The 52,853-nt window shown below is 33.4% G+C and overlaps 4 protein-coding genes across 14 annotated transcripts; all 4 read left to right on the forward strand.

Moving 5' to 3' along the window:
* The first annotated feature begins 16,446 nt into the window (after positions 1–16,446).
* On the forward strand, positions 16,447–20,667 carry LOC131004507 (thymidylate kinase). Of its 6 annotated transcripts, none has more exons than XM_057931209.1 (7): positions 16,447–17,530; positions 18,115–18,246; positions 18,629–18,967; positions 19,336–19,447; positions 19,547–19,606; positions 19,929–20,033; positions 20,343–20,667. In XM_057931209.1, exons 2-7 carry the CDS (start codon positions 18,209–18,211, stop codon positions 20,457–20,459), a joined length of 771 nt encoding a protein of 256 aa, XP_057787192.1. In that variant the 5' UTR covers positions 16,447–17,530; positions 18,115–18,208; the 3' UTR covers positions 20,460–20,667. The 6 variants fall into 6 exon arrangements, with proteins under 6 accessions (XP_057787192.1, XP_057787190.1, XP_057787193.1 ...); XM_057931207.1 differs by having other exon boundaries at positions 16,447–16,927; XM_057931210.1 differs by having other exon boundaries at positions 16,449–16,927; positions 18,191–18,246.
* Positions 20,668–21,931: 1,264 nt separating this feature from the next.
* Positions 21,932–28,117, forward strand: LOC131004505 (probable glycosyltransferase At3g07620). The gene is made up of 5 exons (XM_057931198.1): positions 21,932–23,231; positions 23,328–23,458; positions 24,867–25,218; positions 25,400–26,064; positions 26,411–28,117. Exons 1-5 carry the CDS (start codon positions 22,392–22,394, stop codon positions 26,415–26,417), a joined length of 1,995 nt encoding a protein of 664 aa, XP_057787181.1. The 5' UTR covers positions 21,932–22,391; the 3' UTR covers positions 26,418–28,117.
* A 146-nt stretch (positions 28,118–28,263) lies between these two features.
* On the forward strand, positions 28,264–32,077 carry LOC131004506 (ribulose bisphosphate carboxylase/oxygenase activase, chloroplastic). Of its 6 annotated transcripts, none has more exons than XM_057931199.1 (7): positions 28,264–28,874; positions 29,711–29,851; positions 29,936–30,034; positions 30,253–30,363; positions 30,442–30,817; positions 30,938–31,077; positions 31,183–32,077. In XM_057931199.1, the coding sequence occupies exons 1-7, from the start codon at positions 28,680–28,682 to the stop codon at positions 31,819–31,821; spliced, it is 1,701 nt and encodes a 566-aa protein (XP_057787182.1). In that variant the 5' UTR covers positions 28,264–28,679; the 3' UTR covers positions 31,822–32,077. The 6 variants fall into 6 exon arrangements, with proteins under 6 accessions (XP_057787182.1, XP_057787184.1, XP_057787185.1 ...); XM_057931201.1 differs by having other exon boundaries at positions 30,457–30,817; XM_057931202.1 differs by having other exon boundaries at positions 29,741–29,851.
* A 5,774-nt stretch (positions 32,078–37,851) lies between these two features.
* Positions 37,852–40,366, forward strand: LOC131004509 (sugar transport protein 14). Its single transcript, XM_057931212.1, has 3 exons — positions 37,852–38,237; positions 38,732–39,684; positions 39,771–40,366. The coding sequence occupies exons 1-3, from the start codon at positions 38,096–38,098 to the stop codon at positions 40,200–40,202; spliced, it is 1,527 nt and encodes a 508-aa protein (XP_057787195.1). The 5' UTR covers positions 37,852–38,095; the 3' UTR covers positions 40,203–40,366.
* The last annotated feature ends 12,487 nt before the right edge of the window (positions 40,367–52,853 follow it).

Below are 52,853 nucleotides of genomic sequence, written 5' to 3' on the forward strand. Positions count from 1 at the left end.
CTGGATGGAGTAAAATTTACCACATTAATTTAATACGGTTGTTCGTGCGTTATAATTAACTTGTTCATCGATTTTTATTTGCTTATTCGTAAAGTTTATTAATTTTGTTCCTTACATATATTTTTTCGTAGATCTTATTAGATATAATGATCATATGGTCTATAGGTCATCTTATGCTCACTCTCTCTATATATATTCGTATATATATGATCAAATTGAATATGATTCAACACAACAAATGTAATCACACAAAAAGAAGCATTAAAAGCACCAATAACTCTTCACAATTTTTTTTATTACAGTTGTAGAACTCGACACCAGGACATTTAGTTGCAAATAGAAAAAGTTAGGAATCTCCACCAAGATTTCAGTTGAAGAAAAATCAAATAACAATAAATTTAACAAGTTACATATCATAGTATTCATAATAGTAATATGTTAAACATCCTTAATTTATAATATTAACAGGACGTACTATATATATTTATAAAGAGATTTTTCAATAAATTATTATTTTTATTATCTAAATTGATATTTTTTGAACTAGCTCAACTCGAAATCGAAAAAATTTAATTATTATTGTATTAAATTGCAAAAGCATCAAAATTTCTTTCAGTTATATATCTTTTCTGATGCGTTTGATTACTCAAAATTATATTGCCCCGGCCCGAGATTAATCAAGTTTAAGAGGGTCAAAGATTATATATCCAAGATAAATTTTGTCATACATGAGAGGCCAAGAGTAATAAACCATGACTAAACTTACGTGGCATATATTATCCCAAGATTAAGTCACGGGTTGAGCCCATCTAACCAAATAACATAGTACTCCCTCCGTCCCAAACGAAATGTCCTATTTCTTTTCGGCACGGAGATTAAGATATGTGTATAAAGTAGATAAAGTAGGTTGGTGGAAATTATTTAAATATTAAATATAGAGACAGAGTGTATTGCCAAAAAATGAAACAGGACATTTCGTTAGGGACAACCAAAAAAAGAAAACATGACATTTCGTTTGGGATGGAAGGAGTATAACATATCATGATATACTAGATTTATCGAATTCATCAAACCGAACACCACCACCTAGAATTAATTCACCCGGCTCGAAGAACTCCTGACACACACACACACACACGCACACATGAGAATCACTTCCAGTAATTTGATCACCAAGATCTACGATGGATGCAACATTTTGTTGGATAAATGTATCATTTGAGTTCGAATCGTAAAAGGTGCCAATTTTTTTTAGTGCATTGCTTTTAACAACGAATACATTAATTAGAATGGTTTCACATTATCACGAAAAATGTAGTTTTCACTAAAACCACACCATATGGATTGGATCGAATAAAAACTCATCTTAATTAAAGTACAAACTAAAAACCCTTGCATTCAACCTATAAAGTAACTGCGCTTGACTCATAAAGTATTGTACTTTCCCGAAAGGAGCACAATTACAGAGAAATTTATTACCATAAAAATGTAATTACTTTATTCGTTAAGTGCAATTACTTTATATGTAAAGTGTAATGTTCTTAGTATTTACGTTAAATGAGTTTGTACTAGAAGTCAACGAAAAATAACATTCTCACTATAACTTGAGAATGCACAAATGTGGTGAGAAATGAGAATGAATTTGAAACGTTAGATTTTCAAATCCTATTGTTGATATTTACCTAGAGAGAACAAATTTTACCGGGATTCGAATCCTAGAGGGAGCGAAAATTTTATCAATTAATTGAATATCGTTATTCAACACTATTTACTGTCTTATTCAACCTCTTATACCGACTTATTCATTATTCTCATTTCTCATGAAAAATAACATTATCACTATAACATAACCCTGTATATATAGGGGTAGGTTCCAGTGGTATTGCTATTTTTCATGAGATCGTGAGACTAATGAATAACACAATATATAGTATTAAATAAGGCAGTATATAATGTTGAATAATGATATTCAAAAAATTAGTAAAAAATTTGCTCCATCCAGGACTCGAACCCTGGTAAAAATTTCCATCTCCAGATAAATATCAGTCATTGGATACATTAATTTAACATTTACGAATCAATCTAAGATCTCACCATATATAGGGGATCTCATTGGAATGCTCTCATATATATATATATATATATATATATATATATATATATATATAGGGGCGCACTTCAGTGAGACCCCCTATTTTTCGTATAACATGAGAACAATGAATAAGACATATAATACTAATGAACAAGACGTATATCTAACGAACAAGATGTATATGCTGATGAAAAATAAAATTTAAAAAATTGGTAATGAAGTACATATATACTGATGAACAATACAATATATACTGATGAATAACAAAATTTAAAATATTCCGCTCCCTCTAGGATTCAAACCCTGCGAAAAAAAATCTCCCTCCAGATACAATATCAGCCATAGGCAGGGACGGAGCCAGGGGGGCTAGAGCCCCCTCCCAAATTTAGAGTTTTTTTTTTTTAATTTTAAAATATATATAGATATATGTTTATACCTATTATAAAATAATTTTATTTTATAAAAGAGTATTTGGTTATTATATTCTCTCATATATACTTAATTTACAGATAATTTTGTTATTTAAAACTATATAATCTATGAAATATTGTTTGTTATTATTACTATTATACTTATCTTTTAATAAAAAATGCCTAATATGTATGAAATGCTAAAAAAAAATTATAATGTATTGAAACTAATTTGTAGTATATAGAAAATATATAATTTATGGACATGTTGTTTGTTATTATTATTATTATGCTTGTCTTTTAATAAAAAATGTCTTAAATATACGGAATTTTCAAAAAAAGTTTTGTGATATATTGAAACTATATAATCTATGAAAATATTGTTCGTTATTATTAGTATTATGCTCGTATTTTAATAAAAAATACCTTAAATATACTGAATGCCCAAAAAAAAATTCTCGGGGCTACCGCCCCCGAACCCCCGTACAGGTTAAGCCCCCCCGAACTAAATTCCTGGCTCCGTCCCTGGCCATAGGATTGATAAAATAAACGCACCAGATCGTGCCCTAGATCTCATTAAAATTAGGGGGTTTCATTGGAGCGGCCCCCTATATATATATATATATATATATATATATATATATATAGAGAGAGAGAGAGAGAGAGAGAGAGAGCACCATACCTCCGGCTTCCCTACCTCAATATCGATCCCCGTAATTAAGATCACCAGACAACTCCATGTATTATTGTTTGAATGAATTTATTTAAAGTTTCGTCATCTTTTAATTAAAAGGAGATGCTTTGGTTAGGTGCTGTGAAATTGCGTTCAAGTGATGAAATTAACGCGAGAGCAAAATCTATCTAATGGAAAAAGTATGTGTTTGTCTACTTTCGTATATACTGGTTATGCACCTTAATAATTATTCATCATTGATCTGCCCAAAATAGCAATATATACCTGAATTGCTTGCTCAATTGGAGAAACTCTATGCCAGCTAAGCTAATAACTCAACCAAGCTACAACTTTACCATATTTTTTTCATGACTCGGTAAATAGTTAAGCAACTAGATTACATGTACGATGTAGTCACCAACTCGTGAAATAAAAGATCTTAATGCCCTTATTGGAAAAGAAGAAAGATGAGAAAAATAAAATAAAATAGAATATATATATATATATATATATATATATATATATATTTGACATTTCTGTCATCTAAATTAATTAAACCATCATGCATGTATACGTACGTACCATTCAAAATTAGTTCATACATTAATCCCTATCTCCACCTCAAGATTAACTTACCCACAAGATTAGGACGTAAAAAAGAAGAGCTAGCTAGTGTGTACATGTGCATGATTGTTAAATCATTCGTTAACTAAAAAAGGGATGAAACTGAGTTATCCTTTAAAGTGGAACTTTGGAGATTCCCACTAATATTTAAGTCAAAACTTTGGTTTAAAATGGTATGCAAAGTATAGATGGTTTGCTAAATCTGTGTGTGCCTAGGGCGAGATTATTGCATATTGCGATTCCAATGTTACCCTTCAATGATTGGAACCTAATGATCGGAAATTCCCATTTTTCACAAAAACAAGAGAGATTCTTCTTAATTTTTCAAGAGAATTTAATAAAACTCTAATTAATCTCTTTGTAGTAAAAAAAAGAAAAGAAATCAGGTAACACTTATTGAATAACATATGGAGTAAGATTTATAAGGAGAATGTAGAACAGTAGCCGTCTCATGCACGTTAATTAATTATAATGCAAATATCTGATGCCGATCACTGATTTGATATATGGTTGGTAAAATGTTGGGTACAGTATATTAATAGTGATGATAATTGGAGGAGGAATTGGCATCACAATTTCCATATATATATATATATATTTGTATGGTTGAGATGGAATATTTAAAGATGCAGCTCATTTAATTAATGTTACTCCCAACATCCGTATATTAAAAGGGGACCCAACCCCTTCTCAGCCGTAACTCATTTCTTTCGAAGCCACTACTTGGCAGCATCGACTTGTCCCATTTCCCTCTTAACTCTCGCCACTCATGTTTCTCAATCAATAACTCTGTACTCTGTTTTATATTCTACCAAATTAATGACTAAACTATCAAATTACTTATTAGATATGGTTTCTCTATCTCATAAGGGGATCCTGAATATTATAAATATTTAATTAGTTCCGTTTGTTTATATATATATATAGATATATATCTATACTATATTAAAAATGGAGTTTTCAATCTCAAATTGATTTCAAATCAATTTCAAAATTGAGTGGCAATTTTGTAGTTAGAATAAAATTGAAGGTTTATTTATAAGCTATATACTTTTCCTTTTATTATCATTTTCTTTAACTTCTTATTTGTTGTTACATTTCTTTCCAAAATTATGAAATTCGATTAATTATAAAATATTTAATATGCATATCAAATTAAAAATCACGATAAGAGCTTTAATATGATATATTTTATGAAAATATTTGATTTAAAATGTACTAAAAATTAAATTTGTTTAAATATTAAAATTTTATAAATTTCTCTCTCCTCTCTCATCTTTTTTGAATAAATATATTTTTAATTCTTTTTAATTAGTATTTCATTTTTAGTTTTTTTAACTTATTTTTTTATTTTTGTTTTTCATAATATCAAATTGTATAATTGTGAATTATTTTTTATTTTTTCAATATTCAATTCAAATATATTCAATTAAAATTAATTTTTTTATTATATTTAAAGTATAATAATTGAATTAGTATTAATTTTATATAAATATAAAAATTAAAAATATTTTTCCGTGCATTGCACGTGATGCAAATGCAAGTATATATATATAGGGATGGGCTACCGTGAGAACAATGAATTGTGAAAAATAAATTTTTGCTACATTTGAGATTCGAACTCAAGACCATAAATTCATCAAACAGGATTACGAATCAACCGTAGATCTTGATGATTTAAGGGCTGAAAATGATTCTTATTTTATATTTTAAGAAATGCTCTTATTTTAGCCCTTCCCTATATATATATATATATATATATATATATATATATATATATATATATATATATATGTATGTAATTGTACGATCGAGTTCACCATACGTGAACATTGATGATACTTACAATTTACGTTAGTATTTTTGTTCTTTTTTTAATACATCAGAAATTATTATTTGAATCGTCTATGAACTTTCAGCCATAAGATTATATTTAAGACGTTTATTACATCAATTTACAACATTTTATTTTAGCCGAACCAATTCGCACCCGAATAAAAGTGTCGAGGAGGTCTAGCTCAATCAACAATGTTAAGGCATCAAAGTTTTTTTGTTTTTTGTTTTAAAGAGGTTGTTGATTCAAGTTCCACTGGGTTGTATTTTATTTGAATGTTGATTTGTATTTGTATTTATTTAAATATTTAGTCTAATTTATAATAACATGATTGTTATTTAATTTATTCAAGTGTAATATACATCAATTTTATTTTGTAGGTATGCTGATTTTATTTATTAGGTGTATTTAGTGAATTGCTTTTGTAACGACAATATTACCCTTTTCCCTGAGATCTAATTATATTAACGTGGCAGAAATAGAGTTTGAGCAGTATTGAAATAAGAAACTGAACATTTTACATGTGTAGTAATTGTACATGACATGAGTGGTTGTCACACGGCTAGACATAATGATTCCACGATGCTACTCATATCTTATTATTATTATTATTATTATTATTATTATTATTATTATTATTATTATTATTATTATTATTATTATCATCAATTTCGTTTTATTTTGGTTATGATTTTTGTCTGATATTACAGTCATAGAAAACTCCATGTACACCTCTCCTGGACAAAATAGGCCCTGTTCTCATTAATTCTATTTCGTTTTGTCGGGCGAAGAAAATATATACTTTTAGGTTAAACTCTCCAAATCAATAACAAAGTTATACTTTATATTTTGAAAAATATTTACATGCCAAAGCTATTTAATTTACTTAACAACTCCCCCGCGTCAGCATAATTTAATGAGCTGTCAGCTGCTTCATTTGTACTTGCTTTCTTAAATGGATAAATCAATCGGGGCATTTTTGCCTATTAACACAATCAAGAAATACAGAGTGATTTTAAATGGACAAATCAAGAAATACAGAGTGATTCATAATTTGCACAAGAGTTCATCACAATATAAATACATATGTCAATATACATATTTCGGTTTCCGGTGGAAAGAAACCAATGCATGGGAGACATTGTTGGATGTAAATTGCACACATTTTCAAAGGACTAAAACTTTTATGCTCCCTTTCATGTGGAACTCAAAATGCTATTCCTATTGTCTAAAAATAATAAAAATGCTATTTCTATAATTATATGGACACACACACACACACTGATTAGGTTGAGATCATGTATATAAACTTTTCTCAAGTAGAAACGAGCTATAATTAGCCATGCTTTTCTACATTACAAGTTTTTATGATAATTTTGAATAATTTAATTATTAAATTCCCTTTTTATTAAAAAAATCTAAAAACCCATGAGAGCAAGAAAGACAATCATGGACTGAGCCTCGTTAAAACCTCTTCTAGAGAAATGACAATTTTGAATAATAACAATGACTAATAGTACGAATTAGTTTCTAATTTCTACATATGGGAAATTTTATTTATGACCATTTTCATATATATCTTGTATGATAATAGTAGATTATACAAAGATCAATTATATGTGTAACTTGGTTCTTATTAGTTCATACAAAATGAAAGTTTCTATTGGTTTTTAAATAGAAACTTTCCCTATACCCTAAACCCTATCATAATATAGATGTATTATTATTTATACTAATAGAAAAAGAGCCTAAGGCATCCTTAGGCACAATTTGTGGATTGTCTATTTTACCCTTATTATATATTTTATTTTAAGGCTATTTTACATATATATTTATAAGAATATATTAATTCATTTGATATTACACTTAATCTATGTGATATATATCTATAGCTATTGATAAGGCTTATAGAAAAAGATACATTCAATAAATTATCTAATAAAAGTAATGAATTAATAGATTTTCTAAAATAATAGATTATCAAATAAAATAACATTAATTACACGTACACGTTCTTTCTGCTAGTACTATAAAAAAAATATGATGTTGTATATATGCATCATTGAACGTAAAAATTAATTGTGGCACATATCACCCCCAAACATGCAAGAACTGATTCCTCTATATTCTTGTGTTTAATTGATCAGAAATATTTCGTGATTTTAGTGCTTATAAATAAATCGTGGAATGCTAGGTGGAAACACAAAATTGGCCAAAAAAGGCTAAGGTTTTCTCCTTTAATATATAAAACATAGAGACATATTATTAAGCCATAACATTGAAATCGGCTGTAAATCTCAAAACTGTCGAAATCAAGCTGAATATATATATATATATATATATATATATATATATATATATATATATATATATATATTTGCACTCAATTAATTGAAAAGGAAGTAGTACTATGAATAGCCACAATTTGTCATAAATGTACGGATGTTTGCCACAAAAAATAATCTCAAGTACTGTTTGGTAATGGATAAATTAATTCTTTTTTCCAGAGAAAGTAAAGTTGTGATAAATTTTACTGCCTCTTTTAGGGGTAGAAAAAAAAGTACTTCGGTCTTCTCTGCTTAAATGCTTCACTTGTTACTCTGCTTAAATGTTTCACAACATGACTCCCTCTCCCTCCACACTTTTCCATATGCCATTCATACCACTTCGATACCTCTAATGATTTTTTTTTTCTATTATTGTTTGAATTTTAGTTGCGATACATTTAATGAAATCTGAAACCAAGTACATTGGACAAACAACTCATATATATGGTGGAATTTGTACGAATGTGTTATTATCATCAGGTAACAAAGTACTGCAATAGAAATCAAGAGCTTATTTGAATGAGTTATTATCATCAGGAGACAAAGGTAATGCAAAAAAAAAAAAAAAAAAATCAAGAGCTTATTTGCTATGCATGAGAAAAGAATGATAAATTAATTTAATACTAACTTATTTACGATGAAATTTATACTCGAAACCTTTAAGCTCATATCACTTTATCGTTAGGCCATCCCAAGGCACTGCATTAATTTTTCTTCTATGCTTAATTGCATATCACACCTCCAAGATATGTTGAATAATGAATACAAATCATATTTATAAATGGTACCCCCTCCGTGCATGAAAGTGTATCATTTTTTTCAATTTGATCATCCGTCTCTTAAAAATGTACTATTATGTTTATTTTGGGACATAATTCTACACAATTCCTTATATTTTTATTATTTAAAAATATTACACCTAAAAAGTAGTGGATTCTTGTCTCCAGTCAACACATTATTTATCAAATAGCTTAAAACTCGTGTCTCCCACCAAGTGATATATTACTGTCAATTTATTGTTGGACTAAATTACTCTTCATTATATTAATGTACATGTATGCATTAAACTAAAACTTTTTTAGACAAATTAGTCTTCATTAATATGTACATGTTACATGTATACAGTATCAAACAACGGATTGATTAGTTGTAGAGGTAAAGAAAATTAAAGCAAGCGTAACATTTCTTAGTCATGAGATATAGTACATAATTATGATCAAACATATAAATTCTTATACTAGTATTAAACATTTAAACCCCAAGCGATATTGATGACCGATGCAGTAAAAAGCACATTCCAGTGCATTTGGATGCCCGCAATTAAACACTAATAAAGTCTAATTGGGTTTTGCCGCTCAGTAAAAGCTTAGATTATTTTGTTCTAGCACTTCACAATTCAAATACTTCCTTCGTCCTACGAATCTTGACACGTTTGATTTCGGCACGAAAATTAAGGAATTGTAGATTATTGTTTTAAGTGTGTAGGTAATAAAGTATAAAAGTAATAAAATATGAGAGAGAAGATAATAAAGTGAAATAATAGGAGAGAGAATGTAATTAAAACCCCTTATTTTTGAATTTTTTTTATCAGAAAAACATTTTATTAAAACACTCCATGTGGTACCAGAGGTACCAAATGGTCAAGCCAGAGAGAAACTTACATGGAAAAACAAATCACCAACAACAGGAGCTACATCTAACAATTCTCCAAACCAAGGACTACACGAAAACTCAAAACAACAGCTGGTCAAGGAAAAAAAAATAGAAGAGGAGCTTGATGAAGATAAGCTACAGGAGCACGAGATTTAGGTGTCGAGACCTGCATTCAAGAACCAACTTCTGAAATCTAGCAAAAGTGACTTCAGTTTATATACCGTTTTCCAACCCCACACTCTCGATTTTATCTCCACCATCAATTTATCTTTGTTCCACTCGCCCTGGCTGAATTTGCAATCGTTCCTCCCCTTCCACATCGTCCATATTGTGCAAAGCCATATCGCAGAAAGTAACGGGATGTCCTCCTTTTCTCCAAGACTTTTGAACGCAAGAAAGTGATCTAACGCCGTGTGATGAAGAATTGATTGTTTCCCAATCCATCGAAGAAGGTCAAACCAGATTTCAGCCGAGATATCGCATAAGAAGAAAAGGTGCTTCGAAGAAAAGGGGGATGTCTTCCTTATTTTTTGACTAATTATTACCTTATTTGGAAATATGTCAAGATTCGTGGAACGGCCCAAAAAGAAATACGTGTCAAGATTCGTGAGACAGAGAGAATAGTATATATTTGGGAAACATGATATTTCTTGGAAAAGATACAAGAGAACCCCAATAATAATTTTCAAAACAGAATAAAATCTTCCAAGTGAGATACTGATTAGAATTAGATCTCTTGCTGCTTTCACAAGAGTGACTAAAATCCTAAATGTGTGAATTAGAAAGGTATAGACCATAGTGCCATTTATTGACTGGGGTCAATTGGCCTACTAATTATAGTATGTTTGGACCTAAGCCATTTACTGGGCTTGACAATTGTGCCAATTATGGCCCATTAAGTTTATGTCATTCCAGTTTTGGCCCAAATTAATCGAACTGTACTTTTCTCATCCCACAGTCATGATGAATACTCTGCTGCTTAAATTTCTCATAATTGATTATCATAGCTGTTTGGATGGGGACTTGCTATTGCTAGTATAATTCTTTTCAACAACTCATACACATAGCACAATACTCATGCGTACATATTAGGTTCGTTTGGTAAGTTCTCCTCAAAAAAAATAAGTTTCATTTGGGAAGCATGCCGGGATAAGTCAAAATATATTAAATTTAAAATATGTGTTGTAGATAATTGCGAGATTGTTATTGCATTATAGTATATGGTATATGAGTTAAAACTCAAGATAATGTATGTGATGTGTTTCATAGCCATGAATTTTAATACCATGAGTTGTAAGAAATATTAAATGAATGTGTGTGAGTGGAAAATGAATCTCAAGTTTTTATTAATGGAATGGTGTCAAAAAAATAGAAAATGAATATATTTAGAAGATGTGCAAAAATAGTAAATTGCGCGTGTTTTTCAAAAACAGAGGGAATATAAAATATAGTAATTTTCCTCAATTATAATTCATTAGAAAACAGAAAACTAGGGTGTTACATTTCAAGAATTGAGAAAATGACCAATATATGCCATATTATATATATATATATATATATATATATATATATGGGGCCACTCCAATGAGATCCCCTAATTTTAGTGAGATCTAGGGCACGATCTGGTGCGTTTATTTTATCAATCCTATGGCTGATATTGTATCTGGAGGGTGATTTTTTTTCACAGGGTTCGAATCCTGGAGGGAGCAGAATATTTTAAATTTTGTTATTCATAAGGTTCAAATGAGAACCGAGATTTAAAATGAGAACAGAGAATCATCCTCAATCTTTGGATCATGAATATCAACGGTGGATGAATGCACCATCTAGGTTCAAATCCTGGAGGGAGCGATTTTTTTTTTTCATTTTTCTTGAAATGCAATTAATTGTACAGCGAATGCAGTAACTTTACACATCAGTGCAGTGTTCTCAGTTCTCATTTTAAATTACGGTTTTCATATATATATATATATATATATATATATATATATATATATTGCATGGGGGCATGTATTTCGCAAATCTATGTATTCCAAGGATTATAAGTTTAATTTCAAGATTCTGATAACAATTGAGGAAAACAATCATGCAAAATAGTAGAAAGTTTAAGTTTATGATCAACACTTATCAATATCATAACCATAAGTCTGTTTGAGTTAGAGGAAAATATAAATAGGATAAAGACTAGTTCTTTACCGAAAGACGACTGTGAAGTGGAATCCTAGCCTCAACTTTGCCCCATCAACATCAACCGGTTAATTAAACCTAAAAACATTCGAAAATATTTTTGGACTGAGTACTAATATATCAGTGGACATACAACTTTTAAAACATTTCACAAAAGTTAAAGAAGTTTATCAATATTTTTGGTTGTCTTTGGTTGTGTGTTTGTGCTTGTGTTTTTCTCTATTTTCCTGTGTCTTTCCCCTGGCTTGCTCTTTGTTGTTGCAGTTGGTTGCTAGGTCATGTTGGTGCTGGCCCCGGCTCCACCCGTGTTCCCGTTGGGGTGTTCGTTGGTGTTCCCTCGCTGGGTTTCTTTTTCACTTTTCCGTTGTTGGCCTCCTTTGTTTCTGGTTTGTGTGAGCCGAGCCTCTCAGGGGCGGTGGTTCGGCTGGAGCCTTTGAGGTGGCTCTTTTTCCGGTCACCGCCAGTACTTTTTTTTTTTCGTCTTTCCTTTAGACGGGCACTTTTTTTTCTCATTGGGGTTTTTGCCTTAATGAGGTTTTATCGAAGCTCGGCCCTCAGTTGCGTTTGTGCTCTCATGGGTTTAGATTTTTTTTTTCGTTTTTGTTTCATTTTTAATAAAATTTCTATTTCAGCAGAAGATTTTAAAACAAAAATTCATTTTTAAGTATGTAAAAATGTTTATCTCATAAGTAGCGTTAATGTAACACTCTATTTTTACTCACTATAATTTCGGACCTCTTGCTACTGTCGGATCGCTTTTCGCTTTTTCGTTGATCTCAGGACGCACTCAGACAAATCATCATTTCTCATGTGCTTCGTAACACATCCAGATAAGCACCCTTATAATGCTTGCTCATCAATGCATGATAGCGATCAACTTATCAAGCTACTAAACTTGTGTGCACAATTCTCATTTGAGGTGTTATAGGTTAAATGAGAATCTTGATCAATATAAGATGCGAGCATTAAACAATATAGAGCGCATAAAAATATTTATATTGGATAAACAATTTGTATTTTATGAAATATCAGAGCTTATATAACTGAAGATATACTTTTGTAAATAAAGCTCACCTTGATAGGACAAGTCCGACAATAGTATTCATGAAAAACTTATTTTGGGAAAACAGTGCTAATAATCCACTCGATCAACAAAGCCTATAGGATAATCTAATCTTAATAGGTCTCGTAATACTAATCTTAAATCAAGGCATGATAAAGCATACTAATCCTTGATAATTGATATACTAAGCCTAGATTGACAATTAATTTTTGTAAATAATTTGCTCGGCTAAAGACACCAACAATACCCTTAGTTGACTTTTATTTTTTAACACCATTTTAATTTGAAAATCATTTTTATTAAAAACATTTCTTAAGATCTCCTGTGTGTGAACAGTGAGGTCCCCGGTTCAAATCCCACTGCTCTCCCTCCCCGACTCCCCCAAGTCAAAAAAATAAAAAATAAGAAATTTATTTTCATGCAAGAAGGTGAATTTCTTAAGGACATAATATATATGTGACTTCCAATTCCCAACATCATAAGTTGAGAAATTATATATACTCTTAATTATCTCAATCGACAACTTACAAAAACTCTTCTTTACAATTATAGAACTAGCATTTACATCCCTGCAATGCACGAGAAATATTTTTATATTTTTATATTTATATAAAATTGATATCAATTCAATTATCATATTTATAAATATAATAAAAAATTAACTTTAACTAGATATATTTAAGCTTAATATTGAAAAAATAAAAACATATAAAGAAAAATTCACAAAAATAAAAATTGATATTATGAAAAGGCAAAAATAAAGTTTAAAATGAAATAAAAATTTTTGAATAATGAATTTACTCAAAAAAGACAATTTTTTTTTGAATAAAGTTGAATTTAATCTTTCAATGAATATAACTTTTACATTTTAAATTAAATATTTGAATAAAATATATCAAATTAAAATTTTTACCGTGATCTTTAATTTGATATGCATATTAAATACTTTATAATTAGATTAATTAACAACCAAAAATAATTCTTGTTAACTTAAATATTATTTTATTTGAAGTAGTCTATAATAACAATATTATGTACAAACCAATCTGAGATTTTTTTATGTACAAACCAATTGTGCATATTACAATAATTAGTATATTTTGTGTGTAACTAAAAGTAAAATAATTATTATATCATATAATTATTTTAATTTTATATTAAAATTTAACATTTAGTGAAGAATTTGAAAATAAAAAATAAATAAATGTAAACCATGTTTAAAAGGCAATTTCTTTTTGAATAAAGTTGAATTTAATCTTTCAATGAATATAACTTTTACATTTTAAATTAAATATTTGAATAAAATATATCAAATTAAAATTTTTACCGTGATCTTTAATTTGACATGCATATTAAATATTTTATAATAAGATTAATTAACAACCAAAAATAATTCTTGTTAACTTAAATATTATTTTATTTGAAGTAGTCTATAATAACAATATTATGTACAAACCAATCTGAGATTTTTTTATGTACAAACCAATTGTGCATATTACAATAATTAGTATATTTTGTGTGTAACTAAAAGTAAAATAATTATTATATCATATAATTATTTTAATTTTATATTAAAATTTAACATTTAGTGAAGAATTTGAAAATAAAAAATAAATAAATGTAAACCATATTAAAAGTTTTATTTTTAATCTATATAAATATCAAATATGTTTATATAAATAAATAAATCATTCGCATAAAAACATTACCACAAATTAAATAATTTTAAATCATATAAGAAATTTTGTTTTTAAATATATAACTAATTATTCACCTAAAAAATTACATTAAAATTAATAAAAATTTGTAGATGAAAATTCATTCTAAATTTATTATTTGTAATTGTTATACCAAGTTAAAGATCTTGACATAGTTTTTAATTTAAGATGCATACTAAATATTTTTTTATGAATTAAATTTAAAGATTTTTAGAAAATAATCAAGAGAGAGAGAGATTTATGGAAAAAAGTTATCGTTAGAACAATATTTTTATATAATAATCCTTTAAAAGTGTGCATCACTTTTGGTGATACATATTTTAATAAATGTTACGTGAGTAAGTTGTATAAAAATAAATCTAACATCAATCTACATATATATAACATTTATTAAAATATGTATCACCAAAAGTGATGCACACTTTTAAAGGACGGAGGGTGTATATATCAAACTAAAGCATGTTTCACAATTTTTAATTTGATATACTTATTGAATATTTAATCATAATAAAGCTATACTATTGTTGGAGAAAGAAAAGAAAAACGAATAAATAAATAAAAAAGAAATAGATTTAAAAACTATAAGATTGAGGAAATATAAGCTTTATTAGAGGGTAAAAAGAAAAAAAATTATTTGTGGTGGCTAGGAATAAGTAAAAATATATGTATTGCCTATATTACTGAAGTTGAAAAAAAAATTAATCCAAATATTTTGAGGTATTGCAAGAGAAATGAAATTAGGCTTGCAAAATGAAATTAGGCACACATGATTTTGGTTTTCTTTTTCTTTTAAATAACATGATTTGCATATTAAAAGACCCACGTAATTTTTAACTAAAATTTAAAAGAAACTGTCAAAAGACTCAAAACCATGCTCTAATAGAAATACATAAATTTTCGATTAGCCATTTTTTTTTTCTTATTTACAAAATTGTCATTCAAATCAATTTCAAATTAATTTCAAATCAATTTCAAATTGAGAACTAACTTTTTAATATAGCATAGATTATAGGCTACGATTAGTAAATTTTTAAACTTTTATTGGGCTATCATATTGAAATTTTAATTAAACTTTAATCTTGACTTAGTTAATACATATAATTTGATTTCTACATAAATTGTTAACTAGCATTTGCATCCCGTGCAATGCACGGAAAACATTTTTATATTTTTATATTAATATAAAATTGATACCAACTCAGTTATCACATATATAAGTATAATAAAAAAGTAATTTTAACAAAATATAGTTAAGCGGAATATTGTAAAAAATAAAAAAATCACAACATTAAAAACAAATATTATGAAAAGGCAAAAATAATAAGTTGAAAAAATAAACCCAAAAGTAAAGATAAAAAAAGTTTAGAAAAAATAGATTTATTCAAAAAAAGACGAGAGAGGAGAGATAATTTTTTAAAAAATTATCTCCAAATAAGAAATAACATTTTCATTTTAAATTAAATATTTATATAAAATCTACCAAATTAAAGCTCTTACGTTATTTTTAATTTGATATGTATATTGAATATTTTATAATTAGTTGAATTTTAAAATTTTAGAAAGAAAAAAAAAGAAGATAAAGAAAAAGAAAATAAAAAGAAAAAATTTAGTTTACGAATAAACATTCAATTTTATTATATTTATAAAATTTCTACTGAATTTTAAAATTTATTTCAAAGTGAGAGTTGCCTTTTTAATATAGTATAGATTAATCAAACTCAATTCTTATTTAAGACATAAGCCCAGAAATTTAGTAAAGCCGAACCCAGCTGAAACCATCTAAATAGCCCAAATTAATTTAGTGGTTTAAGCTTATCTCTAGCCCAAATCACAATCCAATCTATTAAATAATTAAAAGGCCCACAACCCAGCCCACTCTCTCTCCTCGGTTTCTCTCTCTCGCGACAGAATTCTCTCGCTCTGGGGCGCCGCTTCTCCTTCTCCGGCGATCCCCGCCGTCGGCCACCACTACCACCGCTACTCCCATCTGTCTCGGCTCTCTTTTCTCCAAGAAAAGGGGAAAACCCCAAAGAAATACCTAATATTTCCCCCTCCTTTCTCTCTCTCCTTCTCGGCCGCCAGACAGAAGCGCCGCACCACGCGCATTTCTCGTTCTCTTACTCCCTCTCGCCGGCCGCTACCATCTCTCCCTCAGTAGCTCAGAGACGCCGCCGTCGGCCCCATACCCCTGATCCAGTGGTAATAGCAGCAACCGCCCCTTTATCACGGCCGAACAGCAGCGTGGCCGCCGCCGCCGTCTGCCCCTTTTCACCCGGCGATCTTTCCCTCGCCCTCGCTTCACAACAACATCGTGCCCTCAAATTCTCCGCTAGACTCCGGGCTCAGGTGACTCACGGCTACAATATTGAAGCTCAGCAAAATTTAAGGTTCTATACTTCATATTCTGTGTATCGAAGACTCTCATGTTAATATACGGTTTAACTGTCTGTTCCTTATTCAGTAGATTCATTTAGCCAATTAGAAATTTTGAGTTGGTTTTGTCTGTGATGATTTTAGTACTGCAGAATTTTATTCGTATTTCTGTTTGTTGGTTTCGTGTGTCATCAAGATTTATCAGATAACTAGGTAGTAGTAGATTAAAGAGTAGTTAACAGTGTAGATGATGAGGAGCTACGAAGTCAAAGGTGTAACCTTGGTGTCTCTGCTTTGTTTGAGTTTTCTGCAAATACATAGTACTCCTATGAATGATGTTTAAAGTTTGATTTGATGAAAAAGACAAAAAGAAAGTGTAAAATAGAGGCAGAACCTATTTGAGTAAATCGTTCTTTCACTGCTTTGTTTGTTGCCTTGTGGAAGAAATTGGAATGAGATAAATTTGTGGTGTTTTTGGAGAAAATGACCCGAATGATCGGAGGAAAGGAGGATGACTGGTGTGAAGGATGTTTCTGCAGTAAATAATGCGGGAAAAGGAGTGGAAATTTATAGAAGGTAAAAGGAAACGTCGCCGATTGGGAGCCTTATCTCATAAATATTAAACCATCATTTGAACATAATTGTGAAAATAGCTTAGATTTCTTTTACCTTTTTCTTTTGTCAACAGTGATCCTTAGAAATTAATTCACATGATCACGTAGCAAGATTAAATTTTATATTCGAAACATACAAATCGATAATCTTAATTTACTAAAACTTTTGAAAATCCTTTGTTGGAATTTAAAGAAAATTTAATTTCTTTCTCCGAGCATGTAGAGTGCTGAAACTTCTCAATTAATATCAAAGCCATCGCGCTTACCATATGAATTAAGTTTTCGGTTTAAGATCAATCGTTATTTGCCATATTCTAGAAGATTGAGTGCTGAATGAAAGTCTTCAACATAGTGTTATTGAATTCAATTAGGTATATTTGCGGAATGGACCAGTTTTTTATTTATTTTTTATTTTTTATTTTTTAATTAAGCTGATTAGCACCGGCCTGTTGTGTTTTATAATCATTCCAGTTTGGTTGTAAAACTGATTGCAAATTCCTAAAGTCTCTTAAGTTATTTGATTTACATATTTTATTTTTGATTCAGAGGTTAAGGAGTAGATTGAAGTGATGGTTTCTGCTAGTGAAAGCTGTTAATTTCTGAAATGGGCTGTTATGTGTAGGGTTTGCCACAATAGGACATGACAAATGCTTGCCATTTCAACTTTTTTAAGGCTATGTAAGTTTGATTGCTTCCAACTTGCTCCATTCTCTACTAGATAGTCTAATTACTACTTCATTTAACTACTATTTGATAGCAGGACAAATAGTTTTTGCCATAGTAGTTGTGTTGCTCACAAGTTGTTTGTTGAAATGCATTAATGGGCAGCACATGTATAATGATTTTTTCATATTTGTTTCTGCATGATTTTTTGTGCAAATGGTAATTAATATGCCAACTCAAGGATATATAACTACTGTTGAAGTTTTGATTGTATTAGTCTGTAGGGAGTGAATGAACTACTTCTGAAATATCAGAGGTTCCATGTTTCTATTTCGATATCCAATGTATATTTTGGGGATAAAAGTATTTACGTTTAATGGTGTGTTATATCTTCCAGAAATTCTGCAAGAGCATCAGTGCAATCACTAACTTCTTGTGGCATTACTGCGTATTTGTCCAAGTGCTTGTCAAGACAGATTCACATGGAGGGTATTAAGAAAAGTGATTCAAGGGGTGCATTAATTGTTTTAGAAGGTTTGGATCGGTGTGGAAAGACCTCACAGTGCAGCAGATTGCTTTCTTCCCTAGAAAAGTCAGGTCATGCAGTTGAATCATGGAGATTTCCTGATAGAAACACTGGTGTTGGACAAATGATATCATCTTATCTTACCAACGATTCTCATTTGGACGATCGTGCAATCCATCTACTCTTCAGTGCAAATCGCTGGGAGAAGAGGTTAGCCTCTATATGTTTTTTCATGGTTAATCTTTTGGCTTTCAAAGTACTTGTATCAGGGAATAGATTCTGAAATCTATGAAATAAGATGAATAGGAATTTTGCTATGTCGAAAATGCAAAACTTGTTCTTTTTTATTTTTTTTCAAAAAAGAAAAATGAAACGCAAAATATCAAGCCAACTGGTGCTAGAATTCAAAATTTTTGGTCTTCCTATCACTTTTAGGAAGGAAGATATATCTTTCATAATTTGATTTGGGGTTGTGTCAGAGCACTGTGTAAGAAAATTGATGTCTATCGTGCAGAACTCCAACATATGTGATGTTTCCTATGAGTTTATAAACTTACTCCATGATTCTGTGGCCTTAGATCGCTGATGGAGTCTAAGCTGAGGAGTGGAACCACACTTATTGTTGATCGCTATTCTTTTTCTGGGGTTGCTTTCTCATCTGCCAAAGGACTTGATATAGAGTGGTGCAAGGTGGTGTTCTGTATACTTATTTGTTTTGGTTTCAAAAATCATTACGAGACTATGTGTGTTTTGGAACTAATTGAACTTGACTGTCATTTATCTTTGCAGGCTCCTGAGATAGGATTGCTTGCTCCAGACCTAGTTGTATACCTTGAAATATCACCAGAGGTAGAGTTTTCACACTTGTAGCTGAATTCTATGGCATCAATTAATTTGTACAAGATTTTCAAAGGTGGTGTCTTATTTACCATTTTTGAGAAACTTTTGCAGTTGCTGTTTTCGTGGTGTTGAATAGTTTTAAGAGCTTAGATGGCACATTATCTCTATCATGCATGTGCAAATGTTTCAATCCTTTCATTCTTTCTCAATTTTATTGCACTAGTTTTCGTTTTCATATGAAGCTCTGTTTTCTTTTCTGTTTATATAATGAGTATTCTAGTCCAAGTTCTACTGTTTCAAGATTGGCCTGAGTTTACTTGAAAATTCTTAGCAAGCTGCTGAAAGAGGAGGTTATGGAGGTGAGAGGTATGAGAAGCTCGAGTTTCAGAAAAGAGTGGCTGAATCATACAAGACACTACGTGATGCCACATGGAAGGTAGTACGTTTTGGCTGTTATTTTATTTTCATAATAAATATAAGTTGGTAACTCCAATTATGAAATGCTGATCAATAGACAGGACCCTTTTTGCCGAATAGCTAGCTTTTACCTCAACTATTGGTTTTCACTGGCAATGCTTGCTTTAGATGATAAACTTTATATCAGAAACCAAATTCCGAACTGGCATATTGATTCTGTCTTGCATTTTTTCTTGTGAACTTGGAAACACACATGAATATGTTGTCAATTCTATCACAGTAAAAATGATATTAGAATGTTGATTAATTATTGTCTCCTTTATTGTAGATAATCGATGCTAGCCTCCCAATTGAAGATATTGAGAAACAGCTGAGGGAGATTGTTATGGAATGTGTTCTGACATGCGAAAAAGGGAAGTCTTTTTCAGAGCTGTGGCCAAATTAGATGTTTTTTGATGGAGTTAAATTTATTGATCAAATAGTTTTGGGTAATGGCTACTTGATATCACTCTGTTTTTTACCAGAAGATTATTTTGAGTATGATCTTTACATGTCCAGAATTGTGGGTTAGTTTACCTTTCTTGAATTGGTGAGTATTTTCAAAATTTGTATCTCAACTTTTTTTTCTATAAAAGCCGCAGTGCATTCCATTCCATCCATTTCAACATAATAAACAAATTTTCCAACTTGTTTCATTATCTGTAGATGATTTATTGTCTTCTACTTTTCAATTCTGAAGCTCTCATCTCAAATTATCTTATTCTACTTCATTTTTCAATTTGTTTCTAGGAATTGTCGAATTCATCTTCTCAAGTTCAAGTGGTTTCTCGACTCAAAGAATAATGAGTGTGACTAGCAAGCAAGTCAATTTTAAGTTTGTTGATACTTGACTCCTTTACATTCCATTACTCTAAACACACCTAATTTTCATAAGATAAATTTTTCTTAAAATCTTGTGATACAATTATCCTCACATAAAAGCTTATTTTTTTTCTGACAGAAATCATGATTTCTCATTTCCCATTTTTCTCATCCACCTCTTTGTATTCTTGTTTAAACCCTATATTTTCAAAAACCTCAAAGGAGATGACGAATTTAGTTATTAAAATCGATTAAGATGAACTAAACCCCAACCCCAACTTTTAGTTTCATATATGTACGTTTTGAGCGTTAAAACATTTTTTTCTGTGAATACTGTATTTTGATTGGATAACAAAACAATTATGCTGCTCCCTGTGTCCCTAAAAATTGTGACTCAATAATGAAGATGATATAAATTGTAAGAAAAAATATAGTAGTTGTATTTGAGTGAAAATTGAGTTTTACACCTTTTTATAAATAATGAAAGGAAATGCTCGTGAGGTCATTTTCAAATAAGAAAAATCACTATTTTTAAGAATACATCGATATAATAATAAGGTCACGATTTTTATGAGAATGACTATATTAATGTTTGATATATGTGAGGGGGAGTGGGGCCTTTGTCCCCATTAAGCATTTTAAAAAAAATTATCCTTATAAAATTTTCACATTATTAAATATTTGTACGAATTTTTATGCAAAAATCACTTTCATGAAATCGAATCAAAGGAAAATTATCTTCTAAAAATCTCAAATTCAAAATTTAAAAAAACTCAACACCTATCAAGATTTTTTTTTTCTTCTGCATCAACCGTTATGCAGAACCTATTGAAAGTGTTCAATCGGTACAAGCTGAAAAAATTTAAACATATTAAACAAAATATTTGTTGTTTTTTCATAATTTCTACATTTTCTTTTTGGACTGTATAAGAAATGAGGTGAATATATAGTCGCATAAGATGGTTCCCATCCTTAATCAGCGCGGTTTATCCTACCTGTTACATCATCATCCATTATATATCATGGAGTAATGATTTAAATATTTTTAATTAGTTAAAAGAACTTTAAATAAAGCAAGTAGCAACTAAGCTCAAGCTTTCATCTTCTAAGGCTGGTACCACTCTCGTCGCCGACAATTTCCAAGTCTCACTCTTCTCACCGTTGCTGTTTCTCTCTCTTCTTTTTCTTGTGTAAGCTTCTGCCCCTTCATTTCCCACAATTTCACAGTATTTTTTCAAGTATACTCGTATTCTGCTTTGTTTGAATACCTCCGCATGCTCAGATTGAGTCACTTTACATGCTTGTGATTTCCAATGTCCGGTTTGAGCCAATGTCTACTTGCAATTTCTTACCTTTTAGAGTGGGAATGATAGCCGGAATACAAAGAGTTTAATATCTCAGCTTTCCCTCTCAATTAGGAATTATGTCTGTTTTTCTGGGCTAATTACACGCGGGTTGCTAAACGGGTTAAGAACTACGCCATGATCGAGTAGAGTTAGGGCGTTTTTCACGAGTTATGGATTGTTCTGTCAAAACTCAGTTGTTTCTTCAGATTGAGAAAAGGAAATGGGTGATCATGGTGGGTTTGGTTGCTCTGACTCATTTGTTTTGCCAATCTTTGATGCTTCCGTATGGGAACGCGCTGCTGTCTCTGTTTCCCAGTGGAAAGAGTAAAAACCTTCTTATGGCTAACCCATCACATAATGATTCTTCTGTTAAGACTTTGATTGATGACAACCATACTATTGCTGGTGTGTTGGATATGGATAATGATCAGTCTCTATTTGTTAGAGGAGTGAAGAGCACAAAAACTTACAACGTGCACGTAAATGCTGAAGATGACAAGGGTTCTATGGAGAAGAAAGAAAAAGAAAACATGGATTCTGATGTCGTTGGTAATGGCATGGATGATGATGTTGATTTTGTCGATGACGACACCTTAGATGATGTGGATGTAGACTTAGAAGATGGCTTTACAGTGGAAAACAGCACTCAGCTTGGAAAGGCAAGTTCTGGAGTTGTCTTAGAGTCTAAAACAAGTGAGATTCAAGAGAAGAATGTAACGGACGGGTCTGTGATTTTGCCAACTCTGGTTGTCTCATCGGATAAACCATCGTTGATTGGTTCTGTTGTTGGGGAAAAACCAGAATCAGAAACAAGCATTTCTGATGGTTCTAGCATGCATATATCTCTCAGTGAAAGCAAGGACGTTTCTGTTTTTCGCAACAACGGCTCCTCAGTGCCAAATAAGCCTGCTAAAAAGAAGATGAGGTGTGACATGCCACCTAAAACTGTAACACCTATAAATGAGATGGAACGTTTGTTAGTCAGGCATCGTGCTCGTTCACGTGCAATGGTATGTTTTTTTTTTTTGTTATGTAATTAAATCTAATGTCTGTGGTTTCCAGTTCATCAGTTAAGAGATATGAACTTTTCTGTGTTTGGTTTGTAGAGACCAAGATGGTCTTCTGAGCGTGACCAGGAAATTTTAGCAGCAAAGAGGAGGATTGAAAGTGCTCCCTTCTTGAAGAATGATCGGGAATTGCACGCTCCTCTATTTCGAAATATCTCTATGTTCAAAAGGTTAGAACTTGCAATCTACATGATCATCATCATCATCATTTGTTGTTTCATAGGAGGAGTACCTTCAGCTACTAGTTTTAATACTTTCATGGCTTTGGATGACTGATATCTTGTGTCGTGTGTATTGGGAAAATCGTCATCTTGAACATTGGAGTTCCTTCTTGAGTTTGGAGTGAGTCCAGCGAACTCCCATGACTTCGTTGTGTGTAGTTTGTGGTATTGATTGGGCCATGCATATTGTTTACTTTCAGTGTGACTATATTTTCCCATCAAATATGCGCGCTATTCTAATATGCGCTAGTTCTCATCTCACAGCCATTGCCATTTTCTGTCATTATTGGGCTTTATTCGCTTCTTCTTTTTTTGTTTTGTTTTTTTATTCTTTTTTCTGGTAAAAGGCGAAACCTGGAGCCGCTACTTGTTGGTCTGCTATAGGTAAACCTTTCTCCTGTTCTATAGCACACCAACCACATTGGAGAGGTAAATTTGAGGCATCATAGTTAACAGTGATTGGCCTGATTAACAAATTATAGGCTTGATTAGACTTATTAATTTTGTAGCCTAGCTAGAATAGAAGATAGCCTTTTGATAGAGGGGGGGAGGTAAAAAACATCTGCAGTGTTCAGTGCAAAGCTGGGCAGCTTTCTATAGCTGGGGTGCGATGGCAAAGCTTCTGGGACATGGGGGGGTCCCAGAGCCTTATTATGTATCTTTGTATATTTGTTTCGTCAACTAATTTTCAGCAAATTATCTAAAGAAACTCTGTTGCTTTTTCCTCTTATTTTATGCAGTTATGCACTACAATGCTTGTAGAAGGGAAGCAGTTTTCACAGGCTTTAAAACTGATTCTGAAATTCAAAATAAAATATCCAAATCAACATATCTACAGATGATAAAATGTTTAGCCTTGAAAGTTGAAGATCTTTGATTACATATTGCATGAGCTGAACCTTCCCGCTAACATTTATAATTTGTTTGAATAACTTTGCAGTCTTGCAGACTGATCTATATTAACTGATGCAACAATGCAAGATTTGAATACTGACTCAAACTCTAAATTGCTTGTCTTGTCTCAGCCTTTCGTATTTCACATCTTATTCTTCATTTCCACCTTGACCATAAGTTTAGCTCAAAGCCTTTTTTTATGTCACCGCTTACTTTTCTCCACATAGCTTTCTTTATAGACAAGTTTTTCCAGTCATGGATGATGATCTGGTGCTGCTAAGATAAGCTCAAGCTTGCAGCATGTGCTTTGAAAATTAGAAGAGTATATATATATATATGTGTGTGTGTGTGTGTGTATTTTCTGGCCATTATAGATTCTTTCGCAGGCTCCAGTTTTTGTTTCTTAAACAATGTTACTCTCTATTTCTGTTCGTGTTTGTAAAATTGGTTTTGTAACTCTCAGGAGCTATGAACTCATGGAACGTGTACTAAAGATATATGTATACAAGGAAGGTGAAAAGCCCATATTTCATCAACCGATACTGAAAGGACTATATGCATCTGAGGGATGGTTTATGAAACTAATGGAACAGAGGAATAATCGTTTTGTTGTGAAAGATCCTAGGAAGGCTCATCTGTTCTACATGCCATTCAGTTCGCGGATGCTAGAATACACACTTTATGTGCGTAATTCCCACAACCGGACCAATTTAAGACAGCACTTGAAGGATTATTCAGAAAAGATTGCAGCAAAGTATCGTTTCTGGAACAGAACAGGTGGAGCAGACCATTTTCTTGTTGCCTGCCATGACTGGGTAATGCTCTCTCTCTCTCTCTCATGTTGGCAAATAAAAGCACAGGTGTCAGAAAATATGAAAGTTATTTTCTTATAAAGTACAAAATATATATACTGACTTGTCGATTTCCAGTAATGAAACTGTTCACTTTCTCGCCATCATTTTTATTTGAAATCTTTTTATACATATTATTGTACAGGCTCCATACGAGACAAGACACCATATGGAACATTGCATTAAAGCCCTTTGTAATGCTGATGTAACGATGGGCTTCAAGATAGGACGTGATGTTTCCCTTCCAGAAACATATGTCCGATCTGCCAGAAACCCGCTTAGAGATCTCGGAGGAAAGCCACCATCACAGAGGTACACTCTCGCCTTCTATGCAGGGAGCCTACACGGCTATCTTCGTCCAATCTTGCTTAAGTACTGGAAAGACAAGGAGCCTGATATGAAAATACTTGGTCAAATGCCCCCCGGTGTCCCCAGCAAAATGAACTACATTGATCAAATGAAAAGCAGTAAATACTGCATTTGCCCAAAGGGGTATGAAGTCAACAGCCCAAGGATAGTTGAGGCCATCTTTTACGAGTGTGTGCCGGTCATAATATCTGATAACTTTGTGCCTCCGTTCTTCGAGGTCTTCAACTGGGACGCGTTCTCAGTGATTATTGCGGAAAAGGAGATCCCAAACTTGAGAGAAATACTTGTCTCCATCCCGGAGAAGAAGTATCTCAACATGCAACTCAATGTCCGCAAAGTTCAGAAGCATTTCCTGTGGCATGCTAATCCCATCAAGTACGACCTCTTCCACATGACCCTTCATTCGATCTGGTACAATCGAGTTTTTCAGATCAAGTCAAGGTAAGGCACGTGCATCATTCAGATATTTGTCTGCTCTATCCTGCAAATCTAAGTGTAGGGATGAAAATGTCTGAATGTTGAAATGTGAACTTGTAGAGTAGTAGTTAACCTTATGCACTAAGTATCTTTCTTGTATATAAGCTATGGTGCCATCTGCTTGTTATGCTGTACTATCCAAATTTGTAGTTCAATAAACAACCCCAAAGAAAGTCAAGAAGAAGAGTTGTGCAAAATGTATGGTTCTATTAGTCACCTTATTGTGGTTTTGATTGTCTTTTGATTTTGATTGAATCATTATGTTTTGGATTTTGAACTAATAATATCCATTTCTCGAAAAAATTGGTAGGTACTAATGTAAGAGGCACTCTCCCGTGCAACTGGTTTCTGAATGACACTTCTTCAACATACAAATGCCACGTTGCTTGGCCTTCCAGTAGCAGAACTCATATTATTTTCATTGATGAGTTGTCTGCAATAGCATGAGATGGTGGAAGAAATGCCACGGTCCCTCATTTAGTATGTGCTCTCTATCTGCTTCTGTGTCCAATGCTAGAGCGAAGATGTTTGAGGGTAAGGATGCGAGAGTCGAGGGTGGCGTCCCATCTTGATTTTGAGGCCAACCGCAATGCCGTGGAATTTCTTAAAAGCTGCCCCCAATTTCTACCACCTCTTCCTCCGCCACCACCACTATTTCTTCTATTTCCTCCTCATTCTCTCTTACACAGCTCCTTCTCCAGTTCTCCCCTCTCCGCTGCCAACACCGAGGTCGCGCTACTGATCTTTTCATGGCTCAACTCTTCTTCTTCTTCTTCTTCGGCGACGACATTCTCAAACCGGAACCCTCACGATTCCGACCCCTGCAAATGGCCATTCATTTCATGCTCGTCCAATAATTTTGTGGCGGAGATTAATATCCAGTCTCTCCACCTCGCCCTTCGTCGGCCGCATCGTCGGTCACAGCATGGTCTTCCTCACTACACTATTTTGGCCCGGATACCAATGAAAATTTTCGTCAATAAACCCAAAAAATCCGTTGGTAAAACGAATCACCGAAGGACGTCGACGATAACATATACGTCGGTAAATTAATTACCGACGGATTTTTACGGCCGTCGGTGATCAGGCCTCATCGACGGATACTCCCTCGTTTTAGCTACTAACATCGCCGGAGTTGGTTGGCCAGTAATTTTTTTTTAAAAATGCCCTATTATTTTTTCCTGCTTCTCCCTCTGCCTTCTTTGCTCCCCTCTAATACCGTAATATAACTAAAGCATATTAAATAGCTCGAACTGAACAATTAGACTAAAAAAGAAACCTAAACTTTTAGTGTGCTATTAGCTCATAAGAAATTAAATATTACAAACGGTGTCAGACGGCCGTCACATGGAGGGGACTTAATTGCACCCAAATTGAAACCCGTCACATGGAGGGGACTTAATTGCACCCAAATTGAAACATGTGGGCATGATTGATCGACTATATGAGTGTCTATGATAGGGGCTAAATTACTACTTTTTCTAATAATAATAATAATAATAATAATGGCCACGACCTTAAGCTATAAAAAACATAAGTTATTTGTAATATGCTTGAATTAAATTGACGGTTAAGTTGGAATTTAGCATGATTAGGTTTTAGGGCAGTAGAAATAATTGTGAATGATTAGGTTGTAGGGTTTAATTTATGGAAATTTTGTTGTTACTTTTGTGGTGTGTCGATTTCTGTTGTGATGTATTTCGCATTATAGATTGTGCGATGCAAATGAGGAGAACAATTTAAAAAAAAAATGAGGGAGAAAGGTTGTTCTTTAATTGCTGCAACAGAGTGGAGTTTTCCAATTGGTATTTGCTAACACGATGAGCAGAGCAAGCTAGATTACAGGACTACTTTTTCTATTGGAGCTGACTCAGTCCTCTCGATTCTTAAAATTTGATTTGCTTTATATTTCCTTATTTAAACTAAGTTTTTTATTTAATTAGATTTTTGGTAAAGAAATAAGAATACAATTCTGTGTAAAGGCAAATTAATAATTATTTGGTGTAATTTTTGTTATTTGAATGTTCCCAGGCTGGCCTTTTCACAGATACCATATTTTTGGTTGGACTCGTTCTTGTTGCTATTAAAATTGCAGGTGTGGATTTCGAAGGATCAAATATGATGAAAGTAGTGGTTCTTGATAATCATGCAAACAAATTTAATCGGATGGGGACGAGCTTTTTCAAACTAAACACGTTTTATACCCATAATTATAACTAATAAGAGTGATTGGGGGACATGACATGCAACTTGCATACAGGAAGAAAGAAAAGAAGAAACCTATTTTCTGTGGAAGTTGGATTAAAATATTGGTCGATGGCCACCAATTAGCTAACAATTTGTGATTTTGCATAGAGAAATCAAACGTTGACTTGGATATATAATGGGGGTGGTCCGAAAAGTCTAGGCTGTAACATGTAATAAAGTTGACTTTGTCATTTGTTTGGGAGAAGAAGACAAGTATCAAAGCAAACCCACAGATCCGAAGGATTCATTATTCCTGATCAACTCCTAAATACTATTTCTCTTTGTATATAGTTTCTTTGCTTTTATTGATACAATTAATTAAGGTATACAGGATGAGGATTCAGGACAAGTATAAGTCTAAGCCAAAGCCATCTTCCGGTGGCGGCGGTGGTGGAGGAAATACAAATCCGACGGCGGCGACTTCGTCGGTCACAAACATTCATGCATGCGTCGAGTCTGGAGATCTCACTGGCCTGCAGACGCTACTCGCTCTAAATCCTTCTTCTCTTAACGAAAGGAGCATTTTTGTAAGATTTTTCTTTCTACTCACTCCTTTTATATTAATGTTGTTTCATTTTCGTAATTAATGGAGTATATAGGTTACTGTACTATGTGTATTGGATAGATTACAGACAGTGAGGATAATTGCGAATCCAACAAGTTATAAATATAATGACAAAATTGTACATTTTTTAAACTTTGAAGTACAATTTGATATTTCATTTTCATATAGTATATTTTTCTGAAAAAGAATAATATGTTGGGCATGAGATATAACTTGACCGTATATATACACCAATATCTTGTGATATGGTGATCTTGACTTGATTTTGTTAATTTCAACTTCAATTTTTCTTATAGGAAATATATGCATTTTAAGGAAAAATTTTATTTTGAATATAATTTTGTATTTCAATTGAAGTATTCCCTTTATACTGACCAAAACTGAAAATCAAATATGCATCGCAATAACCAGCAAAAAAATTCAATAAAATTAGGATTGAAGAAATAGAACAACCAAATATGGGATCACAATATGAAAATGTTGCATATAGATTCAATGTGCTCATGGGCTTTAACCAACAATTGAATCAGACTAAAAAACGAAAGAACAACTGTACGTGATAAATTATCATTCTGCTTAACAAAGATTGATAGTATATAAAACTAGTCACTTTTTGTGTAAACATACAATTTCACCCTTAATGAAATTATAAATGTAAATCAAAGCAGAATATATAATTATTCGGTGACATGAAGATTCACGAGAACCCTACAATTAATGCTGATCAGTTGCAGCATTAATGGCGCTTTAAAAAATTATGTTAAGGCCTTCAGTTTGATAATAGATTAATGAAAACAGAGAACTGAGCAAGTATATGAATGGATGCAGTTGATACAGACGCCATTACATATTGCTGCTAGTCAGAACAAAGCTGATATAATGAAGTATTTGTTAGAGTGGAGTGGGGCAGTGAAGGTGGAGTTGGAAGCCAACAACGTCGTACGTACCTCTCCTTCTTGTCTTTAATCAAACACATAGATAGACGATGTGCATGTGCGTCTTAATTATATTTCTTCACTGCAGTATGGTGAGACCCCTTTGCACGAGGCAGCTAAGAATGGATGCAACGACGCCGTTAGGATGCTTCTTCAGTACGGTGCCAACGTCGAAGCCAGAACCAATGTACATCATTTCTTGCTACCTCATCACATAAATATCACTTTCTACCTCAAACTATGCCTATTTTTCTACATATTTTCCAATAATTAGTCGTTTTGGCAGATGAAAAAATTGTACTATTAGACTTGTATGGATATTAAACTTCGAGATCAAAAACCATAAATATCTACTCTGTGTATATAACTAACTACAATTAGTAATTTGTTGGAATCTTGTCTCAGAACTCAATGACTCCATTGCATCTTGCCGTTGGTTATGCGTTGACGTCCGGAGACAACTCCGTTGTCAAGACGTTGTCTGAATACAATGCTGATTTCTCAGCACAAGATGATGTATGTATCTGTTTTAGGGTGATAGAATGGGTGGAAAACATATAGTATTTCATTCATCTTTTGAGTGAATGATGGTAGAGTTTTGGTGGGCAGGAAGGCATGATTCCATTCAATTATCTTCCATCGGGAGTCGCCCAAAACGATGAACTGATGCGCCTCTGCCAAAATCTGGCCCAACAGATGAACGACGTCACACAACAGATTTATAACACCTGTACAACAATGAGCCAATACCAAAATGTGGAAGAGCCAAGGAACTACGACGGTGGGATGAAGGGGAAGATGGATGAATTCGAGTTGGAGCTATCGAAGATAGTAGGACTACACGAGCTGAAGCTGCAGCTTCAAAAATGGGCCAAGGGCATGCTCTTGGACGAGAAGCGTCGTGCCATGGGCGTAGACCTCGGCCCCAGGAAACCGCCTCACATGGCCTTCCTTGGAAATCCCGGGACAGGTACCCCGCCCCATATTGCCTATATGTTTTACGTATTAGAATTGGACACGTCATCCCCTTATTAGGCCTTACCAACTTGCATGTTTAACCTTCAATTACCAATGTTACTTATTCTTGCAGGCAAGACTACAGTTGCAAGAATCCTAGGAAAACTACTCTGTTCTGTTGGTGTTCTGTCTTCTGATAATGTTACGGAGGTGCAGCGAACGGATTTGGTCGGGGAATTTCTCGGCCAAACTGGTCCAAAGACTAGGAAAAAGGTAGTATTTCTTATCTCACATCCACTTGATAAAGATCCTGCTCTCAATATAAAAGTTGGATAACGCATTAGTTTGTTATTGATCCATGGTTTCTTAACTTTGTAGATTGAAGAGGCAATGGGTGGGATTTTGTTTGTGGATGAAGCATACCGTCTAGCGCCTGCAGAGTCTGCAGGAAACTGCGTTGAATATGGCGTGGAAGCACTGGAAGAGATCATGTCAGTGTTGGAGGATGGCGATCTCCTTGTGATCTTCGCGGGCTATACGGAGCCCATGAAGCGTGTCTTCTCTTCCAACGAAGGCTTCTGCAGACGGGTAACTCACTTATTCCAGTTCGATGATTTCAGCTGCAGGGAGCTCGCGGAGATGCTGCTGATAAAGATGAGCAAGCAGGATGAGAGGAGCCGGTTGTTCGGGTTTAAGCTCGATTCTTGCTGCAGTCTTGATGCCGTTGTGTCGATTATAGAGAGGAAGTCGAGCGAGAAGCTTAGGAATAGGATGAATGGAGGTTTGGTGGATCATTTGCTCAACAATGCTAGAGAGAATCTTGATTCTAGGCTCAATTTTGAGGCAAAAGGGGATGAGCTATTGACCATCATGTTGAGTGATTTGGAGGCCGGCCTCGAGCAGCTGGTGCGGCGGCTGAATCTTAATGAGGAAGAGAAGATTAAGGTTGTTGATGGAGGAAGTGGAGAGAAGGTGAAGGTTGTTCCTGGTTTACAGCAGCAGGCATGGGTGAATTGAGTTCATGGAATGTTGAATTAGAATGTATGTGTTGGAAGGGAAAAAGACAAGAAATTTGATTTTGAATGCTAGTATATAATAAGGTTTGTGAAGCTCAGGGTAGCTATGTTTGTTTTAGATCAAATCTTTTAAATTGGGATTGCAGCATCGCATATTTGTATTGTCTGGGAATAGGTTTGGTCATGTTTCCCCTCTGCCATTTAGCCTATCAAGAGGTAAGAGGTTATCTTTGTTTATAACTATTCTTTTGCACTAATCTTTTCATCTCTAATGCAGCTGGCTCTCCCTGTCCAACTACGTGCCGCATCATTCGTATCTTACTATTAATTTTATTATTTTAAAAACATTTATCATAAGATAAAAAATTGTTATTATAACTAACATTTATTACAAAAAATGGAAATTCTTATGAATGATCGAACTCAAATATTCAAAGTTCGTTCATATATCCTCACATAGCAATCAAAGTTCATATACTTTATCCCCATATATTTATTCCCCATTTCATAGGATGATAGAGTATTTATAGATAATAATGGAAGGACAAAAATTAATTTTAGTAATTTGTAATAAAAAAAAATTAAAGGAAAAATTGAAGTGAAACAATATATTCATGTGGCCATTTTGAAGATGCCAACACAATATTTGGCCACTAATTGAAAAAACACAAATTCTAGCCATTTTTTACGTTTTCGGACTGTTTTGCCCTTAAATAGGGCGGACCGGATTCGGATCGAATTTGAATTTGCGTGCGGGTTAGGCACATATGGCACTATTAGTGCCATTAGTGACATATACTCAGTGTTGCACGAATGATACTTATGGCCATATTAGTGCCATTAGTGTTATACGAATGACACTTATGGTCATATTAGAGCCATTTTGAACAGTACTTCCCCGTAGGGTTTAGATTCTCCATTTAATGTGTTGCACGAATGGTACTTATGGCCATATTAGTGTCATTAGTGCCATATACTATGTTATGTAGTGTTGCACGAATAGTACTTATGGCCATATTAGTGCATTAGTGACATATACTTAGATTTTTTTATTTTTTTTTTCCGGTTGGTACATATGGCACTAATAGTGCCATAATTAGTGCAATATGTGCCTAACCCGCGCGTAAACCCGAATTCGGTCCGCCCTAATTAAGGGTAAAACAGTCTTTACACGTAAAAAATGACCAGAATTTGTATTTTTTCAATTAATGGCCAAATATTGTGTTTTCTTCTTCAAAATGGCTATATCACGAGCGCTCTCAATTGAAGGAATCATAGAAGCGTTGATTTTCAGCCCAAAACTATTGGAAAGTTTTTTTAAGAAAATATTGGTGATTAGCCGAAAGTTAGGTCCGACGATTAACCGATTTCAATTATATCTAACCTAGGTTCATAACCGACCCTTTTTCAATGTCGATTACTGATTTCGGGTCGACTTGAAACATGGTTCAATTATTTCAAAATTGTTAACCTGCAAAGAGATTTCAGTTAGGGCTGTCGGGCCTCTTCACTTTGGGCAACACTATGCAAGCCAATAAGACTATCCATAATGGTGACCTTTCTTCAAAGTCACCTATATACGACAAAATAGAATGAAATAAATAAATAAATGGTAAAGTCATCAAATTGCATGACCTAGCGGCCAAACAACCTCAACCTCAAGTCACCATGTTATCTCTTTACCACATTTTGACTCTTGAAATTTTTATCTTAAATACATTTTATTATGAAACAATAGGGCTGAATGGCCCTATTCAACATACAACATCAAATTTTGTCCACCATTTGAAAAAACATAAATTTTGGCCATTTTTTGTATGTCATGACTATTTTACCCTTCTCTCTCTTTCTCATCTCTCTCTCTCTCTCTCTCTCTCTCCAGCGGCTCCTCTCTCTTTCTCATCTCCCTCTCTCTCTCTCTCTCTCCAGCGGCTGCGCGGCAGCGGCGCCAAGCTTGGAGAATTCGTCGAAGCTCTCGCGGCGGTGGTGGAGGAGATCCTCCATCTCTCTCTCCAGCGGCTGCTGCTCTCTCCTCTCTCTTTCTCATCTCCCTCTCTCTCTCTCTCTCTCCAGCGCGCGGCGGCGACAGATCTGGTCTGATGAGGCGGCGGCGGTGGATCTGATCTGATCGTTGCGCCGCCTCCTCCATCGGCCGCCTCCTTCGATTTTAGCCATGGCAGATCTGATCTGATCTATGTGCTGCACGTATGGCACTTATTGCACTATTAGTGCCATAAGTGCCATACGTGCACACTTCCCCCTAGGGTTTAGATATTCCATTTAGGGTTTAGATTATCCATTTGAGGTTTAGATGTTCCATTTAGGGTTTAGATTATCCATTTAGGGTTTATATGTTCAATTTAGGGTTTAAATGATGTTGTTGTTTCTGTATTTGTGCTGCACGTATGGCACTTATGGCACTATTAGTGCCATAAGTGCCCAAAATGATTATTTTACTTGGTTTTATTTTGGATTTCCGTTGGCACTTATGGCACTAATAGTGCCATAAGTGCCAACGGAAATCCAAAATAAAATCAAAGTAAAATCTTGGCACTTATGGCACTAATAGTGCCATAAGTGCCTAACCCGACCCGGCACGCGACCCGCGTGCCTGATCCTACCCGGTCCGCCTCATTAAGGGTAAAAACGTCCAAATCAATAAAAATGGCCAAAATTTGTGTTTTTTCAATGTGTGGCCATAAATTGTGTTTTATGCTTCATTTTGGCTACTTCAAAATTTTACTCTTTTATTATATTAAATAAGTCTTTATAAAATTTTATAAAAATTAGAGTATTAAACTTCTTTTGATTTTTTCCCCCTTTGAATAGAGCCTAATTTTGTTATATTTTCACAAACAAATTAAATCTCTCTTTTTCTCATGTTACTTTATGTTTCTTTTTATTCAATTTTATAGTTCAATTGTAATGTTAATTTGTTATTGAGTGATATCAATTATAATGCATGATAATGTTTATTATAAGTATGGATATTACAAAGTATAATACTTCATCCGTCCTACTCTAATAGTTTTATTTTCCTTTTTGGGATGTCCCACTAGACTAGTCTCATTCTTATTTTATAAATATTTAGGCATTATTTTTTATAAAAAGCAAGTTTCTTAATCTTCGTGCCGAAAAGAAATAAGAATATTAGACCGGGACAAAAGGAGTAATAAATATTTTAAATGAATTTTATTGTATTTTTAAAAATAATATAAAATTATTATAGACAATAGATAATTAAAAATAAAAAAACATATGTTAGGTTAGATTGATGTCACTAATGATAGTACAGATTATATTAGATTGTGGATTCATGATTTCAATCAACTTACCCCAAAGTTTTTGTCGCTGTTAATAAGCGACGGAGCATGGCCCGACAAATGGAGGAGTGGAGAGAGGTGAGAAGAAGAGGGGTAGGTTTTTCCCGTCCCGAGAGTTTTCCGGTGAGGCATCATAACAAACCCAGCCCTAGGTTTTACGCTTATCCCACGTCAGATGGTAATCGGAGAGAGACGAGGAGCCATGAGGACGAAACTACTTTCTTCTTCAACAACTTCCTTCTTTTTTCCGATCAAAAAAAAATTATTAGATTGTGGATTGTGTACATGAATATAGAAAAAAAAATATATTTTATTAAAAAATTAATTAAATTAGATTGGATGAGTGTCCCGAGTGGATAGACTAGGAGACGCTACTCTACGACAAATACATGATATGGAAGTCTACCATAAGATTGACATCATTATCGGAAAATGTGTAATATATTATATATACCCACATTAGCATGTTCAAATCAATTGGTTTCAAGAACATAAATTAGCTTCATATTGTCTAGATCCCTTTATTAAACATTGGTCAAATCGATTTATTAAAATATTTAGTCACTATAAACCTTGAAATAAGAAAGGCATGGAAGTATACAATAATTAAGTCTGACATCATTATGGGATATGTGTGTTTGTATATAATATACCCACTTGAACAAGTAATGGGATTTTTAAATCGACGTTATCACTGGTTTCAAAGACATAAATTAGCTGTTTATTATTAGCTACATTTCCGTCCCAAAGGAACACCAAGCGGTGCGACCTCCTGTGTGTGAACAGTGAGATCCCGTGTTCAAACCCCACTGTTCCCCCTCTCCAACTTCTCCAAATCAAAAAAATAAAATAAAAAAATCTAGCTACATTTCCTTATAAGTTAAAACTGGTGAAATCGATTGATTAAACTGGTAAAATTATTCAATTGTGACTAAATACCTTGTAATCGATAGGATGGATCCATAATTTAGTTAGATTTTTTGTGTGTGTATATTTCGGTCTCTTTAATTAAATAATTTTTTTATTATTAGTAAAATATCCTTACATCTTTTAGCTGTCATTTTAAAGTTAAGTTGGGCCACCAAGAGTAATGAAGGGTTCGCCAACATCAGCCTACTTATTTAATTTAAGTTGCGCCCAAAGCCCGCATAAGATGCAAGAAACAATGATCTTAATTATTTTAGGTGTAGAAAATACGAGCAAAATTATTTCTAATACATAATACTCTCTCCGTCTCATTGATAATGATTCACTTTCATTTTTCATCAATTCAGAAAAGGAAACCACATTCTTTCATAAAAGTTGTGAGTTCCACCACTTTATATCACTTTTATCCTTATTCAATGGGGGGAGAGAATACTGTATATAATATTACTAAAAAAATATTGGAGGTACAGCCGTACTCCCACCACCCCACTCTGCATCGGCCTATTGATCGATGGATAGCTATACTATTTTTTTTATGCTAGATAATAATTATCTTCATAAATCGGAATAATAAGAAATACATGTTTTCATGGAATACCTTGCTGAATCTCCAACATGAATTTGCAATAAATGGTATTCTATCCGTCTTTGTAATAAGTATTCATTTGTAAATGACACAGATTTTAATAAAGTAGTTGAATGTGTTCTAAATGGAGTAAAGGTTTCACTTTATTATGAGTGAAAAACTTGCTATAAATATATTGAATATATTTTATGAGTACCGACGAAAATAACAAATTGAATATATTTTATGAAGATGGAGATAGTATAATAGATCGTACATCCGGACATATACTTGTATAAATACGTGCGTACGAGTGGATATATTTATGATGAATTCCACTTTATCCAAAATGTACGCGTGCATATTAATTTCGTTTATTCGATCAATTTTGCTTAAAAGCCTATTAGGCTGAACAAGCATATTTGTTTTTTTTTCTTTTGTTCTTTTTTTTGAATTTGCGGAACAAACATATTTAATTTTTCTAGACTGTCCGAGTTGAATTGAATTAATCGAATGATATCAGATATTTTTTTCTATTTTCTCGTCAAATTTCTGATATTAATAATAAATTATCATTTAAGAAATAATAAATTATCATTATTCAATGAGCAATCCTAATCAATGTTTACTCAAAGACAACCAAAAAAGTATTACTATAAATTTTATTTTTGGTGTTTTGCAGCCCCGATCGAAATCACACTAAACTGACCAAAAATAAAATTTACTACCTTTTTGTTAAAAATTAATCGAATCAAATAAAAAATGGAATAAACCATTTTAACTGATACTATATTCACATCAGTTCGATTTTTTTCATTACTATTATTTGAATTTTTATTCCTGCGAAATGGTCTACTAAACTTATCTGCTAGACCCATAACACTCAAAGTCAACATGTTAACATCAACTTTAAGCCAATAAGAGACGTTGCTCTGACAAAGACGCATTGCCATCATTATCGGAAATTGTATTATTAGACTACTCCCTCCGTTCCAAACGAAATGTCCTATTTTTTTTCGACACGAAGATTAAGAAATGTGTATAAAGTAGATAAAGTGGGTTGATGGAAATTATTTAAATATGAAGTATAGAGAGAGAGTGCATTGCCAAAAAAAGAAACATGATATTTCGTTTGGGGCAACCCAAAAAGAAAAATATGACATTTCGTTTGGGACGGACGGAGTAGTATATATTGTTCACACACGAAGATGCAGTCAACTAATCTCGGAATATCGCAATTAAAAATGGCTCACAACACCAAATTGTGAGAATATACATTACCCAATTTGCAAATCCAAGCTGTGAATTCGTTATTATAACAGCCACATTTGACCAAAACAGCTGTACATAATATTAATGCTGAAAGAATAGATTTTTTTCTGTCCACTGCATAGGTTTGAAAAAACCTCGAATCTTGATCTTTATCTATTCAGATATTTGAGAGAGGGAGAGAGAGAGAGATGGCGGGTGGAGGAATCGTGGATTCAAATGGGGGAGCGAGGGCTCATCTCTATGAGTATACAATCACTCCTTATTTCATTTTTGCTTGCATTGTTGGCTCCATGGGCGGTTCCCTCTTCGGCTATGATCTTGGTGTTTCTGGTCAGTTTTTCTTCCTTTCTTTCGCTCTTCCATTTTTCTATTTCCTTCATTCATCCCATTTCATGAATTTAAAATCTTTCTTATATTTATCCAATGGCGAAGGATTTCACCTCTGTGTTTATCGCTCTTGTTGAAAAAAAAGGTCTTTAAATGGTAGTGACGACTGATGATTGTATTTTGTATGTATAATTGATTCTTTGTATTTTGTATCTATAATTGATTCTTCGTTTTAGTGGCATTTTGTTGTATTAGTGACTACTGTGTAAGACAAATATATATATACTGGACTGGGTTATAATAAAAAATTCATTTTTCATGAAAACTATATGAATCTTCCGTACTTATCCTATAAGAGCAATTATTCACAAGTTAAGTGGAAGCAGATTGTAATTTTTGCACTACATGTTCAATATTGATAGGTGATGGAATTGTATTTGAAAATATTGATATATATACACACAAGATTTGATTCAATTAGAGGTGGAAAATTGCAGGAGGGGTGACTTCCATGGATGACTTCTTGAAAGAATTCTTCCCGAAAATATACAGAAGGAAACAAGAGAAACTCCACGAAACAGACTACTGCAGATACGACAACCAGATCCTCACATTGTTCACATCCTCACTCTACTTAGCCGCACTCGTCTCCACATTCGGCGCCTCCCATGTCACCCGAAACAAAGGCCGCAGGGCCAGCATCATCTGCGGCTCCATCAGCTTCTTCGCCGGTGCAATCATGAATGCAGGAGCTCAGAACATCGCCATGCTCATCATCGGCCGCATCCTCCTCGGCTTCGGCATTGGCTTCGGCAATCAAGCAGTGCCGCTGTACCTTTCGGAGATGGCCCCTGCAAAGATACGCGGCGCCATCAACCAGCTCTTCCAGCTGACCACGTGCTTGGGGATCCTCGTAGCCAACTTTGTGAATTACGGCGTTGAGAAAATCCATCCGTGGGGATGGAGGCTGTCCCTCGGGCTAGCAGCGGTGCCGGCCTTGTTCATGTTCGTGGGCGGGCTCCTCCTCCCGGAGACCCCCAACAGCCTCGTGGAACAGGGGAGGTACGACGAGGCCAGGAAGATTCTGGAGAAAGTGAGAGGCACTCCCAAGGTTGATGCAGAGTTCCAAGACCTCATTGATGCCAGCAATGCCGCCAAGGCTATCAAGCATCCTTTCAGGAACCTCTTGCAGAGGAAGAATCGGCCCCAGTTGGTCCTCGGGGCCATTGGCATACCGGCCTTTCAACAGCTCACCGGCATGAACTCCATACTCTTCTACGCCCCCGTCTTCTTCCAGAGCTTGGGCTTCGGCTCAGGCGCCTCTCTCTACTCAGCCGCCATCACCAGTGCTACCTTGGTTGTGGCCACTCTCATATCTATGGCCTTTGTTGACAAGTTTGGCCGGAGGGCTTTCTTCTTAGAAGCTGGCTGTGAGCTCTTCATATGCTCGGTACTGTTCTTCACTCCTTATTAACTTAATCTCAATAAAAATTAATACTACTATGATTGAAAAAAAACTTTGGTTACTGTTTGTAGGTTGCAATAGCCATTACTCTAGCGCTGAGATTCGGGGAAGGCAAGATGCTGCCTAAAGGGATCGGTATCTTCCTGGTGGTGGTGATCTGCGTATTCGTGCTGGCATACGGGCGGTCATGGGGGCCGTTGGGGTGGTTGGTCCCGAGCGAGCTGTTTCCGTTGGAGACGAGATCAGCCGGGCAGAGCATTGTGGTGTGTGTGAATATGCTCTTCACTGCACTCATTGCTCAGTGCTTCCTGGCGGCTCTGTGCCATCTCAAATACGGCATCTTCTTGCTCTTCGCGGGCTTGATCTTCATCATGAGTTGCTTCATCTTCTTCTTGTTGCCGGAGACGAAGCAAGTCCCCATTGAGGAGATACATTTGCTGTGGCAGAACCACTGGTTCTGGAAGAGATATACTAAACCTGAAAAGAATATGGACAATTATTGATATATAGCTATCATTATGGATGTATGTTGAAATCGATTCACAGTTTGTTTGTATCAGGAATTGTAAACGTGTCTCACAAAAATCAGTGAGTCTTTCTGTCTTGATGAATCGATGGTGTTGCCTTTATTGATCAAGTATAAATGTATAATACAGTTTACAACCAATGTCTTTACACATTGTGGTAGCTACTTCTTTTTCACAAAAAGAAAAAGAAACAAAAGAGAGGAATCTTTCTAAATTTCTTTTTCAGAGATGTGATGACATGAAGGAAAAAAACATTTTCTTCCTCCACTAATTCTAAAACATGCTTCTATTGTTTCTTAAGTCGTCATCACTATCTGCATACTGAATCAAGTTGTGTAAATTATTAGAAAATTAAAAACACTGCAAAACCTGTTATATGTTCTGCCATATCAGAGTTAAATGTTTGAGTATAAGGCAAATATAATGTATTGTAGGCATTATGTTCCATTTTTCTTTGTTACATATATGTGCTCATCATGTCAACTTGAGCATCTATAAATTTAAAGTTTTGATCCAAATTTTATGACTGCAAGTTGACACAGTTCACTTGGTGAAGGCAGAGTTACTATAAGTTTGTTGATAAACACTTATATTGTACGATTTTTGTTCTCTTTGCTATGCATGTTTTGTTAAGATAATACACTAATTAGGGTGCGTTTACTTGATGGAAAAAGGAGAAAAAAAAATATTTTCATCCATTTTTCATCATTTTCACATGTTTACTAGTATGTTGGAAAATTTTCTTTGGACATGATGGAATATTTTCTTGGATAGCCTCTTTTCACTCATTTTCTCTCCAATGTTGTATAATATTATTCTATGGTAGGGGTGTGAAAATATTTTTCAACATTTTCTCATCTTTTCATCTCTTGGTAAACATCTATACTATATTAAAACAACAGTTTTCAATTAGAAATTGATTTCAAATTGATTTGTAATCAATTTCAATGGCGATTTTGTAATTAAAAGTTAATTTAAGAGCAAGAATTTTAGCAATAATGTGAACATAAAAAAAAAAACTGCCGTTTGTGTCCCACTACTTTTTTATCATCTCACAACAAATCTTAAAAATTGTGAATATATAATTTAAAATTTATATTCATCATAAGCTTTGTGTTCCATTTAAAAAAAACGAAAATATAGTACTATTGTTTTATGTTTTGCTATTTTTTCTCTTCTGAACAATTATTTTGCTCAACGTTATGCTATATTTTCAAAGACAAAGAAATGCGACTCAATCCTCTCAAATTAACAATGTTGAAAATTTAAATTTATTTCTTTTTAGGTAAGGAATATATATAATAATTCATAAAGTTGAAAATAAGTTATATAAGCCCACAAATATTAACATCTAAATTATAAATTCATTATTGATTTTTTTTTTCACAATTGTGAAAAGAAAAAAAATAGCCAAACATAAAATACATTTTTTAAGATATAAAATAAGAATCATTTTCAGCCTTTAGATCATCAAGATCTACGGTTGATTCATCATTCTGTTGGATGAATTAATGGTCTTGAGTTTGAATCTCAAAGGTAACAAAAATTTATTTTTCGCAATTCATACCTTTATACAGCGAATTCATACGTGTTCTACATAAAATTCATACATTTTCCTTAGTTCTTATTTCTTATTTTAAGAAGTGCTCTCAACATGATATTAAAATAAAGTAGCGATCATCAAGTTACAAAATATAGATGATATTTTCTCACTTAATTAAAATGAATACTTAAATATTAGTTTTTCAACTTTGAATTATGATTAAAAGATTTAAATAAGTTAATTATTTCATATTTTAACTTGACTACTTTTTTTAATATTATTACAGTTTAATTCTGCCATCCATTTAAATAGGGGAGATAAATTGATTAATTTACTACAATTGCAAGGAATGGTTAGATATGACGAGTGCGGGCTACGTAAATTCCTATCTATTTTATCTTTTGAACAAGACTACCTACTTCTATGATTTTGTTTTTGTAGGAGTATAATTTGATACATAATTCATTTTTTCTTTAGCCCGTATTTAATTAAATAATGAAAATAATAATAAATGTTATAAAATTATGCTTTCTTAAAACCACTATGTGTATTTAGACGTTTTAATATAAATTTTTAAAATTGCATTATTTTTTACCATTCATAATTTTACATTTATGTATTTGTACATTTTAATTTTTTGTATTATTTTTTAATATAATATAATGGTCGTGCATCGTACGGTGGGCAAATGCTAGTATGATAAAAAAAATGAGAAAAAAAATAATATTTTCTCATCTTTTCTTATTCATCTATTTTCAATGAAAAATTTACAATCAAAATGGCCCCAAAATCCGACATACAATAAAGGTCAAATCATTTTCTGGACTCGGCCCAAAAATCCGACATACATTATTGTATAAATAATCCCTAACTTTTTGGGACATTTAATAACTGAATTACCTGTCATTATATTTCAAGTTTCTTGAAGTTACAGCCTCCTTCAAGTTCTGATATTTGAAATTATTAGAATGTTGAAATGAATTCGAAACTTCGAAAAGTCTATTATTTATGTTTTTTATTAACATATCAGGTGCAATCTAATTATACACCAATTGATTTGTACGTTAAAATGTTAGAGCATTCACATTTATGTGTTGAGTTAAGTTTTGACTCATTCATTCTTCGAAATCACTTATGAGTCAAGGGCTCTATTGGTTTGACTCATCTGCCGGCTCTGCAAAGTTAGTTTTGATTTTTGATTTTTTTCATTTGTTTTAAATGAGACAAATTTAAATGACAAAATTACTTGAATTAAAATTGCATTAATTTAAATTACATAAAATTAAACATAAATTAAAATAAACATATAAATAACTATTTCGGCCCTAGAGGTCTGAAACGTGTCCAAACATACTTAATCAAATCTTGTTGAAGTCGTGCATGCATCCATTTATCTATGAGAATTGCATCTCTCTGCACGTACTCTTCGAAGCTAGGTGGGGCTGATCGAGTAGCATCGGATGAGCCACTGCTAGACGCTCCGTTCCATGAGTCGTCATCTCTCAAATTCAAAGCATCTTCCCCTTTATTCTCCACTATCATGTTGTGGAAAATGATACATGTCATCATGATCTTTGAGATGTTCAATATACCAAGGTCGGGCTAAGTAGGACCTCTTATAATTTCTCATCGAGCTTGAAGCACTCCAAAGGCTTGTTCGACAATATTTCGTGTCGATTCTTGCATGTTCTTGAACCTCGCTTCTTTCGTGTTGCTCGCCATCGGTGGGCTTTTGACAAACGTTGGCCACTCAGGGTAGATGCTATCACATAAGTAGTAGCGCATTTGATAATAGCACCGGTTCACTTCAAATTAATATCACCAGTGATGTCGTTCCTTCTAAGACGCCGGTGAACAGAGGCGACTGGTTGAGAACATTTATATCGTTGTTTGATCCAGCACACCGAAGAAGGCATGCCAAATCCATAAATCGTGCGACGCAACAGCCTCCAAAATCAAGGTGGGCCCTCCTTGATCGCCCCATGTAAATGCATCATGCCACGACTTTGGGCAATTCTTCAAAGCCCAATGCATGCAATCTAGGTTTCCGAGCATCCCCAAAAATTTGTGCCGCTTGACGAAGTTGTCGTTTGTACTTTGTGCAAATAAATTCAAAATTCTCATTATGTCACGCCCCAATTCTCGAAGGAAGGCACGAATGCCGGGACATGACTAGGGGTTGGATTTAAGAAGCGGAAAAGAAAAGGGAATAATAATAATAATAATAATAATAATAATAATAATAATAATAATAATAATAATAATAATAATAATAATAATAATAATAATAATAATAATAATAATAATAAGAAGAATAACTTTTATATTCAAGTCGAAAAGTTTGGCTCAGCACGGTGGTGGTTTAAAACCAGTCTACAAATACGTGCGGCTAAACAGTCGGACATTTAATAACAATTTTAATAGAGCAGTAATGATGGGGTAACCGAGACTAGCTCGCCAAAAGGAGTTGACCGACCAGCTCACTCATGAGGTTGTCATAGCACTAACATATTCATGAGGGTTTTGGTCAAGCGTCCAAGAGGGACCGACTACATGCACTCTCCATCGAATGATAAATAAATAAATGAATAAATTGTGTGCAAAGAAATAATAATATCATATATATATATATATATATATATATATATATATATATATTATATAATCTTTGACTAGCATTTTACATACTCAAAATATATAACATACTTTCTAATATATTAGCTATTTCAAAATATTGCAGCCAACCCGTCGCAGCTGCTTCCATCTCCACCATCTTACTAACCTGAAAAGACTGAAAAGATTTGTGGGCTGAGCACTAGTGTACCCAGTGAGTCGTGCATTTTTGAAATCATCATATGATAGTCCATGCAAATACGTGAATTATAGAAGGTTTTAAAAGTAAACATTTAACTTCTATAATCACAAATCATTGTCATTCCTTTGCGCGCGCCATATCGTAGCACCACTGTTACCCTTATCCTTTCATTCGTAGTCCCTGGGCGACCCCTGAGAAGTAATCATTCATTCATTAACTAGATGGGACCCCGGGACGAACCCACGTCAGCTACACCATCTAGCCGGATTAAGGGCGAACCCAAAATCCTCCAATCGTCTTTTAAGGCTCGTGGGAATCAATTCACTACCTTAAGACAGTGCACACAACTTTTAATAGGTGTGTTAGACCCATTAAAAGTCACAATTGTTAACATAAGAGCATTAAACAGTGGGAGAACGTGAAAACATTTCATGGACATACCACATTTCATCTAACAATATCAGAGCTTAATAACTCAAATATACTTTGAAAAATATAACCCACCTTGGCAATGATGCAGTCGAACTTGAAATATAAACGATTGTCACGAACTCAACCTTATTGTACCTAACAATAAGTATTTTTTTTATTCATATAAATAAATCTCTAATATTTAATTAACATAATATAATTATTACTAACTAACTAACTATATATATACGTGCATGTGTGTGCATGATAATCTTATTATACGTAGGTGTCTATATATGAAATTAATATTATACCTTTCACTTAGAGGAAAATTGTAGGTATGATTAGTCATTACCATAGGTTACTTTATAGACTACTAGCTTAGCTTACTTAGTCTAGGATTTTTTACACGTATATTGTCATTTTTATTAACTAGAGATGATTATCTCTTCAATATGGATATATATGTAATATGTAGGATTATCACCTTAGACATATATTTATGTCTATATGCTATAAATATTTATACGTATATTGAATCACCAATTTATAAAACTACTTATATATCTATTATATAATATATATTCTAAATAGAATTTTAGATAAAAATATATTTTCAAAATAATATGACAATACAATGCGGTTGAGCTCATGCGGTGAAAATATTTAAAGAAATATCAATATAATTGTAAAATATAATGAGTAATGACACATTACGTATGCTAAGATAATTTATTCTAGGCTCAAATAAATCCTAAATTTCTTCAAATTCCATCAAATATTGTAGAAAATAATATAATATTATTCTATGAAAAATCGGGGTGTTACACATTACCTAAGACGTGGTGTAGTGACAGTGATAAACTAGGGTCGATCTCACAGGGAGTCGGTGGAGTTGCGTCTCAATGTCACAACACGAAAATAGAAAATGAGGGTGGACTTTCATCCTTGTCACAAGAGACTCCTCGAATAAACTAAAAGAAACTGAAAACACTAAATAAAGAATATCAGTAATAAAAGACAATTTGGTCAAGACATTGGATATTCACTACTATCGCTTCTTGGTCAAAATGTTTAGTACATTATGTGTTTACCAGTTACTCCCTCCGTCCACTAATTGTTGGCCTACTTTTCTTTTTGGTCCGTCCACCAATTTATGTCCTACCCATTTATAGTAAGTCTTTATAATTTTTTAATTGGTGGGTCCCAATAAATAATACACTTTTTCTCCACTCAACTAATAAACAATACACTTTGTGGGTCCCTTTCTCCACTCAACTAATAAACAATATATTTTGTGGGTCCCTTTCTCCACTCACTACACTTTTTCTTAAAATCCGTGTTTTGCCTCCTAGGCCAACAATTAGTGGACGGAGGGAGTATAAATTATCAATGACATGTACCCTCATTCTCACTTGTCACGTGCACTTTCATTGTATAATAAAATCTATCTTTACTTATGTTAAAAGGCAAGAGACACACTATGCCAGAAAACCATCTTAACCAACCACATACTAGGACACCTCAATACATGAAATTAAACCAAGAAGTATTGAGCCCTAGATAGACCTGATATTGACAAAGTCAGACCGTAGTCTACTTCCGTGCCCGCGAATACTCGCAAAGTGATCATACACACCCTATAACCTTGATTTATCGGTGATGAGGAGTAGCATAAGTGAGCAATTGAGATCGTTACACGTATATGCAAATGAAGAAGACAGAGGGTCGAGCGCGTGAGAGAATGTCTACAGGAAAGTCAACCAACAACTCTGAATAAAGAAGGCACTTGGGGGATATCAGCAGCTCTGATAAAGGCCGATGAGATAGCCCAGAAGTGATAAAAGACAGAGGCCAAAGAAGAATTCTGCTCGGATAAAGAAACAGCCCTGCCCATATATGCTGATGTCATCATGATATACGGAATAACAGACTTTGGCACATCAGCTTCAGCTCTGCCTCCAGGTTACACGCATATCGTGTGACCCAAAGAAGAAATTACTATTGTACCCCTACGTCCATGTATCTTATAAATAGATTCCATCGTCATTTGTAAATGACACGCTCTCATAAATACAATCCAGCACCATTCTCTTTTACATTCCACAGTCTCTATTTCGTCATCTCACACATTTGTACAAGTAATCCACCGTTTATAATGAAATCTCACGTTATAATTCAACAATTGGCAATCTAATTCCACTTAAATTATTAATGCCCTGTTAACTAATCAAGTCAAATTAAATACTTTTTTATCTTGCCCAACACATTGGGAACACACATGTAGTTATTTAAGCACATAATTCAACCTCACAATTTTCTAGGATCATATCCACTTCATCTATTTCTGACCCAAATTTATAAACTTTGCTAAACATAGAGTAATTAACGAGATATATAAGCCATAGAAATAAAACAAACTGAATTTACTATAAACTGAAAAATGGGCAGGATGATAATGCTAAATTGGATACATAAACAGATCATATTGCCCTAAACAAGACTTAGAACAGTAAAATGCCGAAAAGTAAATAATGCTTTTGGTACACACCCCGACTCTCTCTGAATTTGTGCACACTTGAAAATGAAATGTAACAAGCAATTTATAGGGAATTTTAGGACATGGGCCGAAGGCCAACACACGGCTGAGCGCCTCAGAGTCCTTTTCGATCTGGAGTGTCTAGGTTCACGCCTTGTACAGAGTTTCGTGCTCGAGGACTCTCTCTTGATCACCTTGCCTAAGATCCATGCATATCCTGGAGGGTTGAATATATCTAATTCATACTAAGGGAAAAAGAAATATTCCCCTTATCTCCTTTAGTCACGTACCGGATTTGGCACGTTAACATCCTGCCACTGACTTCAGCCAATCCCCACTTGTTTCTTGTTCGCCTTCTGTCTATCCATCTTACCTCTTGTCCTTAATGCCCCTCGTGATGAAAGTTTGATTCTGAGCAGTGGTCTGGCCGATATTTTGATCGACGAAAAAAGCTTTGGCTTCAACACGCTCTTCCAGAAATCAGCTTCATCTTGTCCTAGCAACAATATAACTCATTCTCTCAGTGGTACTATCATCTTGATCAACATCGCGCTCAACACGACAATAATCTTTCTCGCAATTTGAAGTTCATCCAATCCATGAGCTTTGGTTTGACTTGATCATCGGGACACCTTCCCCTACAAAATTTTCTCCATTGTGCCCAATTTGGCCTCCACGAGCCCCTACCTTGACAAGTGTCCTCTTCTCATACACAAAAATAGACAAAAACACATAAAAAAGACTCTATCTAGACCTAGACACGACATACAAAAGAGCACAAAAGTTGGGCTCATCACCGCTGCTCATGCATTTGAATCAATCGTAGGGCGCCTGTCGGTGTAGGGCACCAAAGGTACTTGGCATTGTATGCCCTGATGATAGCTTTGCAAACCATCGTGAGGCATTGCCGCCCCGTAGTGTCCGCAATCTTCAGATACTCTTCAAAAGTATCAGTAGAGACACATGTGGCTAGCTTTCGAATAGCCACCGTGCATTTATGCACAACGGCGTGAGCTAGTCCCATCCCGTAGCATCTCACCCCATGCGGAAGTAAGCATCTACCCCTTGCACACCATCAACAATGCGCAAAAACAACTCCTTCTGCATCCAAAAACGTTGTCTAAAAAATATCGGGCTATACATCGGGTCACTGTTGAAATAATCCTGAAGAAGTCGTAAATGGCTTAGAGGGAGCGAAAATTTTACTAATTTTTTTAATGTCGTTATTCAACATTATGCATTGTCTTATTTATCACTATATACAGACTTATTCATTAATCTCACATTTCACGAAAAATAGTATTCTCACTATAATCTAACCCTAAATAATATATATATATATATATATATATATATATATATATATATATATATATATATGGTGGGGTTAACATAGAAACTCTCCCTAAGATGAAAACTAGAAACCAATAACAACCATTGATTAAAAGAAAATAAAGGGCTGAGATTTAAACTAGTGTTGCACATTTTAAATTGTAATTTAAACTTAATTGAAATTAAAAGGGTAGAAAAGTAATATATGCATTAAATTAATTAATCCACCAACATACTCCACAGTTTCTTATTTTTAGTTATGCTTTTACTCTTGGGTTAAAAAAAAGGGAAAGATATATAGACAACCGTCCTACAGCAAGTTCTGGAAATTTTGGCGGCGGCGGCGTGAACATCCGACGGCGGCGAAAAGCGTGCAAAATCTATGCATCTAACCATCGCCAATTTTGAAAATTCTTGCGGCGGTGGCGGCGACGGCTTCAACCACCGGTGAAAGTCTAAAGAAATCGACGACGGCGGCGTTGAATTTTTGAAGTAAACAGTGACTTACTGAAGGAGACACCTTTGGCGGCGGCGTGGATTTTCTGAAAAATTAACCGACGAAGCGGCGACGTTTGACATATCTCCGGCTATTTGACACGTTTCAGAAGGAATCCATCGTCGGTTTCGTGGATGAGACCACCGTCGACGGCGACGGCGAATTCTTGAAAAAACAGGAACTTATCTCTGGCTATTGCACATGATAAGTTAATAATATGTTATTATTGCACAGTAGAAATTGTAATTGCATAATTATTCATGTGTTTTACAGTTTAGTAGAATTTGAAGTGTTTGAACAGGAATGTGTTTTTCATTATTATGTGTTGCACAGTTGATATTGTAAATGCATAGATTAATTTTATTTGCACATATATGCTTTTGTTGTTGTAATTGCATAGTTATTCATTGTAGTTGCACAGATATCTGTGCATTTTAACACATATCTGTGTAATTGTATGCATTACAATATATGTGCAATGATTCTTATTTACTGTGCAACTGAAATCTACATATAATTATAATGAATGACATAATTAATTATGCAGCAAAATAAAATGGTATGCAACATAAAAAAATTTCGTGCAACATAAAAATCTCTACTAATAATGGCCATTTAATTAATTAATTAAGGATATTAGAAAAGACTTAACTAACCTTTTCATTATTTAAAAGAGAAAAAACGGCACTATCAAATAAATCCCTACAAACTAGGCGTGTTTTTTAAGTGATTTATTTCTAACTATTATGTCTAAATTTAAAAAGGTCAAGATTAGTTTCAAGTTCTCATTTTAATAGAAGTTTTTATTAGAACCTATCCCTATACACACACGCACACACACAGGAGAGGACGAAAATAAAAATACTTTTAAAAATATACTCCCTCTGTCCCATTAGGGTTGTCCCATTTCTTTTGGGCACGGTTATTAAGGAGAGTATAATTAGTGTAGTAAAAGTGTGTAAAGGTGTGAGGCCATATTGTTTGTAGTGTAAAATAATTACCAAACATAGAAACATGACAAGATCAATGAGATAACTCAAAAAGAAAAATAGCTTAAGATCAATGGGACAGAGAGAGTAAAATAGGAACCATTTTCAGTCCTTAGATCATCAAGATCTACAGTTGATTCATCACCTTGTTGGATGAATTCATGGTCCTGAGTTCGAATCCCATAGGTAGCGAAACATTTAATTTTTGTAATTCAGACACTTACATAGGGAATTACGCAAGAGCTATATGAAATAATTTATAGGTGTTCTACATAGAATTCATACATTTTAATTAGTTTATTGTTGATATATTAAAAAGTGTTTATACCATAACCCTTACCTATGTATGTATATGGATCAAATATTTTTTTTTTACTTAATAGCATAACAATCATTTTCAATCATTTGTTTTTGTATGATTTACGGTTCTCATAATAGAAGTATGCATAATGTCATAAAATTAATATTATTATATACATTAAAAGAAATTATATATCTCATTTTCACTCGATATGTATATGTAAAACATCAAGCACAATATATGGTGGCTGGTGAGTGGGCGACCAATATATTATGCCATAGGGTTCAGTCTAATATTCGCAATTTAGGGTTTATGAATTACGCAACGCAAGAGCTACGAAACTTATATATTATTTTTATGACGCGTGATATCATATAATGTATGGTCCCTAACACGGCCATGCACAAAATAACAAATAGGACACAGGAAAAATAGTGAAATAAGTTGTGGTCCTATATATATATCCATAGAAATATTAATTTTAACTTCTAGCTTAGGAGAGATATATTAAAGATTTCGCGTGGCTGCGAATTATAGTTACGTGACATCACATGTCTCTTTCAATTATATTCAAATGCCTCGTCTTCATCCTAATTGTCCATGTATTAAAATTGCATTGGCAAGTCTAATTTCATGATCTATTCTCATATATTTATTGTATGTATATTTATAATATTTTGTACAAAATCATAACTCGTAAGGGACGTTTACTTTGGTGAATTAGCTTTGATAGATAAAAATAGTAAGGCTAATTCTTTATTTATTTTAATGAATTAAAATTTTTGGATATCTCAATGCTCTTGATTATTTTTATTATTCAAACTAGTTTTACTTGATTCGTATCCCATGAAAATAATGAAATTAGAGAAATCTTACTTTTGAGAATAAAAATATTCAATCATACATATAATCAGTCATACAGAGTAAACACTCCTAATTAGATCTAAGGGGAGGATTAGGATTTGGCACTATGAATTTCACTAGTAACTATTCGACCATTTGAATTTGTGTTTATAGGACTTTGCAATCGCTTTTTTTAATGTGCATTATATATATATATATATATATATATATATATATATATATATATATATATAGGGGTGCGCTCCAGTGAGACCCCCTAATTTTCGTGTAACATGAGTACAATGAATAAAACATATAATACTAATGAACAAAACGTATATCTAATGAACAAGATGCGTATACTGATGAAAAATAAAATTTAAAAAATTCGTAATGAATAAGACATATATACTGATGAACATGACAGTATATACTGATGAACAATGCAGTATATACTAATGAATAACAAAATTTAAAATATTCTGCTCCCTCCAGGATTCGAACCCTGCGAAAAAAAATCACCCTCCAGATACAATATCAGCCATAGAATTGATAAATAAACGCACCAGATCGTGCCCTAGATCTCACTAAAATTAGGGGGTCTCATTGGAGCGGCCCCCTATATATATATGTATATATGTATATATATATATATGTGTGTGTGTGTGTTTATATATACACAATAATATACAAACATATAAACACACTTAGTTACACTAACATATAAACACATTTAAATAATTTGGGCTAAATCTATAAAAACATCAAACATACTTAATTTTAGAATTTTTTTCACGTGTTCACCAAAAAAGAATATGCATGTTGTTGGTATGTATAAAATCTATCAAATTTTTTAAGCTTTCCTCGAATATCTGGTCTCAACCTGTATATCTTTAGAATCTCTCTTTTTTTAATGTGTTTTGATTCGTTTATGTACCATTCTATCAAATTTGTTAAGCTTTCCTCGAATATATGGTCTCAGCTTGTATATCTTTAGAATCTCTCTTTTTTTAATGTGTTTTGATTCGTTTATGTACCATTCTATCAAATTTGTTAAGTTTTCCTCGAATATATGGTCTCAGCTTGTATATCTTTAGAATCTCTTTTTTTAATGTGTTTTGATTCGTTTATGTACCATTCTAGTTCAACGCATTAACGAGAACCACTATTTATTCGTGCTTTGTGCACTAATGATGGCTTCTTAATTATTTCTTACTCGAAATAAATGAGGAAGTAAGTTGGATGCGACCAATCGTCCTTTTGCGTTAAATCGGGGCGCCAACCATTCCAACTTTTTTTGACCAAAAATTCCCATGTTTTTATTTATCAAACCGATATTGAGTCATTTTTTTCGATTA

The sequence above is a fragment of the Salvia miltiorrhiza genome, unplaced genomic scaffold (assembly GCF_028751815.1).
Source record: "Salvia miltiorrhiza cultivar Shanhuang (shh) unplaced genomic scaffold, IMPLAD_Smil_shh original_scaffold_414, whole genome shotgun sequence".
NCBI lineage: Eukaryota > Viridiplantae > Streptophyta > Magnoliopsida > Lamiales > Lamiaceae > Salvia > Salvia miltiorrhiza.

Excerpts from the sequence above, each read along its gene's own strand:
- LOC131004509 (XM_057931212.1), top strand. The coding sequence starts at position 38,096 with ATGGCGGGTGGAGGAATCGTGGATTCAAATGGGGGAGCGAGGGCTCAT. Across the intron at positions 38,238-38,731 it reads CTATGATCTTGGTGTTTCTG|GAGGGGTGACTTCCATGGAT; the intron begins GTCAGTTTTTCT and ends GGAAAATTGCAG. Across the intron at positions 39,685-39,770 it reads GTGAGCTCTTCATATGCTCG|GTTGCAATAGCCATTACTCT; the intron begins GTACTGTTCTTC and ends TACTGTTTGTAG.
- LOC131004505 (XM_057931198.1), top strand. The coding sequence starts at position 22,392 with ATGGATTGTTCTGTCAAAACTCAGTTGTTTCTTCAGATTGAGAAAAGG. Across the intron at positions 23,459-24,866 it reads AATATCTCTATGTTCAAAAG|GAGCTATGAACTCATGGAAC; the intron begins GTTAGAACTTGC and ends TGTAACTCTCAG. Across the intron at positions 25,219-25,399 it reads TTGTTGCCTGCCATGACTGG|GCTCCATACGAGACAAGACA; the intron begins GTAATGCTCTCT and ends ATTATTGTACAG.
- LOC131004506 (XM_057931199.1), top strand. The coding sequence starts at position 28,680 with ATGAGGATTCAGGACAAGTATAAGTCTAAGCCAAAGCCATCTTCCGGT. Across the intron at positions 29,852-29,935 it reads AGTTGGAAGCCAACAACGTC|TATGGTGAGACCCCTTTGCA; the intron begins GTACGTACCTCT and ends TCTTCACTGCAG. Across the intron at positions 31,078-31,182 it reads GTCCAAAGACTAGGAAAAAG|ATTGAAGAGGCAATGGGTGG; the intron begins GTAGTATTTCTT and ends TTAACTTTGTAG.
- LOC131004507 (XM_057931209.1), top strand. The coding sequence starts at position 18,209 with ATGACAAATGCTTGCCATTTCAACTTTTTTAAGGCTAT. Across the intron at positions 18,968-19,335 it reads GCAAATCGCTGGGAGAAGAG|ATCGCTGATGGAGTCTAAGC; the intron begins GTTAGCCTCTAT and ends CTGTGGCCTTAG. Across the intron at positions 19,607-19,928 it reads ACCTTGAAATATCACCAGAG|CAAGCTGCTGAAAGAGGAGG; the intron begins GTAGAGTTTTCA and ends GAAAATTCTTAG.